Here is a 66,541-nt window from a genome sequence, read left to right on the forward strand (position 1 = left end):
CAGATAGGATAGGTGTACTCCTAGACCAGAGGTGGGTTCCTACCAGTTCGCACCTATTCGGTAGAACCGGTTCGTCAAATCTACCGAACCGGTTAGAAGAGGTTCCACCAGTGGACCCGGAAAGCAGGCCACACCTACAGAAGAGGCTCCAAAATTTTTTTTGAAACCCACCACTGGTCCTTGGATATGATTATTCTACACTATCATGCTCCTATTTATAAAACTCAGTGCCTCTGTGAAAGGTAAGGATGGCTACTGCGTTTGTGGCGCAATCAGAACATTGCGTGTGTTGAAGTTGTTTTAACGCAAACCAAAGATGCCTTTTTTTTCTTGTAAATGTGTTTTTATTTTTCCATTTTCATTTTCGTACAGTCACATATATACTGTGCATAACTGGGGCCATATAACATTAAACAATAAACACAGCCATTCCTCTTGTCAACAATACCCCCCAAAATACAAACCCAATGTACCCCTTCGACCCTCCATACACCTCTTTCTTTCGCCCCTCTCCAACTTTCCCTCTTCCCTCCATCATTCCCCTCTTCCCTACTTCCCCTCCCCCTCTACCACTCCCCTCTCCCGGTACACTCCCTCCCTTCCTTCTCACCCTCCCTCCCATCCTCTCTCCCACCCTCTCTACCCCTCTTTCTTCCAACCCTCTACTCCTCCCTTCGGTGTATTTCTACAATCTATTAATATATTCAGCTTGTCCTATTTTTACAGTGAAATTAAAGAGCAACAATATACAAGTGCAGTCGCATTACTTTAAAATCTAACACATACTATATATCCCCCCTCCCCCCTAACACCCCACCTCCCTCCCCCCCCACCGACTTCCCAGAGCCCTTACACGGTATAGGTTTTTAACAAAGACAGTCTAAAATATATTAAGACAAAGGAAATTAAAAAAAGAAGTTAATAACATCTCTACATTAAACTCAGCTTCTTCCGGTTGCACTAACTTTAAGCAGTTTAGATTATTCCTGATCTTAAGCATAGGCTATCTGTAATTTCTTAGTCCCGTATTTGTTTTGTATATAGTCAACCCATTTTTTCCAGTCTCGTTTGTATCTCTCCTTTGAATGATCTTTGAGATATGCCGATATTTTAGCCATCTCGGCTAGGTTTGTAACTTTCAATGAACAAAGGGAGTGAATTTGGTCATGAGAATCCAAGTGTTTCTAGTACCTCTTTTTCACAAAGAGATTAATACATTCAAAATAACCTCTCTCTCTCTTTTTGCACACTTTCCTCTATTAAACTGGTTTCAGACAGCTATTTTAACCTCCAGAGTGCCAACAATAGGTGTGCCTTTCTTTAACAATGATAATAGGGTAGTGAAACATCTGCAAGGAAAAAGAACAAGCTCAGAGAGCACCAGATAGCAGTGGTAATTACTGGCCCTCATTAGTGAAGTGCAGAGGGTTAATTACTTCCTTTACTTGCAAATATCGGCTGGAAATATTTCTGACTTTGGTTTTAAAACAAAAAACATGCAAAATATAAGACCCGAAGGTCCTCTTTTCTTAGTTAGATATTTGATTATGTCAAATAATCCACTAAGCAGGAGGAAAAGAATCACCTTCAATAATACAGTCTTCCACAAACCTTAGCTACCTGTTCTGACTCCCCTCGTCCCACACCAAAGCACACTCCGAGCCAGAGATAAATTACGGCATTTAATTAACAGACAAACAGGTCCTTGGCAGCAATCTAGCACAGACAAGCTTGGGCAGCAATAAACACAGATAAGGTTTGGCAGTAATCCAGCCTGCCAAGCTCATAACAATGTTCTCCGACATTCGATTCTGTGTTGACTTCTGCAAAGAGGGCGTGTGCACAAGTAGCCTTTTTATAGTCTGGAGAGGAGCCTAATGACCACCAGCTGAGTGCAATTACCTCCTGTAATTGCGTAATTGTCCCTGACACCTAGTAGCTCTTCGATGGCGTGCATCCAGGAACAACTCACTACTGGCTTCCGGCTCGCTCTCCCTTGTCTCCTCCCCACTGGTCCAAGGCTCAGGCGCCTCCTGGTGGCCAACCAGCCTCTCTGCGCCCTGCTCGGAGTCGGAAACCTGTCCAGGGTCCTCCACCTCCTCCAGAGCCGACTCATAGGGCCCCTCGCTGTCCGAGTCTGGTGGCAGCTCCAACAGCTCCTGCTGGGCCACAACAGCTACCTCTCTACTTCCTGCTAGCCATGGTGCAAACATGATAACAGTTTTGATGTAATCTTTAATTCCTCCAGCATTACAGGTAGTCCTCGACGTACAGCCACAATTGAGCCCAAAATTTTCATTGCTGAGCAAGGCGGTGAATTGCAGCCCATTTTACAACCTTTCTTGCCACAGTTGTTAAGTGAACCACTGCAATTGCTAAGTGAGTAACACGGTTGTTAAGTGGATGTGGCTTCTACATTGATTTTGCTTGTCAGAAAAGGTGATCGCATGACCCCAGGACACTGCAACTGTCATAAATATGAGTCAGTTGCCAAGCATCTGAATTTTGATCAGGTGACCATGGGGATGCTACAACAGTCATAAATGTGAAAATCGGTCATAAGCAGGGACATGCAGTCAGGGGAGGCAGAGCCTCACCACTATCATCATGAAAAGAAAAGAAAATGTAAAAGGCAAAAGGCAAGAGATGAGGTCAGGCTGAGCTAGTTGCTGCCAGAGTCACAGTGGATGACTCTGCTTAGTGCTTAACTGTTTAAAAAAGCCTCTAAAAAGCGCCCTCTACAGGAGAAGGCAGGAGAACGACGTGCCTCATCTAGTCTGGCATTTTATGATCACTCGAGCAGAGTTAAGCAAGGGTTAAAAACCTAAAAATTCCTGACGTAGGTGAGGCACGTCGTTCTCCTGTCTCCTCCTGTAGAGGGCGCTTTTTTAGAGGCTTTTGTAAAGAGTTAAGCAGAGTCATCCACGGTGACTCTGGAAGCAACTAGCTCAGCCTGACCTCAGCTCTCGCCTTTTTCCTTTTACATTTTTTATTCTTTTCATGATGACAGGCAAGAGCAGACTTGAAATCCTCTCTGAAACAGCTGGAAAAGATACGTGTGGGTCAGAGGGAGGGGGAGGAATTCAAACTTCATTCTCAAGTGCAGATCCCTCCCCAAGTGTAGTTTGATTGCAGGCAGAGCCACGTTGTCTTTTCAAACACACACACACACACACACACACACACACACAGCTGGATAAAACTATATAAGCCCAGCTTCACTGATTACAAGTTTGAAAAGGCAATGTGGCTCCGCCTGCAATCAAAGGCTCAGATCGGCTCCCCTCCAGCTTCTCTGCCTCTTCTCTCACCCCAGCCTGCAAGCAGGAGGTGAGTGGGTGGGCGGGCTTTATTGCATTTCAGGCATTTCCCACCCAGACAGCAGGCTGCATTTGCAATGGTGGAGTTTGAGGAAGGCAGCAGGGGAATGCAGGGGGGAGTATGGCAGAGGAGCTGCTTTCAAGCCATTGGAAAATATATCCAATCCAACTTCTGTGTTTGTGTTTGTTTGAGAGAGAGAGAGTGAGAGAGGAAAGGGAGTAGGAGAGATAGTCCAATCCTACTTCTCTGTGTGCATGTGTCTATTTGGGAGAGAGGGGAGGGAGGGAGAGAGGGAGGAAGAAGGCGGAGGGAGAAGAAAAAGAATGAAGGAAACTTTTTGGCAAAGGAGAAAAACAAATGCTGTCCCTTTAAATCGGAACTGAGCATGCCTGGCTGTGGAATTCTGGGAGTTGAAGTCCACAAGTCTAAAAAAATTTGAAACCCACCACTGTGTCAGTGCCTCACCAGCCATAAAGCTCACCGCACGTCATTGGTCATAAGTCATTGTTTTCAGGCTATTTAATTTTGAATGGTCATTAAATAAACTGTTGTAAATCAAGGACTACCTGTAATATTTTTCCCCTTATCCAAAATCTGTTTAAGGGCACCCTCGGGATATGTAGATCTCTCAGGGTTCAATACAGTGGTGGGATTCAGCCAGTTCGTACCTATTCGGGAGAACCGGTTGGTAACTTTCTAAGCAGTTCAGAGAACCGGTTGTTGGAAGAAATCTCCTTTTGTTTTTTCCCACTTTACAGGGCTAATCCTGTAAGGCAGGCAGGAAGGAAACATTCTGGTGTTGTTTCTAGCCTCATCTTGATTGCCCTGTTTACAGAAACTGCCTCTTCGGTTAACCCTTATGACATTGTCACAGCTAAGGCGAAGCGCCCATCGACCTGAGTAATGTTGAGTTGGCCACACCCACACAGTCACATGACCACTAAGTCCCACCTACCCACCTGGTCATTAGGACAGAGAACCGGTTGTTAAATTATTTGAATCCCACCACTGGTTCGATACCGAGGATGGGCAGAAGTAACTCGAAAAAGAAGGCGAAGTGAGCAGTTGACCTGAGCTGAGGACAAGAAATACCAATATAATTTTCTGCTGACTCAAGAACAAAAGAGTTGTACCATAATTCCCTAATTGGGAAAGGCCCAATTATTACATTTTAAAAGTCAAATTCAAAGTGAAACCCGGTGGATAATTTAATAGGGAAACCACCCAACCCAATGTGAAAATACCTCATGCAACTTCTGGAGAAGGGAAATTCAGCACCAAACTAAATTTTCTGCTTTCACTCACTCTCTGATCACTAATTGGAAAGATTGGTTTTGTGTGCAGAAACAAAACATTATGCACAGATGTTTTATTTGACTTCTCCTGAAACCTGGCTCTCCACTCATATTTTGAAAGGCACGGGGTTTCTACTTAACTCTCTATTGCATAATTCGGCAGTGTGTCATATTCAATAACTCCATGTGTTATTTACGGAGATGAATGAATATATTGGGTGAGGAAGAAGAGAAGGGCAAAGGGAGGGGCTGGCTGGGCTTTTTATAACCTGTTCAGCCCCACCTCTCTGTTTCCTGTTCCTGTGCAAGCAATGTATTCTGATTGGTTGTCAGACTCCCGTGGGGCCATGCAGGGGCAACTCTCTAGGCTGTGTTTTGAATCCAGGTTTGGTTGAGTTCTCAGATGCCATGTGGTGAGTTGGGTAAAGGGCTAATATTATCATGCCTTAATCCCATCACCCTGGAGCTGAAGGGGAGAACTCTTTATTATGTAAAGGGACTGCCTTGGGCATCTTAATGGCCCATTGACAAAGAGGGATGGGCAGGAAGCTGCAGGGAGCTACTCTGTCTTTAAAATATGTTTCTTTCTTTTCACATCCAGAGAAATATTCTGCCTTTTCAATATTTCCTAGGGTATTTCATTTTTCTGGGAACGGGCTGGATGATAACTTCCTACAAGATAATGTGCATTTTCCCTTGTTTTATTGAACTAAGCTATTGGTGTGGAATAATTCACAATGTATTCATTATTGTCCTAATATCTTAAGGGTAATAAATAATCCACGTGAATGTAATATTCTGCCTTTTCAATATTTCCTAGGATATTTCATTTTTCTGGGAATGGGCTGGGTGACAACTTTCTAGAGCATAAACAATTTATAAAAGATTAAAAGAAGATTATTGTCACAATAGACTATAAAGACATTTATATCACAATTTAACATCTTTAAAAACTAAGCAAAACTAATGACAAAAACAGTCCAAAATAAAAAGAATTAGCAAGAATTTCTATCTAATTGGAAGTGGACGATTCTTTACACTAATGTTTGGCCAATCAGACAAAACTTGAAGTTTTAAAATCTTATCTTAAAAAGAAACCGGAGCATCGGATATGGCAGAAAGTAGAATTGGTTTCTGTATTAAATAAAGTTAGTATTAGATAAATCCCAGTTCACCTGGAATAGCGGACTTTAATTTATTGCTGGCTAACTTCAGCATTTGTTTGGCTACTATGCAGAGGGCAGAATATTTCTTCGAGTGAGTCATTTCTCAGCATAATTTGGAATATCTTTTAAAGATGTTTTGGAGTGATACAGTAGTGCAATTATTGCAATTCCTGCCTTGCAAATAAAACTTTGTTCATTTCGAATCCAGTACAATTTTTTGTCTTTTATTTCCAACTTTTCAACCTCGGCTAAATATAAAATGTGCACTGTTTCAATTTTTAAAAAGACAGAAAAAAACTAGGAAGCTTAGATAATAATGATATATTATTTTACCAGATTATGAATCAGCACACCTGCTTACAAAGCAAGAACTATAGCCACTGTGCTGATATTATAGAATACATTAAAAATCGATCTAATAGACATTAGAAAGAAACAGGATTGTAAAGAAGGCATTTTTTTAAAAAAATTCTTTGTTGTCATGTATACACATTTCATGCTTTACCTTTGTAGATATAAATTCAATTCGTTTTTGTATACATTCATGCATTCTTTATTACAATAAATGATGTATACACATTAACATATAAAAGAATATAAAAAAAAATTAGACAGGTGATAATACATTATTGATGATATGTCTTGATTGCTGCCAAGGAAATTTGCGTAAAATATTAGTGATGTTATCATTAGAATCAGAAAATAGGAACTATATATATAAGACTTGGACTGTTGTTGCAACATAAGTGAAATCAATGAATTCCTTTGATCCGGATAAAAATAACAACACAACAGTCACATGAGTGATGGTTTCAATTTCTCTTGAACTCATACACAAGTCCATTCAAATGTGGTGGTGGGTGGGTGTGGGTGCGGGTGGGCATCTGTCAGTGGTGGGTTTCAAAAAAATTTGGAACCTCTTCTGTAGGTGTGGCCTGCTTTCCGGGTCCACTGGTGGAACCTCTTCTAACTGGTTTGGTGGATTTGACGAACCGGTTCTACCGAATAGGTGCGAACTGGTAGGAACCCACCTCTGGCATCTGTGCACTTGAGTATTTACTCAGCAAGAAAGCAAATGATATTTGCCATTCCCCCAAGTGTCCTTCTTCGACTTAGGAAGAATGGAGGATGTCAGACATTGGACCAGCAAAGCAGAACCCTTTGGAATTTAGTTCTATTGTTGTATGGGACTCAACCAGTGGTGGGATTCAATTTTTTTTACTACCAGTTCTGTGGGTGTGGCTTGGTGGCCGTGGCTTGATGGCTGTGGCAGGCAGTGGTGGATTGGCAATTTTTTTACTACTGATTCGGGAGCCTCCCGCCGCCACTACTACCGGTTTGGCCAATCTGGGCCAATCCTGCAGCAACCACCTCTGATGGCAGGGGAAGGATACTGTAAAGTCTCCATTCAGCTGGGACTCAGGAGGCAGAGAATAGATGGGGGCGGGGCCAGTCAGAGGTGGTATTTACCGGTTCTCTGAACTACTCAAAATTTCCACTATCGGTTCTCCAGCTCTAGTAAGTACGTTGACTCCTGCAATGAGCGTGTGCACAATCATTCCTTTTATAGTCTTGAGAGGAGCCTCATGACCACCAGCTGAGTGCAATTATCTCCTGTAACTGCGTAACCGGCGTCAAGAACTACGTAATTACAGGAGGTAATTACGCTCAGCTGATGCTCATTAAGATCCTCTCCCGATTATAAAAGAGGCTGCTTGTGGCACGCCCTTCTTGCAGAAGTCAACGTTAGGGACTAACGAGAAACAAACTTGGCAGGCTGGATTGTTGCCAGAGTTTGTTTGCATTGCTGCCAAGGTTTGTAGGACTTGCTGCCAGAGTGCTTATCTCTTTGTTTATTTGGCTTTCAGCCAACGAGAGTCTGGACTGATTAAAAAACATTCTCATTTACGTTTGTTTCTCCTTTTGTTCTTGGACGGAGCGGGGGGGGGGGTTTCAGAACAGAGTTTTATACCACATACTATTCGCAGAAAATTTTGGACCAATTTCCCATCTGATTGCTGCTTGGTAAAAAATTTTGTTTCCCCCCTATCTTTTCCCATTGATCCACTGGGATTATTTCTTTGAAATGCTGCATCCATTTTATCATACTTTTTTTGTTATTTCTTTGGTTCCTATTTCATATTTAAATAACAATTTGTAAATATATCCTAATAAGTGATCTTGATTCTGTAGAACTCTTTCAAATTCTGCCATCTTTCTCAGAGCACTCAATAATAATGAAGTGGTTTATTGCCTATATTAAGAAATAAGTATCATATGTCTTTTGCTACCCCCCTGGCACCAGTTACAACTATATCATTTACTGCCCTCAGCAGCAATTCAGCTTTAGGGATGCTAGGCTATTAAAAATAATTGCCAATCTTATGAAATTACAAAAGTCAAAATTAGTATTATAAAAATACTTGCGGATGTATTTTTCTGATAGCAAATATTAACAACTGAACGGAATAAAGATTTGCAGTTTCCGTTTTTATCTAAACAGGGGGAAGAATTAACATTATTAAAAATTTAAAAAGATCTTGGACCACGTCTTATTCAACAACAAATAATATTCATGATTTGTGGCACCCTCTTGAATGAGTAAATTGTCACATTGTTGAAGCTGCAACAAGAATATTTTTTTCCTAAAATTGACACTACACCACTCTCTACACCTCTCCAATTACTAAGATAACTTGTTCTTCAAACTTAGAAAGATGAATTACGTTTCATTCAAAATGTTGTGTATAATTTTTGTATATACACCGTACATTCATATACATTCAATACATATGGTATTATATGTAAACAGCTGTTACCTTTTTTTGTTTCTATTTTCATTTTTTACTGTTTAATTAATTACTTAAGGGACAAATAAAAAAAAGTAACAAACACAGAATAAAATGGTTTCTCAATCATTTGGCCAAGATCAAATGTAAGTATGAAAGCAAACTGTTCAATATGAGTTTGAGGATAACCACCACAAATTCCTATGTACAGTACTAGATTTTTCTTTTCTTTTTTCTTTTCCTTTTTACATTATTGTGTTTGTGTGTGTGTGTGTGTGTGTCTTTTTAAAAATATTTATCAATTTAAAAGAAAAAAGCAAGAAAAAGGAAGAAATGAGAAAAATGTAAATTAAATAACAGATTTGCGACCATCACAATTACCTCAGTACAAATCTTCAGAATCATGCTAATTTGTTTCATTCAACAGGTAGTCCTTGAGTTACAACCATTTGTGTAGTGACTGTTCAAAGTTACAACAGCAATTTTAAAAAATGACATGACCATTTTTAAGTTACAACCTTTGTAGCATCCCCATGGTCATGTGATTAAAATTCATATGCTTGGCAGATTCTACGTATTTATGACAGTTGTATACTCTCCCAGGGTCATTCCATCATTATGTGTAACCTTCCAGGCCAACTTCCAACAAGAAAAGTCAATAGAAGAAGCTAGATTTGCTTAACGACCTCAAGATTCATTCAGCAACTGTAGTAATTCATTGAAGAACTGTGGCAAAAAAAACCAGTCAGAAAACGAGGCACATCTCACTTAATAAGTGCCTTGCTTAGCAATGGAAATGTTGCACTCAGTTTTTGTCATAAGTTGAGAACTACCTTAATTATAAAAAATATATATGTAATTCTCCGGTTTTACAAAATATGGAAATATCATCTAATCTGATAATTACATTTACATTCTTTTTTTAAAAAGAAAAGAAAAGCAAAATAATAGTTTTAGCAATAAATACTGGAATATGTCATTAATAAAAAACTTGATACCATTTTCCTCTAAGTGTGATATTCATTGCAATTTAATTACTCTTCCATTAAAATTCCCAGCCTTGCTTACCTTGTTCTGCCTTAAGTTCTAAACCCTTTCAAAATCATACACTCAGAAAAAGTCATATGCGTAAAGGACAATAATGATCTTAATGTATAAGAGTGGGATGATTTGAACACTTTGGTATAATTGTATGTAGTGACCATTTTATATTAGAAAGATCTTTGTATATTAAACGGACCAATGATGATGTAATGAACAATTGATATACATATGATTTGAAATACTTAACCACTATATGGATTAATAATTAATAATGGAGAACTACTCTTCGAACTGTGGATGATTGGTGGCATTATGGTCAATTGAAAATATGAATGTATATTATAAATTAATGGGAATTCTTTGTTCTAATCTCCGCTTTTTCTCCTTGGAGATAGGTGATATTATAATACTTTAAAGACTTATTGTCATTTGATAGATAATTATGAATTCAAGGAAATAAGGATTGTTACAAATGAAAGAATATTAATGGTAATTTGAACACATAATGCTCAATGACAGCGAAATATTCAGTTATGTTTAATGCAAAACCAGGGATGTTATTCTTTACCTTAAGAATTGATGCACAAAAAACTTGTAACCAAACGACATGCTTGATGAAATGGAGGAAACTTGGGGTTTTTTTCTTGCTCTTGTGTTGTTTTGTTTTTTAAGAAAAAGAATTTTTTTAAAGGTCATATGCAGCCCACCTGAACTCCGTTTCTAGTTCTAGTTCTAAGCACCCCACAGGTCAGATCTGTCCAGAATGCGGCCGCGCGAGTGATCGTGGGCGCACCACGGTTCGCCCACATAACACCGATCCTCCGCGAGCTGCACTGGCTACCTGTCGATCTCCGGGTGCACTTCAAGGTCCTACTCACCACCTATAAAGCGCTTCATGGTAGTGGATCTGGCTATTTGAGAGACCGCCTTCTGCCAATTACCTCCCTGCGTCCCATCAAATCGCATAGAGTTGGCCTCCTCCGTATTCCATCCGCCAGTCAGTGCCGACTGGCGACTACACGGAGGAGAGCCTTCTCAGTTGCAGCTCCGACGCTATGGAACAACCTCCCCGTGGAGATTCGTACCCTCACCACCGTCCAGGCCTTCCGCACAGCCCTCAAGAACTGGCTAGCCCGTCAGGCCTGGGGATAAGTCTACTTTCGCCCCTCCCGAATGCTGAGTGAATGTTGTGTTTTACTGTTTAATTTACCTTTGCTCACATCTCTTTTTGTATTTGTCCTACACTCCCTTTCCCCTTTGATTGTAAGCCGCCCTGAGTCCCCTTAGGGAAAAGGGCGGCCTATAAATGTGCAATAAATACAAATACAAAAATACAAATGCCCCCCCCCCCGGCCTTGAGTTTGACACCCCTGCCAGAAAGGGAATGAGCAGGACATTAAAGTTCTGCATAAGGAAAAAATATTGCTCGCTGCTTCTCTGATGCCACTAAACTGCTAGTCGGGTTCCTCCATCAGAATATACCTCCATACAGGGCCGGATTTAGATGAAAAGAGGCCCTAGGCTATTCCACTTATGAGGCCCTTTCACCTCCCATTTTTAAGTTTGTAAATTGCATGAGAGACAATAAAATACATCATTACTGTGATATATATCAATATATATCAATATATATAGCTGGCCTCCCGACGGAGGGCGGCTCTGCTCTGCGGCAAAGGCAGCGAGGCCAGCCGCCTCCCCTGCTGCGCTCAGCTGCCCGGCTCCGCCCCCTCGCCCTCAGCTGCCTGGCCGCTGGTGGGCTCCGCGTCGATGGGGTGGCTACTGGGAGCGGCCGCGCCTCTCGCCCGACCGCCGGTTCCGGGAACGTGGGCGGGCTCCCCAACTGCCGCGGCGCTGGAACGATCTTAACCAATACATTTTTTATGTTTGTTTATTAGTCATATGCGTAGCATCTCTCCTTATTTTCAGTTCGGTGTTTTAGTGTTCACTGTTTTTAGAATAGTGTAATTTTAATTTTGCTAACAATTTGAATGTAGGCCCCTCTTGATCTTGAGGCCCTAGGCTGAAGCCTAGTTAACCTATAGGAAAATCCGGCCCTGCCTCCATATCATATCAATTATAGTGCGCCTTTGACTTGTAAGCACCATTATAGCAAGCAGAGAAAAGGAATCGGAAGCCAACAAAAGCAAATTCCTAAGAGGCAAAGGATGTGAGGAGAGAGGAGACGCAGCTCTGCCCTCAGTTTGTCATCTGAGTCTGGTGACTCGGGTTGTTTATTATAAAGTTTTGAGGATTTCAGATTACACACATCTGGGACTACAATTCTTACTAAAAGTGCAAAAGTGTACATTAAAGGTCATTTTACAGTTGCTTCACTGCAGATTCATCTGAAACTGTTTCTCTTTTGCATAAAAGCTATTTTGTCTTCTGAAAACAGTTGACGATCTCTGTTCAACTGGACAAGCACATCTTTCTGCATTACCAGGGTTTTATTTTGGCATTTCTTTCCAGACATGTCTGTTGCGTAACAAAAACTTCACAGAATAGTATTAATTTCTAAAATAGCTCAACTGAATATGTTTCTCAGTAGCACTCATGACTTCACCCGCATGGAAACGCAAACATGTGATCTGTTTTTTTTCCCCCTTTAGCATCATGCATTCACAAAAAATATATATATTGATTTTCATTTAGTGAATAGAAACAAGTCACAACTCATCAAGGAAATTCAGGAGAAAGCTCATAGAGGAAAATCAAAGAAACATAATCTCTTCCCATCCCTCCACATTCTGCTCTTACACACACACTGACATTATTTATAAGAAAGGTATACCAACATGTTGCCTAAAGTGAGCCTTAGCTATTGATCTTGGGTATTGTGTTACCATGAAAACTGTTGTGGCCCAGCAGGAGCCGTTGGAGCTGCCACCAGACTCCGACAGCGAGGGGCCCTATGAGTCGGCTTTGGAGGATGTGGAGGACCCTGGACAGGGTTCCGGTTCCGAGCAGGGCGCAGAGAGGCTGTTTGGACACCAGGAGGTGTCTGAGCCTTGGACCAGTGGGGAGGAGACAAGGGAGTGTGATCCGGACATCAGCAGTGGGGAGGAGACAAGGGAGTTGTTCCTAGATGCCTGGCACCGGAGAGCTAATAGGTGTAAGGAACAGTTACGCAGTTACAGGAGATAATTGCACTCAGCTGGTGGTCATTAGGCTCCTTTCCAGACTATAAAAGGACAGCTTGTGCACACGCCCCTCTTGCAGAAGTCAACGCAGCAACTAATGTTGGAGAACATTATGGTGAGCTTGGCAGGCTGGATTGCTGCCACGGCTTATCTATGCTGGATTGCTGCCCAAGCTTGTCTGTGCCGGTTTGCTGCCAAGGACCTGTCTGTCTGTTAATTAAATGCCGCAACTTGACTTTGGCTCGGAGTGTGTGTCGGTGTGGGACGAGGGGGGGGTCAGAAGAAAAAGCAGAATGCAAAACTGCGATAAATGAAATAAACAGTTGTTCTAGTTCGGGAGCACTTCCGGATCCAGCCTTGATCTTGGATGCTCAATAAATTTTAAAATTTTCGCTGCCTCACATTACACATTAATGTCTGCAATTACAATCACACTACAAAGAATCTAGATGCCAACACTATAAAAGAAATTTCATGAGTGGAGGAATCTTTGGAAAATGAAACTAAATAATGCAAGAAGCCTTTCTAATTCGCAACTGATGAAATATCAGACATATCAGATGACATAACAAACATATCATCACTTGGAAGGCTTCCTAATTACTTTTCCACTAGACTAGGGTATTACATACTGGCTGGATATTTCACCGGAATTCAGTGGGATTAATAAATTTTTTGCATAATGTTGTAACTAACCTGAAATCAAATAACATCACTACTGCTATAATGACAATCTAAAGACAGGTTTAGGGACATCAGAAGTTCTAGCCTTTTCAAATTGAATTTGGTAATATTGTGGATCCATTGGCAACGATTATCCAACCAAATATACTCACTAGGCTGATACTAACCTGTTCTGACCCCCCCTCGTTCCACACCAAAGCACACTCCAAGCCAAAGATACTTTACGGAGTTTATTAATAGACAGACAGGTCCTTGGCAGCAAACGGGCACAGATAAGCCTTGGCAGCAATCCAGCCTGCCAAGATCACAATAATGTCTGTTCTGAAATCTGGCAACCCTAACCATGATAGACAATTTTGTACACCACATCTTCTGTATAGCACTTTAAGGCAGCCGTGTGGCTAGGTTTACAGAGAGACTGAAAGGAAATTATTCCCATGATGGTGCTTGCTTTATAAATAATTCAGAAGAAGTGCTTTGGCCCTCCACACACACAACAGAAAATGCATCAAAGGCAGGGGGAAATTGTACGATAATGTTTGGTGAAAAAAAAACTTTGTTAAGAACAATATGTTTACCCGCTAAAGCCTTTGAATTAGAGGATTCTGAAAAATTCACAGTTACTATGAATGAATAGGATGCTGGTGTGTCTGTGTCAGAATAATTTGGGGTTCCAACTCAAGCCAGAGTTGGGCAAGAATAAATAAAATGAAAGCCAGATAGCTGCAGAGAAACTGGGGTACAAAAGGGTTGTTTTGTAGGGGAGCTTGTCCTAGGTGTGGAAGTGTGCACGTACTGATTCTAGCAGAGGTGGGTTCCTACCAGTACACACCAGTTCGGTAGAACCGGTTCGTCAAATCTACCGAACCGGTTAGAAGAGGTTCCACCAGAAAGCAGGCCACACCTACAGAAGAGGTTCCAAAATTTTTTGAAACCCACCACTGACACACACACTCACACACACAGAGACAGACAGACTCACACAGAGAGAGAAAGAGAAAGAAAGGAAGAAAGAAAAAAAGAAAAAAGAAAGAAAAATGAGAGATGAAAGAAAAAAAGGGGAAAAGGGACAGAGAGACAAAAGGAAGGAAAGAGAGAGTGGGAGGGAGAGAGAGAGAGAGAGAGAGAGAAAGACAGACAGAGAGAAAGGAAGGAAGGAAGGAAGGAAGAAAGAAAGAAAGAAAGAAAGAAAGAAAGAAAGAAAGAAAGAAAGAAAGAAAGAAAGAAAACACATGGCTGGCAAGACACTCCCACAGAGGAGGCCGTACCCACAGAGTAGGTTCCAAAATTTTTTGAAACCCACCACTGGATTCTATGGTGACACTTGAGAGGCACAAGTGTGTGTAAGTACATGTCATCCGTGATGTTTATTCTTGTGAATATGCAATTTCCTTGGGAGACCATTTTAATTAACTCTATTTGTGCTTATAGACCGTCTCCTTTTATAAGTAGAATAGGTCTGAGTAACTTATTTGGGGAAGCGGGGGATTAAGAAAGTTTGAGTAGAGTATTTTCTCCCATTTGCTATTTTTAATTGATTAACAGTTTCAGCTTGAATGGAGAAATAGAATTAAGTGACCGGAAGATTTATTTCTATCACTGAGAAAGTATTGGGAAACACCCAGGATGGCAGGAAGGAAACTTCAAGAGCAGAATTAGTCTTGAATCCTTGCATAGTCACAAGACAACCAGAACTGACACCACCCACCCACCCACCCCCACCCACCCTGCCATCTGAATCTCTCTCTCTCTCTCTCTCTCTCTCTCTCTCTCTCTCTCTCTCTCTCTCTATCTATCTATCTATCTATCTATCTATCTATCTATCTCTCTCTCTCTCTCTATCACTATCTCTATCTATCTATCTATCTATCTATCTCTATCTATCATCTATCTATCTATCTATCTATCTATCTATCTATCTATCTATCTATCTCTATCTATCTATCTAATTCCATCGGCCAGCCAGTGCCGGCTGGCAACCACAAGGAGGAGGGCCTTCTCAGTAGTAGCCCCGACCCTTTGGAACGAGCTCCCCGTGGAGATTCGTACCCTCACCACCGTCCAGGCCTTCCGCACAGCCCTTAAGAACTGGCTAGCCCGTCAGGCCTGGGGACAAAGATAGCCGCCCCTCCCGAATGATGAATGAATGTTGCTTATTATTTTTTACTATATGTGTCTACGTCATTGTTTGTGTTCCCCTTCCTGATTTTTATGTGAGCCGCCCTGAGTCCCCTAAGGGAAAAGGGCGGCCTACAAATGTTAATAAACAAACAAACAAACAAACATATCTATCTATCTATCTATCTATATCATCTATCTATCTATCTATCTATCTATCTCTATCTCTATCTCTATCTATCTATCTATCTATCTGTTTGCACTCATGATTATGCTAGCATTACGTTATATCCCATACTGTACAACTGTACACCATACTGTAGTTTTGTATAAGGGCACCACTATGTTGGTGTTTTAATTTTCAATCTCTTTTGTAATGATAGGATGGAATTTGTCTTTTTCACTTCCGCCATGTGAATAGTGGAAAAAAATCACTATGAGCCCTCATTCTTTTTCCAGCTCAGAGCACAACAGCAAAGATGTGGTGCTAGAATTTTGCTCAGACTGATTCTTTTTTTTTTTTTAATAAATTTTTTATTTATTTATTTATTTTCAAAACAAACATACATTGTAAAAAGTTTATCAGCTGGTTACAAAAAGCTTTTGTGCATCTCTTCCACCGTCATCAAATATAATTTATATTAATTCAAATATCTTAACTCAAATATTTACTATATTGACATCATCATACCTCCACTTTTATTTGACTACAGTTATTTAAACATCCTTCATCCTTAAGTACACCAAGATTCAATCCATAACCACATGCTGGCATTTCATTTACTTATTTATAAAATCCTCCATTAACATTAAGCCCTCATATCCTGTTTTAGCTAAACATCCATAATATTTAATACCAAAGTTTTCTAATCCTCCATGCATATAATTTATTATCATTATCCTTTCTTTATTTAACTATATCCTATATCATAGCATTTTCCCCCTATTAGTTAAAATTTAACTCTATATAGTTTTGTTTTTTTATTATAATTATTATTGTTATTAATAATCTTTATATATAGTCCAAAAATATTTCTAACCTTCCCTTCTCATATCCAATTATTACTTATCATAACAGCTCAACATTATATACATTGCTATCATTATCAATTTTTATTTAACTACACCTATTATCAATGGATTTAACTAAGTTTAGCTAATTTTGAATTATGCTCTTCCATCTATCAACCTGTATCTCTCCAATAACAGAACAGTCTTATATCTGCTGCCATTTGTGGATCCAATTCTCCAAACATCTTTTTGAACGAGTCCATACGAAGAAATCTTTGCACCATCTTGCTTCTTACCATTGTTGTTGAGGTTCACTGATTCAGTTACTTCCAACTTTTTCTGACCAGAACATTATTTTTGCTGCGTTTATCAGTAGGTGGCACTGTGTAACTATTGATCTCAAATCAGACAGTAGATGCAAGTAAATTAAAACTTTAAACACAAGAGATTATTATAATGAAGCACACTGAAATAAGTGAGATTTAATTATTACATATTATATATATTAAAATAAATTGCCCTAAACTGCTCTATGACAAGAGTTCACACTTGTTGTTAATTCCTTAATTATGATTTGTTGAATAAATGGTAATTGTCTGAACTCATAGAAGAACCTACATATACATATATATTATTCCGATTTTGCATAATATAATCTGCATTCCTTACTGTTGGCATTTTTTCCTTGCCTCTACTGTAAGAAGCAAGAATAATACCGTGTCACTGGAATTACACTGGAGCATTTAGGACAGTGTTTCTCAACCTTAGTAACTTTAAGATATGTGGACCACAACTCCCAGAATTTCCCAGCTAGCATCTCTTAAAAGTTGCCAGGATAGAGAAACATTGACTTAGGGGAGTGGTTCCCAAACTTGGCAACTTTAAGACTTGTGGACTTCAACTCCCAGAATTCTCCAGTTGTTCTTAGAATGAAGCTGGACGTTGGCCAGAAAAATAATAATAACAAGCTTTTCCATTTTGAGTGTGGTGAGAGAATAAAATCCATTCCATGTTACGTCTTGGCAGTTTTTCCAAGCAGTTGGACGACTACATAACGTCAGCCCTTCTCACAATACAGGCGGTGATTTCCTAATTTCAGGAAGGGGAAGACTTGAAAAACAAGGTGTAGAGTTCCTCACCACCACCGCCACCTTCCAAATCTGAAATTTCCTTCCAATTACGGAGGTGAGAAAGAAATCTGATATATCCTGTGGCAGGAACCACAGAATTATGCCCTTAAGAAAAGACTTCTGGCAGCAGCCAAAACAAACAGCCCTAACTGGTTCAAACTGCAACTAACACAGGCTGAACCAGTTGCATCTGTTGAATAAATCATTACAGAACAAAGTTGTGGCTGTGTGTTGTTTAGTCAGCTATGTGGAAGGTAGAGTGGGCCATCCAACACTTGCAAGGTGGATGCCTAGCTAATCAGCCATGGAGCAAACTGAGGAAATAGCAGGTGGATATATGTGGAGAGATTAAAGAATTCTGAAGCAAAATATTATGATTGATTAGGACATTGTTTTAAAATTTTGAATATTTTCTACACACTATATAAAATTGTTTTCTTCGAAATGTTTGTAGCTTCTTTGCAGATCATTTTATTTATTTAGCCAAATGCCACCAAGCGTTGTGGCTTCAGAGCAAACGAAGGGTAGAGTTGGACTGCCAGTTGGAATCTGTTCTTCTTGCAGAGAAGGAAGATGGGACTTTCCGCTCTATCCAGAGATCCATGCTATTAGAACCATTGACTTGTTTTAAAAGATCTTAGCGACATCACAAGCATGCCAGTTCATTCAAGATTTGTTAACAGGAACTCTGTGTGTATGTCACACACTTAGACGTACACATGAATTTTCTACAATTCCTTGCAAGTTCCTGTTTGTATGTGTAGGAAGTTATCACCCAGCCCTCTCCCAGAAAAATGAAATATCCTAGGAAATATTGAAAAGGCAGAATATTTCTCTGGATGTGAAAAGGAAGAAACATGTTTTAAAAGACAGAATAGCTGCCTGCAGCTTCCTGCCCATCCCCACTTTGTCAATGGGCCAAGCTAGTCCACTTTACATAATAAAGACATCTCCACTTCAGCTGCAGGGGGATGGGATTAAAGCATGATAATATTGGCCCCAACTGACCACATGGCATCTGAGAACTCAACCAAACCTGGATTCAAAACACAATATAGGATATTTCATTTTTCTGGGAGAGGGCTGGGTGATAGATCATTGTAGAGTATACAGTATAGTTCTTGAGAGAGAAAGGGAAGGAGTGATCAATGGCCCTGGCCCAGATAATGTAAATCACTTCTGTTTCCTGGAGCAGACATCCAGGTGAGTATTTACCTGACAGCTCCAGGCAGGTGTCTGAACTAGAGCTTAAATTTATTTTCAGGTATACATCAGCCCCAAGATGTGACCGGACCAAGAAATCAACTCCACAGGAAAGCTCTAATCTACTTTTATTAAGATTGGCTATAGTAACTGTAGATATTTGTATTTTATTTCTATTTTTATTTATTTTTTTGTCAGATGATGGACATGTGTTTATCCCAAACATAATTAACCTGGTCAGCATCCATTTCCCCTGTGTCCCTAGAATATAATGTTTATCTTGTCCTCAGCCCTGAAAAAGGCAAAATTACTAGGAACAAAACAGGACACAACAGAACTATGCTGATGATCTCCCAGAATTGTGCAATAGCGCATGATTGCTCAGTCAACAGCACTGTAAGCGTTTTAATTTGATGGATTGTCTCTGATTTAGGGCAAGGGTGAAGTAGTGTAACAGTGAAAATGTGGATTCTCACCCCCACACACACACCAATTGTCTCCCTAATACAACCTGGAGGAATCTGGAGGAAGTCACATTTCTTGTCATTATAAAGAAGAGGAGAAAAATTCTAAATAAAAGCAATGCTTGTAGTGGGCACCAGCAAAATTTATTCTGGCATATTTTTCTGCTGACTCAAGGAAGGGTGGATATCACTTTAACTCAGCAGTAGGGGGAGGCCCCTTCTCTTTCAGCGACACCAGTCTTAAGTATTCATTCAAGAAACCAATTAGTTCCTTTGTTTATATTCAATGGGTGCCTGTTTCTTCTATTGTAACAGTAGACATACAGTTAGAGAAAGCTCAGCTAACTTTGACTAGCTTCTGAAGAAACATGGTTATACCACGGGCACAAAGCGAACTATTATTTCAGGGATAGCCCAAAATACTTGTCCACAAGTTTTCTTTGACAGAAATGTTTAGGTGGGAATGTGAGTTTCACTGAGGGTCGCCCATTCTTCACATCAAGGTATTTATTTAAAAAAACACAAATATTTCATCATTCGTCAATCATTAAAACATTGAAGTACAATTTTTTTTTTGTATGCCCCTCCCTCCACCCCCCCAACCCCCCTCCTCCTTCCCCCCCCCCCGACTTCCCAGAACCCGTACACGGTATGGATTTTTAACTAACACAGTCTAAAATCTATTGAGAAAAAAGAAATAAAGAAATGAATGACATTCTACGTTGACCTTAGCTTCTTCTTACTGAACTAACTTTTAACAGTTTAAATCTTAAGCATAGGCTAACTGGAATTTCTTGGTCCCGTATTTATTTTGTATATAGTCAATCCATTTTTTCCAGTCTCGTTTATATCTCTCATTTGAGTGATCTTTAAGATATGCCGATATTTTAGCCATCTCGGCTAAGTTTGTGACTTTCAATGTCCATTCTTGAGTTGTAGGCAACTCTTCCTTCTTCCAGTATTGCGCCACCAACAGTCTTGCTGCCGTTATTAGGTGCAGAATCAAGTTAGTCTCTACCACTGTAAAGTCCGTACATATACCTAGTAAGAATAACTGAGGAATAAACTTTATCCTTCTTTTTAAAATATTTTGCATAACCCACCATATTTTTATCCAGAATGCCTTAACCTTTTGACAAGTCCACCATATATGATAATATGTAGCATAGAGAGAACCACACCTCCAACATTTAGGCTGTACATTCGGATACATAGAAGCCAACTTTTTGGGATCTAAATGCCATCAATAGAACATTCTTGAGTCAGCAAAAACAATTGATTGATTAAGTATCAGCAACTCCTAATAATGATATACCAGTACATATACTTTTTTTTCCTCCAAGATTTGTCCCTTACCTGATCCTTCAGATCTTCAATCAATGTACCTATTGCCTCTATAATTGCAGCTGTAACCTTGCCTAGACGTCTCCAGGCAGTTTCGGGGTCCTTGGTGCTCTCTGAGGTTGGCTGTTTTCTTGCATGTTTCATTACCAAACTAGTGTAAGAAGTTATCACCCTCTCCCAGAAAAATGAAATACCCTAGGAAATATTGAAAAGGCAGAATATTTCTCTGGATGTGAAAAGAAAGAAACATGTTTTAAGAGACAGAATAGCTGCCAGTAGCTTCCTGCCCATCCCCGCTTTGTCAATGGGCCATTAAGAAGGCCAAGCTAGTCCCTTTACATAATAAAGACATCTCCACTTCAGATGCAGGGGGATGGGATTAAGGCATGATAATATTGGCGCCAATGGACCACATGGCATCTGAGAACTCAACCAAACCTAGATTCAAAACACAGCCTAGAGAGTAGCCCCTGCATGGCCCCATGGGAGTCTGACAACCAATCCGAATACATTTCTTACACAGGAACAGGAAACAGAGAGGTGGGACTGAACAGGTTATAAAAAGCCTAGCAAGCCCCTCCCTCAGCCCTTCTCTTCTTCTCCACCAACATTGAAGCATGTGATCACCTTTTCTGTTCAGGAACTCAAGCCATGTGGCCCTGTCCACCATTAAACCATCTTTCCAAGCAGCCTCCATGTCTCCAGTGTCTTTTTCCCCAGTTGGAGCCGAACCCAGAAGGACATTTCTTTCATCAGTAGGTAACATCATTTGGTAATGAAATGACTGCAAAAGAAAAAAAGGGAAGAAAAACAGCCAAGTTCAGAGAGCATCAAGGATCCCACAATTCAACCTTGAGCCACATATTACCATATCTTCCATTGATAGCTAGTTCTTTGTATGATACGTCCAAAGTATGATAAATTCAGCATGATTGTTTGAGACTTAAATGGGCTGATTTGTTTGAGTATGCATTTGTTTTGGGTTTTTTTTGAGGGGGGCTACATGATATTCTCAAAAGTCTCCTCTAACACTATAGTTCAAAAGTGTTGATCCTCTTTTCTAGCTTGTTTCTTTAAAGCCTATTTTTAAAGTCTACATTTTATTTTTTATAAATATTACAGGGCATTTATTTATTATTCTGATCTTTTTAGGTATAAATAAATCACAGCACCTAAATGTATCTTCTAAGGCTTTCACTGCTACTCAAGTACTAATCCACATGTCTTGACTCCTTATTTTTTGTTGATTGATCCTAAAAAGCAAAAAACTACCCATCCCTTCAGTATTTTTCATTGTTTATTCTTAACTGCTTACTATGCCTGTTATTGGTTTGATCTTCTTTATGTTTAATCTTAGATCCATTTTTTCCCACTGTGCTCCTTGAATTTCAGTGTTAAAATCTGCAAATCGTTTGCATTTTTCAGCAATAAAAGTAGTGTCACCAACACAGCACAAGATTTGAGATTTCTTCCTCCAGTTTTAAAGTCATACTCATCTTCTTTCAGTCTCATTTTCTTCAACATACGTACATTCCATATAGAGTCTGAATAAATAAGAGAGTTCACAGCCTTGCCTTTATCGTTTCGTCATATTCTGTTCATACTGTGGCTTCCCAGCTTGTATATAGAATAATGAGAGGTTCAGGGATTGATATATTTCACGCAATCGAATACCTTTCTAGAATTAATGAAATACGTATTGACATCTTGGGTATTCTTTGGATTTCTTAATTATGCACTGTGAATCATCTTTTTTTTTTTGTACAAGTTTTATTGCAATTTTTTTCTTTTTTCCAACATACATACTTTATGGACAGAGTGTTTACCAGGTCACATCTTATACATCACATTTATAATCATAGTTTCATTGTATTCTAATCTTCCCATTTTTATCCATCTCTTTTACATAATCCTTTGTCTTTTCCTATCAATTCATTTAGTTTTACATATCATTGCTAAACACCTTTTTTTTGTCTTCAACTAATTTCTGTTAATTCATCTTAACAAATTAATTATTTAGCACAATATCTTTGCTATTCCCACTTCAGCAATAGAATTCAGAATTCTTTACATAATTCTTTTTTTAAAAGATTTTTATTAACAAACATGTAAAATACACAGAGACAAAAATTAGACGTACACCACATTTATACAATACAGTACAAACAGGAACTTCCTGTTTTTTATAATAGCAATTATCAATCGATACCGCTCATCTTATTATTTCCCCTTCTATTGTATTTCATTTGGATTTCACCATTCTTAACCCTCTTATTTTACTCATAACTATTATTTTTTGAGTTTTGTTATAGTCTTACATTAATTTTTGTTTCTTTCCTCCATCCACCTATACCATTTATCCCACATCTGATAGAATTCTGTGAATCATCATTAATGGCTCTTGTTGCCTGGAGAGGAGAGGTGAGATAATCAGTAAATAACCTTTAGTTAACTACTATAACAACAATGAAATGTTAATGGACAATATTTAATGATACGTTGAATTGAATTGAATTTATTGCATTTATATGCCGCCCTTTTCCCCAAAGGGGACTCAGGGCGGCTCACAATTCAAATCAAGGGAGGGGGGTACAGACAGGAAATAAAAAGACGAAACATAACAATACATAATTTAAAAACACACAACAGTCATACCATTCGAGGCGGGGGGGCAACAGCTCTTTAGCCCCAGGCCTGTCGGAACAGCCAGGTTTTAAGGGCTTTGCGGAAGGCCTGGAGGGTGGTGAGGGTTCTAATCTCCACGGGGAGCTCGTTCCAGAGGGTCGGAGCAGCCACAGAGAAGGCTCTCCTCCGGGTAGTCGCCAGCCGGCATTGGCCGGCGGATGGAATTCGGAGGAGGCCTAATCTGTGGGATCTAATCGGTCTATTGGAGGTAATTGGCAGCAGGCGGTCTCTCAAGTACCCAGTACATAGCAATAGCAATAGCAGTTAGACTTATATACTGCTTCATAGGGCTTTCAGCCCTCTCTAAACGGTTTACAGAGTCAGCATATCGCCCCCAACAACAATCCGGGTCCTCATTTTACCCACCTTGGAAGGATGGAAGGCTGAGTCAACCTTGAGCCGGTGAGATTTGAACCGCCGAACTGCAGAACTTCAGTCAGCTGAAGTAGCCTGCAGTGCTGCATTTAACCACTGCGCCACCTCGGCTCTACATACAGGTGTGTTACGGGGGGGGGGGGGATGCTTAGATATCTTACTTAACAGAATTAATTTTAGAACATGTCATAAAGGTGTAAGGGTATTGGAGATCCATTGAAATTGCAAATGAATGCCAGTAGGTGGTTGTGTCTTCTAATATAAATGATTCTAGATAAAAAACATGTTTAAACAATGGTAACCAAATGAGAATTATGGTACAGGGATAGTAAAATACATAACTTTTCTTTCTTGACTTAAAATGTACGACATGATTTAAATGAAGTATATGTAAGGACTGTGGAAGAAACCCACGGAATGTATTAGCAATAGCAATAGCAGTTAGACTTATATACCGCTTCATAGGGCTTTCAGCCCTCTCTAATTATCGTATTGGTAACCAATCGATACGCTTTCTACAAGATGTAACGAAAGACGATTCTTTTTCTTTTTTTTTTTTGTTTAACTAAAACAATAAAAAAAAATTCTCAAAAAAAATAATAATATAATCGTTTTATTTCTGCATACCCCATCTATTGATATCCATGTATATAGGCACTGTTTGAAGACTATGCTGGCAATGAAGAAAGAAATGGATTGCAGAAATGGGTAAATTATCATGATTAATTTCAATTTCGTAGGTCATGTGGTCCAAATGTTTTTTTTTTTCCAAATTTGGCATTGCAGTCTCCAACCACAAGCAACACATTTTGCCTGCGTGTTCTGTCAATTTCAGATTGAATTTAATCATAAGATTCATTATCCTCATCTTCTGTATTAGTGGTGGGAGAACAAAGTTCTGTTCTTTCTTCACTCTGAAAACAATGCCATTTCTTGTTTTCCATTCCTAAACAGTACACAGCATGGTTTTTTTTTGACTGAAAGAGTCCAATTCAACCCATCTCAAACATATCCATCAATCAATACAATGGTACCCAAGATGTCAATGTACAGTTGATGTCAGGCATGGAAAACCAGGTCCTCACAGGAAGATTCAAATTAGCTGATTTGTTGCTAAAAGCCTACGCACAGGTATCTTCTCAACTAATGGTCAGCACCTGGTTAGAGTTAAATAAGGGTCAACAGCAATCAAAGAGGGTTGGACTTTGTTCATTAGTGGCAACTAAGGATTCTAAATTAATCCCTCTTTTTCTAGTCCTCCCCTGGCTCTGACAATTTCTTTATTTAGTATATGCCAATGTTACACTAGCCAGGAGACTACAGTGCTAATACAGATTAGTGTTGTGGCCCAGCAGGTGCCGTTGGAGCTGCCACCAGACTCCGACAGTGAGGGGCCCTCTGAGTCGGCTGTGGAGGACCCTGGACAGGGTTCCGACTCCGAGCAGGGCGCAAAGGGGCTGGTTGGCCACCAGGAGGCACCTGAGCCTTGGACCAGTGGGGAGGAGACAAGGGAGAGTGAGCCGGAGGCCAGTAGTGAGTTGTTCCTGGATGCACGCCATCGAAGAACTACTAGGCGTCAGGAACAATTACGCAATTACAGGAGGTAATTGTACTCAGCTGGTGGTCATTAGGCTCCTCTCCAGACTATAAAAAGGCTACTTGTGCACACGGCCCTCTTTGCAGAAGTCAACACAGAATCAAATGTCGGAGAACTTTGTATGAGCTTGGCAGGCTGGATTGCATTCGCTGGCTGGGGAATTCTGGGAGTTGAAGTCCAGACATCTTCAAGTAGCCAAGGTTGAGAAACACTGGCCTAGCAGATTTTAAATGCCTCGACGTTGTCAAAGTTGAAGAAAATACCATAAAGATGACTTGTGAACCATGTCACTTATGAGCTGGGAACAAACTAAAGCGAACATTGGATTACTGGAGGGATTGTGCTTTGATTGGGTAATGAGGAAGACCCATAAGAGCCGAGGTGGCGCAGTGGTTAGGGTGCAGTACTGCAGGCCACTTCAGCTGACTGCTATCTGCAGTTCAGCGGTTCTAATCTCACCGGCTCAAGGTTGACTCAGCCTTCCATCCTTCCGAGGTGGGTGAAATAAAGACCCAGACTGTGGGGGCGATATGCTGACTCTGCAAACCGCTTAGAGAGGGCTTGAAAGCCCTATGAAGCGGTATATAAGTCTAACTGCTATTGCTATTGCTATTGCTATTGCTATTGCTATCTATCTATCTATCTATCTATCTATCTATCTATCTATCTATCTATCTATATATATATATATATATATCCGTCTGTCTGTCTGTCTCTTTGTCTATCTATCTATCTGTTATCTATCTATCTATCTATATCTATCTATATCTCTATCCGTCTGTCTGTCTGTCTGTCTATCTATCCGTCTGTCTGTCTGTCTGTCTCTCTGTCTATCTATCTATCTGTTATCTATCTATCTATCTGTCCGTCCGTCCATCCATCCATCCATCCATCCATCCATCCATCCATCTCTCTTATTTATCTATCTATCTAGAGCCGAGGTGGCGCAGTGGTTAGGGTGCAGCACTGCAGGCCACTTCAGCTGACTGCAGTTCTGCAGTTCGGCTGTTCAAATCTCACCGCCTCAGGGTTGACTCAGCCTTCCATCCTTCCGAGGTGGGTGAAATGAGGACCCAGACTGTGGGGGCGATATGCTGACTCTGTAAACCCCTTAGATAGGGCTGAAAGCCCTATGAAGCGGTATATAAGTCTAACTGCTATTGCTATTTCCTCCGTGGTACGCTTGATGGGTTAAATTGCATTTCCTTTCCCCTTCCGATAATTTGATTGGAGACACCTGATCTTTGCTCAGACGGAGCCAAGTTGCTCGGATCGCAGAAGGCCAGCGGTGCCTTTTGCCTCCCCCGCAGTGACACGGCGGAGCGAGACTCTGAGTTTGGAGAAGGGGAGGGGGAAGAAAAGAGTTGAGTAAGGTCAATGGAGATTGGGGTCTATTCTTCGGTTGAAACTCCCAGAACTGCCACCTGACCGTGGCTCAGGACAGGGACCGCCTTCGGATCTAGGCGCAAGGAGCGCGGCTGCTGCCAGAGAGGAGTCGCTGCCCGGCGCGGTTTCTCCCATCCCGGGGATCTTTCGGTGGGATCTCTGGGCGCGGGACGCTTCCGACGATGGCCCATCCTAGGGACGAGGGCCAGAGGCTTGGTCACCGAGGGGACCCCCTTCGCCCCTCCCGGTTCATTCCTGCTGCTTCCCAAGAGTTCGGCGGCGGCGTCGGATCGACTCGGAAGTAAGCCCGAGGGGGGCTTGCGCGCAAGTGCACGTGCGATCCAATTCGATGGGTTCTATGACGTGAGTTGGATCGCAGCCGCTCGGCGACTTCCTCTCCCGCTCGGACTCTCTCCGGCAACTCAGCCGAGGAGAAGGGAAGGGAAGGGAAGGGAGGACGGGCGCGTCAGGAAGGGAAAGGAAAGGAACCGACGAAAGGCGAGCAGAGACGGAGTTGAGTGGAGCCGAGATTCAGCCCCAGCCGGGAAAGACTAGCCTTCCTCCCTCCGCCGTCGCCAACCCGGCCGCGCGTGGCTTGGAGGCGAAAGCCAAGGCGCCAGGTGGGTCTCTGCCCCGAAGCAGCTCCTTCCCCAGGAGTTGCCCCGTTCCCTCCCCAAAAGTTCGGTTCGCTCGGGATCTGGCATCTCGTTGCAAGAAGAGCCTTGCAAAACGCCTCCCTCGCGACCAGGCGCGCTGGGCTAAGAACTTGCAGCGAAAAGTTACTAGTTGTAGTTTAACCTCGCCCTAGCCCAGCCCAGCCCAGCCCACCCGGCCGCCAGACCCCTTGGAAGGTCGGTCAGAATCGCCCGAGGACACTCAAGAAGCCAGGTTTGCCTTCTTCGCCAAACTTCTTGAGCTACTGACTTGGATCCCAGTTAATCATCTCTCCACCTGGAACCGAAGCTCTGGATTCTCTTTTCCTTGCAGGGGGCTAAGCAGTTGGATCCAACCTGATCCCGCAGGAAGGCAAGCTGACCTGGAGAGAACATGCAAAACCATCATCATCAGGCCCTGCAGCCTTTACAGTGGCAGCGTGGACATAGAGAGCTCAGGGTCACTGCGGGGAGCCCGGCCATTCAATCCGCTGCCCTTGCTCCTCTGCGAAGGAGGAAGACCTTGGTGGCGGTGGATGTTGTGTGTTTACTTGTGGGTGAGTGAAGGATGGGGGCTCTGCGATTTCTAACGTTTACTAGTACATGGCAATTGTTTATCAAGAGACAGTTTTGCCCCAGAGGGATGAGAAATGAGAAGGAATTAAATCAGGGTTTCTCAACCTTGGCAAACTTGAAGATGTCTGGACTTCAACTCCCAGAATTTTAAGATTAAGATTTAAGATTTAGTTTATTTGTATGCCGCCCTTCTCCGGGAGGGACTCAGGGCGGCGAACAACTCAAAAGGGGGAAAGGGGATACAAACACAATACACGTAATTAAAATACACAAGAGTCATACAGCCACACAAGTCGAGAGGGGAGGGGAACTCATCAACCCCAGGCCTGCCGGCACAGCCAGGTTTTGACGGCTTTTTGGAAGGCCTGGAGAGAGGTGAGGGTCCGAATCCCTGCGGAGAGTTCATTCCAGAGGGCCGGAGCTGCCACAGAGAAGGCCCTCCCCCGGGTAATAGCCAGGTGGCATTGGCTGGTAGACGGAACCCGGAGGAGGCCAACCCTGTGTGATCTAACGGGTCTTTGGGAGGTAATTGGCAGCAGGCGGTCTCTCAAGTACCCAGGTCCAATACCATGAAGGGCTTTATAAGTTACGACTAGCACTTTGAAGCGTATCCGGAGACCGATCGGTAGCCAGTGCAGCTCGCGAAGGATAGGTGTGATGTGGGTGTACCGAAGTGCACCCACAATCGCTCGCGCGGCTGCATTCTGGACGAGTTGTAGTCTCCGAATACTCTTCAAAGGCTGCCCCATGTAGAGCGAATGCTGGCTGGGGAATTCTGGGAGTTGAAGTCTAGACATCTTCAAGTTGCCAAGGTTGAGAAACACTGAATTAAATAGTCAACTTCTCTCTGCGATAGAGGGGATGGATCAGCTTATTTTATGCTCCTACTGCTACCTCCTTACGCATATAACTGGGGATTCTTGCACCTATCATGTTTCTTGTCTGAACCAAGTGGGAACTGGGAATCTCCAGCTTCCCAGACTCTTCACTGAGTAAAACCATATTGTCGATAGAGTTTCCACCATTTTGTACTTGGCTAGAAGTAGCTAGAAATGACGAAGGTTGCAGTCCAACATATCTGGTGGCTAATGGAGTATGGAAGGATTCTTGCAGTTGAATTGGCCTTTATCTGAAAATCTAGAAAACAGAAAGTTGAGCCATTTCTGTTTTCCTCTCTGGTAATTTGTACATGCTTAATTTATGTGGCAGTCCATTTTATTTCGGGTTTGAATAATTGGGAATCTGGTAATACAGGACCAAACTTTATTATCATATGGAAGAATCAGAGTAACCAGTACTGGGGGTTCCAAGTGGGCCTATCCAGCTGTTATGTCTGCATCTGTCCAAGGCTGTTCTGAGTTGAAAGATGCAGCTGAAACCGTTGCTCAGATATTCAATCAATTCAATTTAATGGGTTTATATGCCGCCCAATCCCAGGGGGGACTCAGGGCGGCTTACAAGTACGAATAAAATAAAAATAACATACAGGGGAAGAACATAAAACAATACAAACATTTTAAAAACACAACATACATCCGGATTAATTGGGGATTGACCTGGTTTGAGTCAGCAACCCCAGGCCTGCCGGAACAGCCAGGTTTTGGTGGCTTTTTGGAAGGCTGCAAGGGTGGGGAGGGTCCGGATCTCTGCTGGTAACTCGTTCCACAGAGCCGGAGCAGCAACAGAAAAGGCTCTCCCCCGAGTGGTCGCCAGCCGGCATTGTCCGGCCGACGGCACCCGGAGGAGGCCTAGCCTGTGAGTTCTTATCGGACGTTGGGAGGTGTGTGGCAGGAGACGGTCTCTCAGATATCCAGGTCCAAGGCCATGTAGGGCTTTAAAGGTAATCACCAGCACTTTGTAGCGCGTCCGGAGACTAATAGGGAGCCAGTGCAGCTCGCGGAGGATAGGTGTACCGAGGTACCCCTGATATCGCTCGCGCGGCTGCATTCTGGACCAGCTGCAGTCTCCGAACACTCTTCAAGGGCAGCCCCATGTAGAGTGATTCATTTCATCCTCCACAGAGGACTTTAGCCTTAGCATCTGCTGTGGAAATGATGTCACTACGAATCATAGCGGTCCGCGGCTGGGATGGAGCAGGCTTGAGCAAAGTCAAGTTTTCTGAAATAGCTTTCTGATAGGGTGTTAAGTTTATGACACTCAGTTATCAGGTTCACTTCCACTTTCTTGCTCTGCAAGTGCTCTGCTATAGAGGTTGCCGTTGGGAAAAGCAGTAAGAGTGAGCGGGTGTCACTTCCTACAAGATAGGTGGACACCACGTGGCAGTATCAGGAGAGATTGCAATGGATGTCACTTTGCCCACTCTCCCCTCCAATGAGATAAACATCCAATAAGTAGTTGCTTGCTCGCCAACACAGAAACCACCTATAGAATGGCTCCAGTGGTGGGATTCAAATAATTTAACAACCGGTTCTCTGTCCCTAATGACCCTCTGGGTAGGTGGGGCTCGGTGGTCATGTGACTGGGTGGGCGTGGCCAACTCAACGTCACTCAGGTCGATGGACGCTTCGCCTTAGCTGTTGCAATGGAATAAGGGTTAACCGGAGAGGCAGTTTCTGTAAGCAGGGCAATAAAGATTAGGCTAGAAGCAACACCAGAATGTTTCCTTCCTGCCTTCCTTACAGGATTAGCCCTGCAAAGTGGGGAAAAAAAGAAAAGGAGATTTCTTCCAACAACCGGTTCTCCCAACTGCTTAGAAAGTTAACAACCGGTTCTCCCAAATAGGTGCGAACCGGCTGAATCCCACCACTGAATGTCTCCCTGAGGAGGCAGCTGTATAGCCATTGATAAGCATGGAACTTTTAGGAGTACTAAGAAACTTCAGGCACAGGACCGTCTCCTTTATTCACGGGGAGATGATCATTTGGAAGTCAGAACAACACATATTTCTGCACATTTGTGCTCCCTGGTTAATGATCTTCTGCTTGCTGGTTAATAATTGTATAGAGATGAGAACAAATTCTTGAGAAGAATGGGCAATCACGGCAAGCAGAACTTTAATTCTGCACTCTACCCAGTGATTCGCTTCTCCCCTAGGCACTTCCCCCCAACCTCCTGCTGGACTCTTCCTATAGTTAAGCCTAGTTATTGGGGGGGGGGGACACCTAGGGAAGAAGTTTGAAAACTTTTTCCCACAGGTCGCTCTCCACAAACCTATCCACAAACCCAGGTGGAATTTCTTAGTCCCATATTTATTTTGTATATAATCAATCCATCTCCTCTTGAAATCCGGTTGCCTTTTGAAAAAGCATCTTTGGGCAACCATGACCTGGATGACTGAGAATCTCCATAGACTTTAAAAGGTGGGGGGGAGCTGCAGGAGACCAAATGATAATTTAAGATAACCCACTTTTGCCGATCATGGCAGCAAAGATCAGGTTTCTACTTCTGCTAAACCATATGGTCCCCCTCGAGTCCAGACTCCAGTGAACTCAGTTCAGTCATATTTCTGCCTTCTGATATTTCCTAAGGCTCTACCCACACGGACACGCAGAGTTTATTATTGCCTCCAACCAGTGGTGGGTTTCAAAAATTGTTGGAACCTACTCTGTGGGTGTGGCCTCCTTTGTGGGAGTGGCTTGCCACCCATGTGACCGGATGGGAGTGGCTTGCCGCCCCTGTGACCGGAAATGAAATTATGAATTAGTACTTAGGTCGGTCCAAGTAGCTATTCAGAAACTCTGGCATTGAAGCATGCAAGTCTTAAAGCTGTCAAGTTACAAGATCCTTGCCAGTGGTGGGTTTCAAAAAAAATTTGGAAGCTCTTCTGTAGGTGTGGGCTGCTTTCCGGGTCCACTGGTGGAACCTCTTCTAACTGGTTTGGTAGATTTGACGAACCGGTTCTACCGAATAGGTGCAAACTGGTAGAAACCCACCTCTGCCTCCAATGCTAGAGGCTCCTTTTTAAAATGAATGTGGCATTTTCCAGGAAGTTAAATTCTATACCCTTGTAACCAGGTTTTGGGCTCACAGCCAGCCTCAATTTTATGCTAGATGATTCGGAGTAATGAGGAAACTTTCAGACAGAACCGATGAGGAGGAAAAGCTCAGTTTAAATCCAGCCCACCAGTAGATTTTGGCTTCTTCCTTTTTCAGTCACCTTCTGGTGGGGTTTCACCAGCGAGGAGGACAAGAGTGTGCTCGGTAGAAAGAGACGTGTTTGGTGCTTCGAGACAGGTGTACGACCGTCAGAAAGGGATTTCATCAGAATGGCACAAGGGAATTATAGAAACAGAAAGACAGAATCCTAGGGCTGGAAAGGGCCTTGGAGGCCTTCTTGTCCAGTCCCCTGCCTAAGGCAGGAGACCTTATTTAAATTCTTCTTATGTCCTCATTCCCGTGACCCGACGAAAGGGCGAACGACAAAACCACGCCCGACTAAACCGCGTTGCTAAAACCGCAATGTCATCAACGCGGCGGCGACAGCGCGGCGATAGAAAGCCGATTTAACTTAAGGGTTAGGGTTAGGGTTAGGTTTAGCGTTACGTTTAGGGTTAGGGTTAGGTTTAGCGTTACATTTAGGGTTAGGGTTAGCGTTACAGTTAGGGTTAGGGGTTAGGTTTAGGGTTAGGTTTAGTTTTACAGCACGCTTCTGTCGCCGCGCTGTTGTCGGTGTGATTCAGCGCTCATTCGTCGGGCGCGCTTTAGAATACGCGGTTTTGTCACCGCGGTTTAGTCGGGCGCGGTTTTGTCGTTCGCCCTTTTGTCGGTGAACCCTCATTCCAGGGGGACATTCCATTTTTGCACTTCAATAAGTTACTTTTTTTTCCCCTTTCCAAACTGGGTTGTGCATTTTTTTTGAAAGCTAAAGAGTTGTGTTTCAAAACACAAAAGCTGAGGCCAGCCACAGTCCTGATGAGGATGGTGTGTGGGTGTGGGTGTCCATGCCCCCCACCCCCTGTGTCCTTACGTTACTGAAAACCTTGAAAAAATTCCTTAAAAAGTGACCTGGTTGGTCTCCAAGGAAGCTGTATTTTTATTTATTTATCTTTTTAAGTAAAAAGTTCTGATATGAAAACACAGCCCAAAGTGGATGTTCCAAGTTGACATGGAGCCTGAGAAAGCACAGAGGAAAGACGAGAAAGGCAGACTGGAGCAAAGGGAAAGAATTATTTTCACTGTTTGCTGCTACTGTAGTGATATCAGCATCCACTGACTTCAAGGAAGCTTTAACCTCTTCAAGGCAGCCCCTTTTTAATAATAATTACTAGCAAGTATAGAATGTTGTACAGATAAGGACAACTCCCGTGTTCTCCAACCAGCACACACACACACCCCATGCTAAGCATACTTTAAGTAAGGGAATGATGTTCCAAGCCATCATGGAGGCAGTTGTGAGGCTGCTTTGAAGTACTCAAAGACCTTCAGATCTTTTTATCTTGTCATCCTTAGAACAATCTTGTTATCCCCATCATGCAGATAAGGCCGAGAGAAGAAATTGCCCTGAGGTCACCTAATGAATTCCTGGCAGATATGAATTTTTAGTGAACTAGTTGTAGATTTGGGAGATCAAAGGTATCACTTCAGTTCACAACTGCAGCAGAACAAGCTATAAAAGTATGTGGCCACGTTTGAAATGTGACTCTGTCTTTACAAGTGAAGCAGGAAAAAATGGATTCGAGGAAAGTACCTTTTTTTTTTTCCTCCCATAGAATTAGCTGTGAACAGGACCAGGTCCCTGAAATGAGAGAACTGCATACTATATAGCCTTATTTTTCAATGTAGTTTTAATAATTAGGAATTCTATGTGGGAATTCTGGAAGCATTATAACCAGAGGTGTGTTCCTACCAGTTCGCACCAGTTCGGTAGAACCGGTTCGTCAAATCTACCGAACCGGTTAGAAGAGGTTCCACCAGTGGACCCGGAAAGCAGGCCACACCTACAGAAGAGCTTCCAAAAAAATTTTGAAACCCACCACTGACACACACACACAGACAGACTCACACACAGACAGACTTACACACAGACAGACTCACACAGAGAGAGAACGAGAAAGAGAAAGAAAGGAAGGAATAAAGAAAAAAGAAAGAAAAAGTGAGAGAGATGAAAGAAAAAAAGGAAAAAGGGACAGAGAGACAAAAGGAAGGAAAGAGAGAGAGAGAATGAGAGAGAGAGAGAGAGGGAGGGAGAGACACATGGCCGGCAAGCCACTCCCACCAGGTCACATAGCCAGCAAGCCACTCCCACAAAGGAGGCCACACCCACAGAGTACATTCGAAAAAATTTTGAAACCCACCACTGATTATAACAATATTGGATTGCAGTTAATGGGGTTCATTAGGAGAATACCCTTTTAATAGGTACACAAGAAATCTTAACAAGCAGTCTTTAGAAGAGAATGTCTGCAGAAATTAAATGAAGTTAACCGATTCTAGGCATATTTAATCACAGCTTGAGAGGTGGGGAAATCTGATTTGTCCCTAGGCAGAGTAGCTATTGTCTTTGTAACAACTTTGAATTAGATGTTTGCAGATGAATTTCCTAGAAGACTATACTTGTTCACAAGAGATGGGGTGTAGACTTTCTATCTCAGACACCAAAATATATTTTATTGCTGCAAAAACTAGTCTTTAAGTGTCAATGCTTCTTTAAGCATTGTCCCCAATATATATATAGCCCAGTTTTTGTAATAAACGTATTCACCATGCTGGTTCTCCTTGAGTAGGAATTAGGAATGGAACCTTCATAAACAGCCCAGAGATAGAAAATGATAGCAGTCTACCATATGTCAGATGGAAATAGGCACACCAGTTTTAAATTTCATTCAGAAATAGGTCTTACGTGTGGTACGTATACTGCCAAACTATTAGCGTGTGCAAACGTTTATTTTAAAAAATTGGAAATTGTTCGCCAATGGTTGCTTTAGAAAACACACACACACACACACACACACACACACACACACACACACACAAGGCAACTGCTGCCATCCAGTATCTGAAATGTCAAGGACCACGTTGAATAAGGAGGACACGTTTTTAGCTATTACTGCTAACCTCTGTGATGGAAAGTTGTTCTGTGTCCATTATCAAATAATAAAGCAGGAATTCCACATAATAATGTGTACCATATGACATAATATTGGTAGAAGTTGGTGCAGAATCTTTTTGATATACTCCATTGGTTCTAGAATTTTAATATTTGAAAAGAATATTGTAACATTTCCATCCAGTTTCTCCATAGTTCACAATTGTATAAATGTCTTATTATTCCCAGGCGTGCATATCTATAGTCAGAGCCAGATAAGATAATGCCTTTGGGACAGATCTGGGTGAAAGGCAGAATTAAACTTTGTCTATAAAGGAGTAATAAGAGCTGAGGAGGCGCAGTGGTTAGGGTGCAGCACTGCAGGCCACTTCAGCTGACTGTTATCTGCAGTTCAGAGGTTCTAATCTCACCGGCTCAAGGTTGACTCAGCCTTCCATCCTTCCGAGGTGGGTGAAATGAGGACCCGGATTGTTGGGGGCGATATGCTGACTCTGTAAACCGCTTAGAGAGGGCTGAAAGCCCTATGAAGCGGTATATAAGTCTAACTGCTATTGCTAGGTCAGTTTGAAAGTTTGGGTAATCTTTCCTATAATCTGGAACACTGGGAAATTGGGAGGCCTTTTCATCCATCGCGTTGTATCAATAATCCTCTTTTGACTTCATACAATTTTAGCCTAGCATTCAATATATGCTAGAGCCAGGTTGTTGGGAAATATGGCCAGACCCTAAGAAGAAAATTTGCACCAAGGTTTGTCTAGGTGGACTGACATGGATGGCTACTAAGGAGCCGACTTGTTCAGGCCACTACTTCATCTGCAGAATTTGACAGAGATCTGGAAGGAGCAAGGGTTCAGGTTGCAGGCAATTTGGCAGACTGGCAGTGATAACAAGGTTGGATCGGTAGTGGTGGGCAGGAAGGGACATTCAGAAGGTATCTCAAATAAGAATTGGATTGTCCTTCAGATGCTGACCCAGAGGTACTGGCAGCTAGCATAGCTCAGGTTAACTTGGGACAAAGCAGAGGTGGGTTCCTACCAGTTCGCACCTATTCGGTAGAACCAGTTCGTCAAATCTACCGAACCGGTTAGAAGAGGTTCCACCAGTGGACCCGGAAAGCAGGCCACACCTACAAAAGAGGTTCCAAAATTTTTTGAAACCCACCACTGCCCCCCCACACACAGACAGACAGACAGACACAGAGAGAGAGAGAAAGAGAAAGAAAGGAAGAAATAAATAAAAAAAGAAAAAAGAAAGAAAAAGAGTGAGAGAGAGATGAAAGAAAAAAGGAACAAAGAGGCAAAAGGAAGGAGAGAGAGAGAGAGAGAGAGAGAGAGAGAGAGAGAGAGAGAGAAAGAAAGAAAGAAAGAAAGAAAGAAAGAAAGAAAGAAAGAAAGAAAGAAGAAAACACATGGCTGGCAAGCCACTCCCACCAGGTCACATGGCCGGCAAGCCACTCCCACAAAGGAAGCCACACCCACAGAATAGGTTCCAAAAATTTTTGAAACCCACCACTGGGACAAAGGGAGTTCAAATTGTAGGTAGGCAAAATCTGTTCCCAGAAAGGAATATCCTGGTTTTATCCTCTGCTGGAACTCCAGACTGCTTCTGTTTCTGCAGCTGATCCCAACACAGTTTTATGAGCATCCTCCATCCTCCCTCCACTGCTTTTCCTACTTTCAGTTCTTCATGAACCTTCTCCTCCTTCCCTGAACTCGGAAAACATCACAGGCTGAATCTTGCTCTCCTGGGTGTTGCTGTGATGGGGGGGGGGAGGGGGGGCAGGCAGGCTGCTGCCTGTTTTCAGAGACCAGGAGTAACACCCTGCCAAATAATGTCAAAAGGGTGTCACTCGTGGCTCAGAGCAAGTCCTTCTTTGTCATGCTGTTGAACTGTACGAAGATAGTTGCTTTGCAGCTGAAGGCTGGTTTCGTGCGTTGCGCTAAGGCACAAATTGTTTCTATCATGGTTTGTTGAGGAAGCTAGAATCTGTCTCGCAAAGAAGCAAAACACTCGTGGCTTGTTTTTTCTTACTTCCTTTTTAGCTGCTCTTTTTATGTACTTCTAGTGAGCCTATTAAAGGAGAGGGAACCCCCCCCAAACAAGCAAACCATGTCCCCCCATCTGCTTTATTCTGAGCAAAAAACATTGTGCCTTATATTAATGTGTGAGAGCCTTCTCTGTGGCTGCTCCGACCCTCTGGAACGAACTCCCCATGGAGATTCGAACCCTCACCACCCTCCAGGCCTTCCGCAAAGCCCTTAAAACCTGGCTATTCTGGCAGGCCTGGGGCTAAAGAGCTTTTGCCCCCCTTCTCGAATGGTATGGTTGTTGTGTGTTTTTAAATTGTGTATTGTTTGTTTGTCTTTTTATCCCCTGTTTGTACCTCCTTTCCCTGATTGATTTGTGAGCTGCCCTGAGTCCCCTTCGGGGAAAAGGGCGGCATATAAATGAAATAAATCCTAATCCTAATCCTGAATCCAATCAGTTCTTCAGACGGGGACCTTCCACCTGGTGTAACTGCCCGGACAGTCTCGCTGTTTGTCAGGGCTGCACCTGGGCAGGTCGCCAAGAGAGGCAATGGGAATATCTCAGGGCGCCAAGAGAAATGGATATTAATAGCTCCCTCTTAGTGCCAGGGAAGATCTACATGCAGGACTGGGGCACCATATAAGGTGAGCTTGGAGGGAGGAGGGAGATGATGGCAAGAGATGACCATTGTGGAAACCTGGAAAAAGTTATTGTGAGCTAGTAAACAAGACCTTCAAAAAAATTAGGAAAGGGCATAGGAGGAAAATTTGGATGCTTGGGAATATGTAGCTTCGTAGAAATACACATCAAATAAAATCGAAAGATTGAAAAGACGCATATTGGCATAACTGAAACACGGGAGATAAGCTTTTGTATGACCTCGAAGGATCTGGGGCTGTTATTAGCCGTGGCACGACAAAACCGCGGTCCACTAAAGCGCGCCCGATTAAAGCGCGTACCTGACATCAGCAGCAGCGCGACAAATACGACCGCGGAGAAAAAAGGGCGCTTTAAAAAGCACTTTTAAAGCAAGCCGATTCACGTAAAGGTAAGGGTTAGGTTTAGGGTTAGGGTTAGGTTAAGGGTTAGGGTTAGGTTTAGGGTTACGTTAAGCGTTAGGGTTAGGGTTAGGGTTAGGTTAAGGGTTAGCGTTAGGTTTAGCGTTATGTTAAGGGTTAGGTTTAGGGTTAGGTTTAGGGTTAGGTTAAGGGTTAGGTTAAGGGTTAGGTTAAGGGTTAGGTTTAGGGTTAGGTTTAGGGTTAGGTTTAGCGTTAGGTTAAGGGTTATGTTAAGGGTTAGGTTTAGGGTTAGGTTAAGGGTTAGGGTTAGGGTTAGGGTTAGGTTTGGGGGGGTTAGGGTAAGGTTTTCGCATTAATTTTAACTTTACCGCTCACAGCATGATGTTTTCGTCGCGCTGTGATGATGTTGTTAAATATTGGTTAATATGCGCGTCGTCCCTCCGTCAAAACTTAAAAGATGTCACGTACGCGCTTTCGTCGAGCGCGCTTTAGTCTACCGCGGTTTTGTGGTGGAACCGTTATTAGCATCCCCCCAGATAATCAACATGCCATCCCTGGAAACCCTACTGCTAGCTATTCCACATCAATCAGCAGCTGGGGAAGGGGCTAGATTCCATGGCTTTTCAATGAAGGAATATGCTCAGGAGCTCTCGAGAGGGTGTGGCAGGCCTCGTCTGTTAAATATTGTGATAAAACCATACATTTGGGAAACTGTCTTCCAAGTTCAAGTCTAGAGGCAGTTCTGCACTACTGTTGCCCTGTGCTGATGCCAGCTGAACTCTAAGCTAATTTGGAAGAGATTCTATGCAGGTTGGGGCAATTCAGCAGGAACTTGCCAGGAATTCAGATTGGACTGCTCGGCTGCTATGCACACTCTCCCCCCCCAGACAATTCCCCTGTTGCTGTGCCCTCCCAGCTTCCCATGCCAGGAAAGCCCTTGCCAATCGCTTTTATTTTCCTTGGAGGGGGAGGGGGGAAAAGGCACACAGAAGCTGCAAGAAAGAAAACTATTAGTTTACCAAATTCCTGTACTAGGTGTGCTTCCTGATACTTTTAACTTTGAAAATAGTTTTTCAAAAATTTATATAACTTAAACAGAAGCAAAAAGTTCTTTTGAAAATGGGGGAAAGGAAGTTACTTACCCGTATGAGAGTAGCGTGCAGATACAATAGTAATAGCAGTTAGACTTATATACCGCTTCATGGGGCTTTCAGCCCTCTCTAAGCGGTTTACAGAGTCAGCATATCGCCCCCAACAAGGGGGCGATATGCTGGGGCAGCTCGTTCCAAAGGGTCAGAGCAGCCACAGAGAAGGCTCTCCTCCGGGGAGCCGCCAGCCGGCATTGTCTGGCTGATGGCATCTGAAGTTGGCTCACCCTGTGGGATCTCACCGGCCATTGGGAGCAATGCCATTGGGAGCCAAGGTGGCGCAGTGGTTAAATGCAGCACTGCAGGCTACTTCAGCTGACTGCAGTTCTGCAGTTCGGCGGTTCTAATCTCACCGGCTCAGGGTTGACTCAGCCTTCCATCCTTCCGAGGTGGGTAAAATGAGGACCCAGATTGTTGTTGGGGGCGATATGCTGACTCTGTAAACTGCTTAGAGAGGGCTGAAAGCCCTATGAAGCGGTATATAAGTCTAACTGCTATTGCTATTGCTATGTGGCAGTAGGCAGTCTCGCAGGTATGCTGGCCCTAAGTTATGTAGGGCTTTAAAGGTAATAACCAACACCTTGAAATGTGAAATGTGGTAGAGTCGTATAGAAATTGATCTCGGGTGTGGCAGCTAGCATATCCTTCAGACTGGGATGGAGATTCTTTGTGCCAAAAGCCCAGAGGTGGGATAAGTGACATCCATTCCAAGGTTCCTGAGCAGAAACAGCCACAAGGCACCTTGGCTCATGCTTCAAGGTTTATCATTCCACTTCCTTCTGTGTGGCAAGCAGAATTCAACAGCCCTTCCCAAGGAACCTGATGACAGTAGAAAGAAGAACCAGGGAGGTGGGGGGGGATGGAGACCGAGGTGGTAGCAGCAGTTGGTTCTCTGCGGCCATTTCAGTCCAGAGATGTTGCAGTGGCTTTGAGGAACATAATCCTTCTCCCTTCGACTCTACCCATTCCCGTTGCTGACGCTCAGAAACCGTCGTAATGTTAAGCACACTTTTCCTGTCCCCTCCCCATTTCTCTTCGACCAAATCCCCCTGACAAGAATGTCGTAAGATCATTCTCAGGGTAGCTGCTGGTGAAAGAGGAGCATTTCTCAACCGTGGCATATTGCAAGGTATGTGGACTTTAACTCCCAGAATTCTGAGAGTGGAAGTCCACACATCTTCCGAGTCACCAAGGTTGAGAAGCACAAGTGTGCTTTATGAGAAGGGTGTGTTCAAGAGTGGAAAAAAAACCTTCTTCTCACAAAAGTGTAGTAATGCCTAGAGCACCGATGGAGGTCCGATAAGTCCGAATCGAACCGAGCAATGGTAACCACCAGCACCAAGGAATACACCAGGGCACTTAGGGCAGTGAAAAGATCTTATATAGCCACCTTGGTTGCGTCCGCTGAGTCCCGCCCAGCCGCCCTGTTTAGGATAACCCGCTCCCTACTAAATAAGAGGGAAGCGGGGGAACCCTTGCAGGGCAGAGCTGAGGATTATGCCCAATTCTTAGCAGACAAAATTGCTCGGTTTCGGTCGGACTTGGACTCTATCTCTGCAGTTCCAGCCGAGGCACAAGAGGATGAAGTAGACCACCTCTGGGTTGAGTTTCAGGATGTTGCCCCCGGGGATGTGGACAAGGCCATGAGGGCTGTAAGTGCCTCCACCTGTGTACTGGATCCGTGTCCCTCATGGCTGGTTACTAACAGCAGTGAGGTGACACGAGGCTGGATCCAGGCGGTTGTTACCGCCTCTCTTCGGGAGGGGAACTTCCCCGCCGCGTTAAAAGCGGCGGTGGTGAGACCCCTCCTGAAGAAGCCATCTCTGGATCCAGCTGTTCTTAATAACTATCGCCCAGTCTCCAACCTTCCCTTTCTTGGGAAGGTTGTTGAGAAGGTGGTGGCCTTCCAGCTCCAGCGGTCCTTGGAGGAAGCAAGCTATCTTGACCCCTTCCAGTCAGGCTTCAGACCCGGTTACAGCACAGAAACCGCTTTGGTCGCATTGACCGATGATCTTTGGAGAGCCAGAGATGGAGGACATCCCTCCATCCTGGTTCTCCTTGACCTCTCAGCGGCTTTCGATACCATCGACCATGGTATCCTTCTGCGACGACTGCGGGAGGTGGGAGTGGGAGGCACCGTGTTGCGGTGGTTCTCCTCCTACCTCTCGGACAGGTCGCAGTCGGTGTTAGTGGGGGGGCAGAGATCGACCCCTAGGCCCCTAACATATGGGGTGCCTCAGAGTTCGGTCTTATCCCCCCTACTATTCAACATCTACATGAAACCGCTGGGAGAGATCATCCGCAGGCACGGGATAAGATACCATCAATATGCGGACGATACCCAGTTGTATCTGTCCGCCCCGTGCCAACTCAATGAAGCGGCAGACGTGATGAACCGAGGCCTTGAGGCCGTTATGGACTGGATGAGGGCTAACAAGCTTGTACTCAACCCAGAAAAGACCGAGTGGCTGTTGTGCTTCCCTCCCAAAGATTCGACCAATATTCCATCACTCAGGCTGGGGGGTCAAATTTTACACCCCTCAGAGAGGGTTCGCAACTTGGGAGTCCTCCTGGACCCACAGCTATCCTTTGACCACCACCTGACGGCTGTGACCAGGGGGGCATTTGCCCAGGTTCGCCTGGTGAGCCAGTTGCGACCCTACCTGAATCGGGAGGCTCTCACAACAGTCACTCGGGCCCTTGTGACCTCTAGGCTGGAATACTGCAATGTGCTCTACATGGGGCTGCCCTCGAAGAGCATCCGGCGACTTCAGCTAGTCCAGAACGCGGCCGCGCGAGTGATTGTGGGTGCACCTCGGTTCACCCACATAACACCTATCCTCCGCGAGCTGCGCTGGCTACCTGTCGATCTCCGGGTGCGCTTCAAGGTGCTATTAGTCACCCATAAAGCCCTTCATGGTAGTGGATCTGCGTACTTGAGAGACCGCCTTCTGCCAATTACCTCCCTGCGACCAATTAGATCTCATAGATTGGGCCTCCTCCGAATTCCATCTGCCAGCCAGTGCCGGCTGGCAACTACAAGGAGGAGGGCCTTTTCAGTAGTAGCTCCGACCCTTTGGAACGAGCTCCCCGTGGAGATTCGTACTCTCACCACCGTCCAGGCCTTCCGCATAGCCCTTAAGACCTGGCTAGCCCGTCAGGCCTGGGGACAAGGATAGTTGCCCCTCCCGAATGATGAATGAATGTTGCCTATTATTTTTACTTATGTGTGTCTACGTTATTGTTTGTATTCCCCTTCCTGATTTTATGTGAGCCGCCCTGAGTCCCCTCAGGGAAAAGGGCGGCCTATAAATGTTAATAAACTCTAAACTCTAAACTCTAATGCCTTGGACAGCCAATTAATTGTAAAACAAAAATTACTGGATAGTTTAACATTTCATGAGGGTTGTTTACGCGTAGCATGTTGGGCAAGCCTTATTTGACAAATCATGATTTTTTTAAAAATGATTTGATTGATTTTGATTTGATTTTGTTACATTTATATGCCGCCCTTTTCCCCAAAGGGGACTCAGGGCGGCTCACAATTCAAATCAGGGGAGGGGGGTACAGACAGGAAATAAAAAGACGAAACATAACAATACATAATTTAAAAACACACAGCAGTCATACCATTCGAGGCGGGGGGCAACAGCTCTTTAGCCCCAGGCCTGTCGGAACAGCCAAGTTTTAAGGGCTTTGCAGAAGGCCTGGAGAGTGGTGAGGGTTCGAATCTCCACGGGGAGTTCGTTCCAGAGGGCCGGAGCAGCCACAGAGAAGGCCCTCCTCCGGGTGGTCACCAGTCGGCATTGGCTGGCGGATGGAATTCAGAGGAGGCCTAATCTGTGGGATCTAATCGGTCTATTGGAGGTAATTGGCAGCAGGCGGTCTCTCAATGGCTTAGTACACAGTGTGAACCAGGACAGAGACTCTAAAACCACCATCCTTCCAGCAGCAAAATGTCCTTCTATCGTTGTTATTTCTTTCCCTGTGGTTTCGGTTAGTTTCCCACCTACCTAATTTTGTTTTCGATGCATCCAATCACTCTTTTGTTCCTTTTTTTAAAAAAAAATAGCAATAGCAATAGCCGAGGTGACGCAGTGGTTAGGGTGCAGTACTGCAGGCCACTTCAGCTGACTGCTATCTGCAGTTCGGCGGTTCAAATCTCACCGGCTCAAGGTTGACTCAGCCTTCCATCCTTCCGAGGTGGGTGAAATGAGGAGCCAGACTGTGGGGGCAATATGCTGACTCTGTAAACCGCTTAGAGAGGGCTGAAAGCCCTATGAAGCGGTATATAAGTCTAACTGCTATTGCTTAAAAAAAATGTGATTTGGAATTGTGAGTAGGCTTCTTGGTAATATTATGGCTCCACTCAGACAATACACATGATTAGATTACTAAATAAGGCCCTTTTCTTGGTTTGTACTTACAATCCCTTAAATCATGTTCAGGATTCAGTGCTAATAGAAAGGTAATCAAGGAGAAAACAACTTGCAGCATGCTAGGCTTGTATCTGACCTAAAATAACCTGATAACCAGTGGGTGTTAACTAATGGGCATCAATTAGAGCTACTTTTTCCCACAAATGTTAAGCCATTCCTCAAACTCACTTTGTTTTTTGTTCAGCATTGAACTTGAAAGCAAAAAGATGTTGGTGAATGAGACAGAGATGCATTCACCACTTTGTTTAGTTATCTGCAAGTGAGGACCCAGAGAGACAAATTACAATTACAATGTGGTTGGTTTGATTTGGTCTTACATACCATGTAAATCCAGTCAACTTTCAACTTCAACTTTAATAAGTCACTGTGGTTAAACAAACCACAACTTCCATTTCATTCCCTCACTCTAATAATAATAGCCTGCCTTATTATGTACACTGAATTACTGAGATGAAAAGTGCATTTGCATTTTATGATAGTGAGCCACAGACTTATTGCTCCCTTTTTTCCAATGAAGCCCAGGGAAAAAAAATATCAGAAGTTTTGCTTTTCTTAAACTATGGTTTTGCCTTATCATCTCATCCCAGATAAACTGTAGTTAGTCTTGAGCTGGGATTTGTTGAAATAAACCATGGTAAATAAAAATACCATGTAAATAAAATACCAAATTTAAAAAAAAACACAAATATAACAAAGGCAACAGTAAAAATAATGGGTTTCTGTCGTGATGGACTCTTGTGACGAGCCGATTGACAGATGATGGAAGCAGTTAGCTTCCTCCCATAATTGGGGCTTACCAGGGGTTGTGACACTAAATATAAACCATGGTAAAATGTATACATTGAGAATTCTCTCAGATTAATATCAGATGACATCTTAAGTAATAAATCAAAACTGTAATTTTTTAATTCCTTTGACTGATTGATTGATTGATTGATTGATTGATTTAATAAATTTATAGGCCGCCCAATCCCAAAGGACTCCGGGTGGCTTACAGAAAATAATTTTTTAAAAGTAAAGAGTTAAAAAACAGAGGAAAACAGATTAAAAGAAGCACATCATGCACCCAGTCTAATCGGGGCTGGACCTCGGTCATGAGGTCAACAGCCCCAGGCCTGCCGGAATAGCCAGGTTTTGATAGCCTTTCGGAAGGCCATGAGAGTGGGTAGGGTCCGGATCTCCGGGGGTGGTTCATTCCATAGGGTCGGAGCGGCTACAGAGAAGGCCCTCCCCCGGGGAGCTGCCAGCCGACATTGTCTGGCTGACGGCACCCGGAGAAGGCCCACCCTGTGCGATCTTATCGGCCGTTGGGAGGTGTGCGGCAGAAGACGGTCTCGCAGATATCTGGGTCCTAGCCCATGTAGGCCTTGATGATGTTAGCTAGTTTGGTATTCTATGTTTTTTGTAGGGCTTTGCAACTGGATTCAGGGAGGGAAGAGAACTTAAGATGCAGAAGTGCTTGTCCTCAAATCTAATCCAGGTTTAGGTGGGTCTCAACAGAAGGAATAGGACAGAAATGAGTAAACTACAATGTAACATATAGAGAGAGACTTACTTTAATGTTCCAAAGGAAAATCCTGCATGAGCAGGGGGTTGGACTAGAAGACCTCCAACATCCTTTCTCAGTCTGCTATGCTTATTCTGCATTCTAAAACTCTTATATGTATTATTTATTAGCAAAATGTCCATAATAATGGCTACAGGGGCTGCATACTTGGGAGGAAGATCCTGTGAGTTGCAAGAACATTGTTGGATGTATTTCCTATCCATGTAGACACTGTCTCACTGTGTATTCCACCCACCCACCCACCCATCCTATCCCACCGCAGGGCAGCATTTTGCCTTTCTCAGGGCAAGGAATACATGCTGGCTGTACCTTTCTACAGGAGGAATTTAACCTAGACAGGGACTATGTCTCTCTGCTTACTGGGGACCCCGAAAACTAGGCCAATTTTGTATTTATAGGATCCATGTCTTATTCTTGTCACAAGAAAGTATACTTTGATAAAAACGTAAGGACTAGAATTGCCCTCAATACATGACAGCTAATACTAATACCTCTGGAAGGCACCAAGCTGGGAAAGTACACATGTCCTGTTTTCTTTTTCCCTTTGTGAGGAGTCCTTGCTGCCATCTGAGCTTGATTGTTTTCTTGCAGATGTTTAATTACGAAGCTAAATAGCATCATCAGTCCTAGTAAGTTAACAGTAAGTGGCCTGACCAGTGATGGCTTTCAAATAATTTAGCAACCGGTTCTCTGCCCTAATGATAACCTGGGTAGGTGGGGCTCAGTGGTCATGTGACTGGGTGGGCGTGGCCAACTCAATGTCACTCACATCGATGGGCGCTTCACCTTAGCTGTGACAATGGTAATAAGGGTTAACCGGAGAGGCAGTTTCTGTAAGCAGGGCAATCAAGATGAGGCTAGAAAGAACACCAGAATGTTTCCTTCCTGCCTTCCTTACAGGATTAGCCTGTAAGGAAGGCAGGAAAAAAACAAAATATTTCTTCCAACAACTGGTTCTCCAAACTGCTTAGAAAGTTAACAACTGGTTCTCCCGGATAGGTGCGAACCGGCTGAATCCCACCACTGGGCCTGACCAAAGAACCCTACAAGACAACTCCCGCCCTCACTGAAAGGGCAAGCCAGTAGAATTTAAATTGAGGGCAGACCCCACACCTTACTAGCCTTGATGATGTTAGCTAGTTTGGTATTCTATGTTTACAGCATTGTTTTCCAAACGTTGCTTTGTGGTGTTTATATGATATGATTCGAGATTGTTAACATTATATTACTTGCTGGCCTCTAGAGAAAGAAAAGGGAAATATGTATCAATGTTAATTATCCTTAAGGATTCAATATTACAAGCATAAAACTGGTTGGTTGTTTTCCCCCATCCAAATGTAAAAATAACACTAAAGAACTGCAACTCATATTAAATTATCAAATAGATGCTAATGGTTTCAGTCTTAAGCTAATTACTTACTATTAAAATTGATTGATTGATTGATTGATTGATTGATTTGTTACATTTATATGCCACCCTTTTCCCCGAAGGGGACTCAGGGCGGCTCACAATTCAATCAGGGAAGGGGGTACAGACAGCGGGATAAAAAAGACAAGACATAACAATACAAAATTTAAAAACACACAACAACCATACCATTCGAGAAGGGGGGCAAAAGCTCATTAGCCCCAGGCCTGTCGGAATAGCCAGGTTTTAAGGGCTTTGCGGAAGGCCTGGAGGGTGGTGAGGGTTCAAATCTCCACGGGGAGTTTGTTCCAGAGGGTCGGAGCAGCCACAGAGAAGGCTCTCCTCCGGGTAGTCGCCAGTCGGCATTGGCCGGCGGATGGGATTCGGAGGAGGCCTAATCTGCGGGATCTAATCGGTCTATTGGAGGTCCATTGAAAATCTCCATTGAATTGTTACTCTGTGTTGTGTGTGCGTGTGTGCTTATTATGCTGATAAAAGGGAAAAAAAAGATAAAAGCAAGTTTAAAATTAAAATACTTAATAAGTAACAAAGAAAGGGAAAAATAAAATAAAAATTGTCCTCTTTCTGTAGTCTCCGTCCCATTCTTCATCTGCGAATTCGGCCTCGTTTCTCCAGTGCACCGTGGTTTCTTCTGCAATGACAGTAGCATCAGCTACCCCCTGAAGCATCCTGAGACCATCACCGACACAGTCCTCATTTCGGCAGGCACCCTGATCGCCTTCCTAGCAGTGAGTCAGGAGGGAGGCAAGGGGGAAGGAATGCTAGGCTCATGACTACGGAATCCCCATAGCAGTGGTGGGATTCAGCCGGTTCGCACCTATTCGGGAGAACCGGTTGGTAACTTTCTAAGCAGTTCAGAGAACCGATTGTTGGAAGAAATCTCGTTTTGTTTTTTTCCCACTTTACAGGACTAATCCTGTAAGGAAGGCAGGAAGGAAACATTCTGGTGTTGTTTCTAGACTCATCTTTATTGCCCTGCCTACAGAAACTGCCTCTCCGGTTAACCCTTATTACATTGTCACAGCTAAGACAAAGCGCCCATCGACCTGAGTGACCTTGAGTTGGCCACGCCCACCCAGTCACATGACCACCGAGCCCCACCTACCCAGATGGTCATTAGGGCAGAGAACTGAGGAGCCGAGGTGGCGCAGTGGGTAGAGTGCAGTACTGCAGGCCATTTCAGCTGACTGCTATCTGCAGTTCAGCGGTTCAAATCTCACCGGCTCAAGGTTGACTCAGCCTTCCATCCTTCCGAGGTGGATAAAATGAGGACCCAGATTGTGGGGGCGATATGCTGACTCTATAAACCGCTTAGAGAGTGCTGAAAGCCCTATGAAGCGGTATATAAGTCTAACTGCTATTGCTATTGCTAACCGGTTGTTAAATTATTTGAATCCCACCACTGCCCCATAGCCAAATGATCAAAGAATGAACTGTGTAATTGGACACGTTTCCTTCACCAAGGCCTAAGCGTAATGGCATCTGGAGGGTTTCAAGAAAGATTGGACAGCTATATGTCTGGAAGAGTATAGGGTCTCCTGCTTGAGCAAGAGGTTGGACTGAAAGACGTCCAAGGTCCCTCCCAAACCTATTATTCTATGTTCTCTGATCTAAGGGTCTTTATACCAATGCTCCCTACTTTTTTCATTAAGGATGGGTCCCCCTTTTCCTCTTTCCCACATTATTTAAGAAACATTTATCCTCTCGCTACTCCAAAATTATTTCAGAATTGCTTATAGACCAACCTTCTGTATTCTTTCTTGCAGATCACTGTAGGCGAAATCTTCCACGTGCGTCGTCTGCCCCACAGATCATGCTCCACAATCTCCAATCCTTACGTGTCTGCCCTCTATAAAGAAATTGGGGCCTTCCTTTTTGGCTGCTGCGTGGGCCAGTCCCTCACTAACATGGCGAAAATTGCCGTAGGTCGCCTCCGCCCACATTTTCTGGCTGTCTGCCAACCGAATTTCACGCACATTGTCTGCTCTGCTGGATACCTGGAGGACTATGTATGCACTGGTAGCCGCTCTAAGGAACAGGAGGCCAGGTATGTATTATGACAGCCTCTCGATGCCCAGCCCCGCGATTGGCATATTGACAACGATTCACAGGAAAGTGATGGTGTGTAGATATTTTTTATTCCTGTTATTTCGGTTCCACCACAAAACCGCGCTCGACGAAACCGCGTAGCTGACGTCATCAACAGGGCGACAACAGCGCGGAGACAGAAGCACGCTGTAAACGCTAAACCTAAAATTAACCCCTAAACCTAACCCCCCTAAACCTAATCCTAAACCTAACCCTAAACCTAACCCTTAACCTAACCCTAAACCTAACCCTTAACCTAACCCTAAACCTAACCCTAACCCTAACCCTAAACCTAACCCTAACCCTTAACCTAACCCTAACCCTTAACCTAACCCTAAAGCTAACCCTAAACCTAAACCTAACCCTTAACCTAACCCTAAACCTAACCCTAAACCTAACCCTTAACCTAACCCTAAACCTAACCTAAACCTAATCCTAACCCTTAACCTAATCCTAAACCTAACCCTAACCCTAACCCTTAACCTAACCCTAACCCTAACCCTTAACCTAACCCTAAAGCTAACCCTAAACCTAAACCTAACCCTAAACCTAACCCTAAACCTAACCCTTACCTTAACTTGAATCGGCTTGCTTTCAAAGCGCTATTTAAAGTGCCCTTCTTTCTCCGCGCTCGCTGTTGTCGCCCTGTTGATGACGTCAGCGACGCGGTTTAATCGGGCGCGGTTTAGTCGAGCGTGGTTTTGTCGTGCCACGGTTATTTCACATGCATCGTAGCCGAATTGCTTATGAAAAAGGGCTGAATCTTTGTTTCCTGTTTTCCTTCTGATGCTGCATGCAGCAACTTGCCTTGATCTGGTGGCCTCCAACTAAGTTAGTTTACAACCCAGGCAGTGGGACCGGCTAGCCAGAAAAGATAAGAATTGTGTAAGTCTAGCTCAAAGGTGTGTAAAGTGTGAGCAACTTGCAGGTCCGAAGTACCTTTTAAGTAAGCCCCGGAGCCACCAAAAAGTTCCCCGAGAGAAACAAGAATACCTATTAATGTGTGCAATGGTATGAACTGCAGACCCAAAAGCTTCTAAAAAGCATGGCTATCGGCTACACAAATGTGTCCATGCTTGATCTGCACTCTGAAGGAGAACAAATAGGCTCCAACTTCCAAAGAGCCGAGGTGGCGCAGTGGTTAAATGCAGCACTGCAGGCTACCTCAGTTGACTGCAGTTCAGCAGTTCGGCTGTTCAAATCCCACCAGGCTCAAGGTTGACTCAGCCTTCCATCCTTCCGAGGTGGGTAAAATGAGGACCCGGATTGTTGTTGGGGGCGATGTGCTGACTCTGTAAACCGCTTAGAGAAGGCTGAAAGCCCTATGAAGCGGTATATAAGTCTAACTGCTATTGCTATTGCTACTATTGCAAAGAGATGCCAAGAAGTCATCTAACTGTAGGCATCAGTGCTGGGTATGAACCTGAATTCAACTTATAGCAATAGCAGTAGACTTATATACCGCTTCATAGGCCTTTCAGGCCTCTCTAAGCGGTTTACAGAGAGTCAGCATATTGCCCCCAACAATCTGGGTCCTCATTTTACCCACCTCGGAAGGATGGAAGGCTGAGTCAACCCTGAGCCGGTGAGATTAGAACTGCTGACCTGCTGATCTAGCAGTAGCCTGCAGTGCTGCATTTAACCACTGCGCCACCTTGGCTCTTGAACTTACTCGCTTCTGCCACTCAGGTTGCAGGTTCATCTCTCAAGTTGGAGTAGGTAAGGAGGGTCCCATTAGCTTTTATCATTTTATCAGAGACCATAAGAGGGAAATCTCAAAATTGAGAAAGTGAAGCCAATATATTAGGGTACATAGCAATAGCAATAGCAGTTAGACTTATACACCGCTTCATAGGGCTTTCAGCCCTCTCTAAGCGGTTTACAGAGTCAGCATATCGCCCCCACAGTCTGGGTCCTCATTTTACCTACCTCGGAAGGATGGAAGGCTGAGTCAACCCTGAGCCGGTGAGATTTGAACCGCTGAACTGCAGAACTGCAGTCAGCTGAAGTGGCCTGCAGTGCTGCATTTAACCACTGCGCCACCTCGGCTCTTTACATCTCTAAACCAAAGAAAGAAAACAATTTTGGTGTAATAAATAGGAGGTTTTTTTTTTTTAAAAAAAAAAAAGCTTGCTCACAAGGAACATTAGAAGTGAAATATAAGAGAAGCACCCACTTTCTTGCCCCAATGGCAAGTTTTGTTCAATCAGACTACTGAATTGAATGGGCAATCCCAAGGAGTGGCGAAATGTTTGCCCGTGCCCATGGAGAAGGATGTAAGTGGTATATCCTTTGCAAGAGACACAAATCCAAGCGAATAGATAGAAAAAAACCTTGGATTTCCCATTCTGCCATACTCACCCCTACATGCTCCTCCCAGCGGGTTATAAGGCAATTCTTATGACATCCAAAGCTTGCATTATCTTTTGGGGGGTAGGAAATCTCTTTTTTTCCCCCTTTGTTTTACCATTATACGTTTCTCCTGACATTCAGCCGACTCCTCTGTCATTTCCATTCATCTCTTCTGGTTCTTTCTGACGAAACACACTCCAGCAAATGTGTTTCATGTAAGATCTGAAGAGTATCTGGACTGGGGAGATACAGGTTGGAACTATCAGGTGCTCCTTCGTTTAATAATCAGGAAAGAAACCACTCAACTCCATGCTTAGAATTAAGTGTACTTTTACTAATTACAAACTATAGCAATAGCAATAGCAGTTAGACTTATATACCGCTTCATAGGGCTTTCAGCCCTCTGTAAGCGGTTTACAGAAGTCAGCATATCGCCCCCAACAACAATCTGGGTCCTCATTTTACCCACCTCGGAAGGATGGAAGGCTGAGTCAACCCTGAGCCGGTGAGATTTGAACAGCCGAACTGCAGAACTGCAGTCAGCTGAAGTAGCCTGCAGTGCTGCATTTAACCACTGCGCCACCTCGGCTTATTACGATGAGTATCAAAGCAAAGCTGAGTCTGAGTAAATTGGCGCGGAAGCAATGGATATCATGTATAGGTCAATCCCCTCCCCTTGGCACCCCATTTTATAGTCCAATAATATTTCACCCAACTGTCAGGTGGGAGATGTCTTCAAAAAGCATCATCAGGGTGGAATAATAGCAATAGCAATAGCAGTTAGACTTATATACGGTTTACAGAGTCAGCACATTGCCCCCAACAACAATCCGGGTCCTCATTTTACCCACCTCGGAAGGATGGAAGGCTGAGTCAACCCTGAGCCGGTGAGATTTGAACCGCTGAACTAGCAGTCAGCTGAAATAGCCTGCAGTACTGTACTCTACCCACTGCGCCACCTCGGCTCTATAATGCTGGACGATTGGCCTTGGCGGGAAACTCCCCTCTTCCACATGCGCGGATAGATAGTCAGGGCAGCTCCTAATAACAATCCTCCAGCACATAATGATTCCCCTCCCAAATACCATGCCCCCCTTCCCCGTTTCAATGGCAGCCGAAAAGCAGCAGCGAAGCAGAGGCTGACATCAACGCGATGAGCAGTTAACCCAGCCAGAACTAGAGGGAATGGTGGGGAGGTTTGTGCAGTTCAGTCTGTCGTTATCCCAGCCTCAAAAGGAAGAATGGGATCAGATTTCATTTTAGAACAAACGAAAACACATGCAGAATCTGTTTTCTGCCTGCAGCTTACCTATCTCCCAACTTTCCTGTTCTATCCCTATCTGGCTTTGTCTTTGATTTGAATAGGTCTACTGTCAGCTTAATCATGATGGTAGTCGAGGAGACTGAATGCTTTAAAAAAAACAACAGGAAGGACTGATAAATAAAATAGACTGAGGGAGACTTCTGTTAGAGAACAATGCATTTATTGTATTGCAGTCTTATTATTAGCTTGACCCAAAAGCTACAGTCAAAACTGACCTCAGCCTTCACTGGGTATCAAACCTTTCAAGGCTGACAAACTCAAGAATCCCTTGGATTTCTGGGGGGGGGAAAACTTTATTGCTAGAGGGGTAATGTATCAAATTCTCAGAGGTCTATCAAATCCCTTCTCTAGATCAACTTAAACCTAGCGTAATTAAGATGGAATTACTCTGAGGATCTCCTTCTCATATTTCCCCTTTTCTCTGTATGTTCCCAGGGACTGTTAGACCTTCCAACACATTAAAACTATCCTATCTGGACTACAGAAATCTGGATAGCCACTAGATGGCAGCCAAGGGAGCTTTCTGAAGTCTTTGTTGTGTAATCAAATAATCTTTTTTTCTGTATAATCAAATTAATCTGTTCTCCAAGCTTTCAGCCCAATGAAAATTTATGGGCATGTAAGTCTCCTTAAAATAATGGATTTTAATGAAATAGTTAACTACGTTGAGTCCTGGGGTACTTATGATTAATGTTGGTGGGATTGGAGCCTTTCAGGATAGCCATCAAAACCATGAAAAGGATATCAGAAGAAAATGGTTTAGTGTAGTCAAAGTAAGGTTATGTAATGATCAAATGTCATTTGTGGCTGGAGCCAGTATGCCAAACTAAGCAGTACATATTATCTTCAGAGAAATATCTTATTTTCTCTTCCAGAAAATCCTTTTACTCTGGCCATGCCTCCTTTGCCATGTATACCACGATGTACTTAGTGGTAAGTTCCCCTCTTCAGGTTCATAGACGTGGTGTTTGGGAAGAGGGCAGATCATCGCCACACTGCATGAACCACAGGGGCAGTGGTGGGTTTCAAAAATTGTTCGAACCTACTCTGTGGGTGTGGCCTCCTTTGTGGGAGTGGCTTGCCGCCCATGTGACCAGGTGGGAGTGGCTTGCCGCCCATGTGACTGGATATGAAGATGCCGACGACACTTGTCAGAACCACCTTGAATTACCCCACACACAGCCCTGGCAGGCATAAGAATAGGATGCAAACTTGTTTTTGAAAAGGCACCTTTGGTTTGCGTTAAAACAACGTCAACACACGCAATGTTCTGATTGCACCACAAACGCAGTAGTCATCCTTCCCTTTCGCAGAGGCCCTGAGTTTTATAAATAGGAGCATGATAGTGTAGAATAATCATATCCAAGGACCAGTGGTGGGTTTCAAAAAATGTTTGGAACCTGTTCTGTAGGTTTCGCCTGCTTTCCGGGTCCACTGGTGGAACCTCTTCTAACCGGTTTGGTAGATTTGACCAACCGGTTCTACCGAATAGGTGCGAACTGGTAGGAACCCACCTCTGCACAGGGGGGGGGGAGTGTTACCCTATGTGGTAACTGCTTAAGCATAATCCAGTGGAGGAACAGCCTTGTGACACAGGTGCAAGGTGTTTCTCTTCAAAATTATTAATTAAAACAAACACCCTCAAGGTTTAAACTGGTGTGCAAAATGCAGTTGGAAGATATATCACATGAAGAGAGTTTGCTTTATGGGGTAATCTCCACAGAGATTATAGTTTCGTTTTTGCCTATGTGAATGGCAGCCTTCATAGCAACACAACCTTTCTAGATAGCAGAAAATTCTAGAGACTAGCTGGAAAAGAATGTTTGGTGCTGAGTTAGCAGGCATCCTGAAGTGTATTTTTGCCTGGACTCTTCTTGCTTCAGATTCTGATTTTAGTTTCTGAACTTTCACCGTCTAAATACATTGAAAGCGTATTTTCATTCCTCTTCCAGAGCAGGGAGATAGGTATTCTATGCTTTTTTAAAAAAATAATTGTTATTTTTTAAAAAAATAACACAGAATAAAAATTAACAAGAACTAATACTTAGAATGAAGGAGAAATGAAAGAAGAAAAGAGCAGAAACAATGGTGCAGTAATCAAAGGAAAGGAAAAATAGAATTATAAAGAATGAAGAATACAAAACATAGAATAACCTATTACTCCGTGTTTACAGCATTATTTACATTTTTGTATATTATTTTTATTCTAATCTTCAATACCATATAACATTTTTTCCTATTTCCCATAAATAAAGGGTACCCAATCATCATTAAATTTAGACATTTAAATCTAAAGCAGTCAGTTTGGGCATCTCAGCAAATTCCATCATCTTCACCATCCATTCCTTCATTGTTGGTAAAATCGAACCTTTCCTCCTTTATGCATATAATAATCTTGTTTCCATCATCATATATAAAACAACGTTCCAATTTTTTTTCCAGCTGCTTATCCTTCTATGCCAAAATAAAGGTTCCACCACAAAACCGCGGTCGACTAAAGCGCGTGTGACTAAAGCGCGGTGACAAAACCGTGCCGTCAAAACCGCGCGACAACAGCACGCCGACAACAGCACGCCGACAGAAGCGCGCTGTAACATAACCCTAAACCTAACCCTAAACCTAACCCTAAACCTAACCCTAAACCTAACCCTAACCCTAAACCTAACCCTAAACCTTACCTTAAGTTAAATCGCGCTTCTGTCGGCACGCTGTTGTCAGCGCGCTTTTGACATCGCGGTTTTAGCACCGCAGTGTTGTCGGCGCGCTTTTGACGTTCGCGGTTATGTCGTGCCACGAAAATAAAAGCCTCTGGCTTTAATTGTATATGAGCCTTTAAAATCTTCTGTATTATTAGGTCTAATTGAGTCCAAAATCTTAGCCATTCACCAAGCATGATAAAATGTCCCTCTTGTTAATTACATTTCCAGCATAAGTTTAAAGACCTTGGAGATGGGTTTTCTAGAGCAAGGGTTCCCAACCCCCCCAGTCCATGGATCGGGACTGGTCCGCAGCCCATTGGGAACCAAATTGCACAAGCTGTGGGTGAGCCCACAAAGCTCCCATTTGTGCAAGCAGCAGTCACATATGCAAAACCATCCCCTCTCCCAGTGGTGGGTTTCAAAAAAATTTGGAACATCTTCGGTAGGTGTGGCCTGCTTTGTGGGAGTGACTTTCTGGCCATGTGACTCTGTGGGAGTGGCTTGCTGGTCATGTGACCAGGTGGGAGTGGCTTGCCAGCCATGTGACTGGGTGGGCCTGGCCAACTTGTAAAATGTTGTGAAACTCACTTAACAACGCTCTTGCTTAGCAACCAAAATGTTGGCTCAGAAACTCTGGCATTTGAAGCACGCAAGTCTTAAAGCTGTCAAGTTACAAGACCCTTGCACCCCTAACCCTTTAGGAAAAAAAAAACTCCAGGGGAGTTCAAACTTGACAGCTTTAAGACTTGTGGACTTCAACTCCCAGAATTCCTCCTCCAGTCACGTTGGCTCAGGAACTCTGGCATTTGAACCACACAAGTCTTAAATCTGTCAAGTTACAAGACCCTTGCACCCCTAACCCTTTAGAAAAAAAACCCCAGGGGTGTTCAAACTTGAGAGCTTTAAGACTTGTGGACTTCAACTCCCAGAATTCCTCCCCTCGCTCTTCATCTTGATGATGTGCGGACGGGCAGGGGGAGGGAGCTGGAACCGGTTCTAAACGGCACTGTAGATTTGTGGAACCTCTTCTATAGAAGTGGTTAGAACTGGCAGGAACCCACCCCTGTCCTCTCCCCTGCAGACCACTGCTGTGCTGCCGGTCTGTGCAGCTGGAAAGATTGGGGTTCTAGATGACCATTGAGCCTTTGTCTTGAGGCAGGTCTTTCCACAAACTTCCTTGATTTTAACATTCATCGTCTCCTCCCAAAAAAACTTTGGAATTGAAATTTGGATGGACAGCTGGGCCTGCAGAACTTAATATTCCTCCCGAATTGCCATTTCCATTATGGAGAAATGATTTATTAATGATTTATTGCATGAATTTGCACTATAAATGGAGAAGGGGGTTAAACATAATACGAAACAAAATAGCGGTACTATAGATTTATTTGAGTTTGGCCCCATTTAAGGGAGCCCAGCCAATTGTAGTGGATTCATCTTCAAGTTGAAATGCAAGTTGTTTGTGGAAATTGCAGAGCAGTGGTGGGTTTCAAAAATTTTTGGAACCTCTTCTGTAGGTGTGGCCTGCTTTCTGGGTCCACTGGTGGAACCTCTTCTAACCGGTTCGGTAGATTTGACGAACCGGTTCTACTGAATAGGTGCAAACTGGTAGGAACCCACCTCTGTTGCAGAGGAAATGGAACAGATAGCAATAGCAGTTAGACTTATATACCGCTTCATAGGGCTTTCAGCCCTCTCTAAGCGGTTTACAGAGTCAGCATATCGCCCCCACCAATCTGGGTCCTCATTTCACCCACCTTGGAAGGATGGAAGGCTGAGTCGACCTTGAGCCGGCGAGATTTGAACCGCCGAACTGCAGATAGCAGTCAGCTGAAGTGGCCTGCAGTACTGCACCCTAACCACTGCGCCACCTCGCCAGCCTGAGGAGACCTTTTTCTGAAACTGAGAAAGGGCCTCTCTCCTCACAAAGAAACGGATTCGGATTCTAAAGCCCTTCATCCGGAGTGAGTGTCAAAGAGGGATGCCCCGTCTCTGATATTGAAAAAGAGTCTTCCCAATAGGTCCAGCATACAGAGATTTTCTGAAATCTGTTACTGTCACTGTTGTTCATCCTAAGCAGAGGATCTACAAAGTGGAGCACACTTTACACAGGATGTAAGAAAGAGGGCAATTGAGCACAAGCACCTACTACTCTCTCTCCATTCCACCTCCCATCAGAGGTGGGTTACTGCTCTTTCGGCCCAGATCAGCCAAGCCGGTAGTAGTGACTGCGGGAGATTCCGCCCACCTGCCTGGACACTTCTGGGCATGTGCAGAAGCATCATGCGCATGCACGAGGGCGCCCAAACCGGTAGTAAAAAGATTAGCAGCCCACCTCTGCCTCACATCTGTGTTGCTCTCCATGCATAAAAGACATGGAGTTATGAACAACTAATTTCCAATGCAATATGAAATCTGGAAAAAAAATTCAATCCTGCCTAAATTGTCTAACTTTGTTTCAAAAAAAAAGAATGTTGCCATTAAATCGTTTTTGCAGCTGGAAAATATAAAAGCAAAAAGGGTTAAAGCTATTGCTCTCATCCCTGTTTTCCTTTCTCATAATTGAAAGGTTTCTAATTGCCCCGCATAAGGCATCAATTCAGAGGTGGGTTCCTACCAGTTCGCACCTATTCGGTAGAACCGGTTCGTCAAATCTACCGAACCGGTTAGAAGAGGTTTCACCAGTGGACCCGGAAAGCAGGCCACACCTACAGAAGAGGTTCCACCATTGCCACACACACACACACACAGAGAGAAAGAGAAAGAAAGAAAGAAATAAAAGAAAAAAGAAAGAAAAAGTGAGAGAGAGATGAAAGAAAAAAAGGAGAAAGGGACAGAAAGACAAAAGGAAGGAGAGAGAGAGAGAGAGAGAACACATGGCCGGCAAGCCACTCCCACCAGGTCACATGGCCGGCAAGCCACTCCTACAAAGGAGGCCACACCCACAAAGTAGGTTCGAAAAAATTTTGAAACCCACCACACACACACACACACAAACACAGAGAGACTCACACAGAGAGAGAAAGAGAAAGAAAGAAAAAAAGAAAGAAAAAGTGAGAGAGAGATGAAAGAAAAAAAGGAAAAAGGGATAGAGAGACAAAAGGAAGGGGGGAGAGAGAGAGAGAGAGAGAGAGAAAAGACATGGCCGGCAAGCCACTCCCACCAGGTCACATGGCTGGCAAGCCACTCCCACAAAGGAGGCCACACCCACAAAGTAGGTTCGAAATTTTTTTGAAACCCACCACTGCATCAATTGGTTAATCTATTGTGCTAAGCAAGAAAGCTCCATTTATTAGCGTTTCCATGCTGAATCTATCCAGCCCCTTCTTTTAATCCTCCAATTTCTCTGGAGTATTGCTCTTGAGATTCCTGGATCATTGTCATTGCTTCTGCCAGAGTTGCAGATTTAAACAGATTGGGGGGGGGGGGACTCTATGTAAGCTTCTCTTTGCTTTATACTCTGTTTCCGCTGCTTGTTTCCCAGTTCTACCTGCAGGCCCGATTCACCTGGCGAGGCGCTCGGCTGCTACGCCCACTGGTCCAGTTTGTGCTACTGATGCTAGCCCTGTACACGGGCCTGACTCGCATTTCAGACTATCGGCACCACCCATCTGATGTGATTGTGGGACTGCTACAAGGAGCACTTGTAGCCTATTGGGTGGTAAGTTACAATCTGTGTTTGTCACTCTGCCTGACCCTCTTTTGCCTCTCGAGAGTGAGAAGGAATTAGTTGATTAATATGTGACTTCAGTACCTGGGAAAAATCCTAGAAAATATAATCAAGCAGCAGATTTGCAACAGTGGTGGGATTCAGCCGGTTCGCACCTATTCGGGGGAACCAGTTGGTAACTTTCTAAGCAGTTCGGAGAACTGGTTTTGGGAAGAAATCTTTTGTTTTTTTCCCACTTTACAGGGCTAATCCTGTAAGGAAGGCAGGAAGGAAACATTCTGGAGTTGTTTCTAGCTTAATCTTTATTGCCCTGCTTACAGAAACTGCCTCTCCAGTTAACCCTTATTACCATTGTAACAACCAAGGCGAAGTGCCCATCAACCTGAGTGACATTGACTTGGCCACGCCCACATGATCACATGACCACCGAGCCCTGCCTACCCAGCTGGTCACTAGGCCAGAGAACCGGTTGGTAAATTATTTGAATCCCACCACTGATTTGCAAGCACCTAGAAACGAGCAAAGCTATTACGAGAAGCCAACAGGAGTGTGTTAAAACAGATTACACCAGAAAAAAAACTATTGCCCTCTTTGACAAAGTGATTAAATTAGTGGATCTGGGAATAATGTGAACATAGTTTACCTAGACTTTATTAAGGTATTTGGCAAAGTAGACCACAACTTACTCCTTGGTAAGGTAGAAAAATGTGGAATAGACACCATCGCCATCGGATGGATTTGCAAATGGTTGACCGAGGCTAAACTGTATGATGAACAGTTGCAGGAACTAAATATGTGTAGTCTAACAAAAGAAGGATTAGAAATAACACGATAGCAGTCTTCCAATATTTGAGGGGCGGTCATAGAGAGGAGAGGGATAACCTATTCTCCAAACACCTCAGGGATAGGACAAGAAGTAATCGGTGAAAGGTTATGTAAGAGAGATGCGCTCTACATGGGGCTACCCCTGAAAAGCGTTCGGAGACTACAGCTAGTTCAGAATGTAGCCGCGCGAGCAATATTGGGTGTATCGAGATACACCCATATTACACCTATCCTCCGCGAGCTGCACTGGCTGCCAATTGGTCTCCGAACGCAATTCAAGGTGTTGGCCATTACCTTTAAAGCCTTACATGGCTCAGGACCAGCGTATTTGCGAGACCGCCTACTGCCACATACCTTCCAATGGCCGATAAGATCCCACAGGGTGGGCCTCCTTCGGATGCCGTCAACCGGACAGTGTCGGCTGGCAGGCCCCCGGAGGAGGGCCTTCTCTGTGGCTGCTCCGACCCTGTGGAATCAGCTGCCCCCAGAGGTCCGGACCTCACCCACCCTCGTGGCCTTCAGAAAAGCTGTTAAAACCTGGCTGTTCCAGCAGGCCTGGGGCTGTTGACCTTATTATGTAGGGTCCAGCCCCACTCTGAACGTATGTGTGTTGGAGAATTTTTAAATCTTTATTTTTATTTTGTTTATTTTTTTTTCTTTTCTTGTTTTGTGTAAGCCGCCCGGAGTCTTCCGGGATTGGGCGGCCTATAAATTTAATCAATTCAATTCAACCTAAAACTAAGGAGAAATTTCCTGACAGTGAGAACAATCACTCAATGGAATGACTTGTCACCAGAGGTTGTAGGTGTTCCTTGATTGGAGGTTTTCAAAAAGATGTTTGACAACCATTTGTCCAGAATGCTATAGAGTTGCGACGTGCCACAGGTGGCACACGGAGCCATATCTGCTGGCACATGAGCTGTCAACTCCAGCACTCATGTGCCCGTTGGCAACCTGATTTTTGGCCTTCTGGAGGGCCCAGGGAGGCCATTTCCACCCTCCCCGGGCTTCAGGAAAGCCTCCAGAGTGTTGGAAGGGTGAAAAACAGGCCCAACGGTCCAACCGGAAGTTTGTAAACGATCCATTTCCAGCTTCCGGAGGGTCGCCAGGGGACCAGCTTCAGGAAAGCCTCTGTAGCCTGGGTAGGATGAAAACTCTCCCCCACTGCATGGAGAGAAGGTCGTGCGTGTGTGCGCAGAGGGTCGCGCAGGCATTCTCAGGTGGGCGGGGTGCATTGTGGGTGTGGGCACACACATGCATGCTACCTCGCGTGCACGCACAATTTTGGCACGCATTTACAAAAAGCTTCTCCATCATTGGTATAGTGTCTCCTGCTCAAGTGGAGGGTTGGGCTAGAAGACCTCCACGGCCTCTTCCAACCCTGTTATTCTTATGTTTTTTTTTTCTTCCCCCTCTCTGTAAGCCGCCCGGATTCCTCTGGGATTGGGCAGCCTATAAAGAAAATTAAACTTGAAACTTGAAACATGTTCTTGCTGTCATGCAGGAGGAGAATGATCTAAAATGAATTAAAGTGTGTCCTCTAGAAAGTCCTGTTTATTAGTATTTCTTTCATCTTATAGCTCTCAGACTTCCCCGTCGAGCATGAGTCTTTGGGGAGCTGAATTTCATTTGTGTGGTGGAAACCAATCCAACTCTAAAAGGCTGGTTGACCCATTCCTCCCTTGACATAAACTCTGGGCTTGTTTGCCCAACATTTTTAATGGAGGTGGGGGCTGCGGGGAAGCATGTCTTAGACACACAGCTAAGTCTAATCAACATTGGATTTAAGAGATTTAGTTTTTAAGCATTTGTTGGGTCTTATGTCAGCTTTGATAATCCATACTGAGGGCTGCTGAGAGGCCTCTGATTTGGCTGTTGAAACAAATTGTAAAATAGTCCCCCCCCCTCATCCTAAAGGGGGATTTCTGTAGGAATGGTGTATTATATTTCACACGCAAACCAAAGTTTTGAGTCAAACAATGTTCACAATCAAACAAAAGAAAGCGACATTGTTCCGGCCACTTTTGCAGCAACTGTGATGATGGCGAAAATTGGTCATTCCTATTTGACTAAATAGTGTTGACTGTCCCACTGGAAAAGAAGTGCCCAGGTGAGCCTTCTTGGGCAGTAGGGGCCCTGTATGGTGATGATACTTAAGAACAACTCCCCTTAACTTCAACTGGGGCAGTGGTGGGATTCAGCCAGCTCGCACCTATTCGGGAGAACCGGTTTTTTAACTTTCTAAGCAGTTCAGCGAAGAAATCTCCTTTTGTTTTTTTCCCACTTTACAGGGCTAATCCTGTAAGGAAGGCAGGAAGGAAACATTCTGGTGTTGTTTCTAGCCTCATCTTTATTGATCTGCTTACAATAACTGCCTCTCCGGTTAACCCTTGTGACACTGTAACAGCTAAGGCGAAGCTCCCATCAACCTGAGTGACGTTGAGCTGGCCACGCCCACAGTCACGTGACCACCGGGCCACGCCTACCCAGCTGGTCATTAGGACAGAGAACCGGTTGTTAAATTATTTGAATCCCACCACTGAACTGGGGCTATTGCCAAAATAAAGCAGGAGATAAGGGCTTCCCTTCGGAAGCTAAAATAGCAATAGCAATAGCAGTTAGACTTATATACCGCTTCATAGGGCTTTCAGCCCTCTCTAAGCGGTTTACAGAGTCAGCATATCGCCCCCACAGTCTGGGTCCTCATTTTACCCACCTCCGAAGGATGGAAGGCTGAGTCAACCCTGAGCCGGTGAGATTTGAACAGCTGAACTGCAGATAACAGTCAGCTGAAGTGGCTGCAGTACAGCACTCTAACCACTGCACCACCTCGGCTCTCTAAAAGAAGACAGGGTGGGTCAGGACAAGAAACCAGCAAATAATAGGCCATTATGGTTTTGGTATAATGGGAGGTATAGCCAGTGGCAGCTTAAGGCTCACTAAGGTGTCCTAATCACTGACAAATCTTGGTGTCCCCCTCCTTTGTACACACTGTACAAATCTTCATTGGTTTTTTTCTTCTTTCTCAACTTTGTGATGCTCCCTTTGGCCTGGTGCCCTAAGCATGTGCTAAATCTGCTTAATGGTTAATAAACCACTGGGTACACAGCCCAGCTAATCTGAACGTGAACAGATGGGGAAAGCTGATCTCTAACCTCTATTGTTTTATGCTCTCCTGTGGAAAGACTGGCTTTACTTATTTTAATTCTATACTAAATTCTATGCTGTTCCTAATTCTTTTCAATCCAAACTAAAATGAAATTTTTGCAGATTTGTACAAGTTAAGTAAGTGTCGTAATTTCCTTTTTTAATTCTTTTCAATCCAAACTAAAATGAAATTTTTGCAGATTTGTACAAGTTAAGTAAGTGTCGTAATTTCCTTTTTAAAATTCTTTTCAATCCAAACTAAAATGAAATTTTTGCAGATTTGTACAAGTTAAGTAAGTGTCGTAATTTCCTTTTTTAATTCTTTTCAATCCAAACTAAAATGAAATTTTTGCGGATTTGTACGAGTTAAGTAAGTGTCGTAATTTCCTTTTTTTTTTTTTTTGCATGTTCTATTTTTCTAGAGAATCCAAGTGTTCTAGGATATTAGACTAAGATCAGAAACCCAGGATTAACTCTCTATTTGTCTATGAAGCTTATCTGGAAGAATTGGGGGCCAATCCTTCCCCCCCCACCCCATCCTAATTCATCTTCCAGTGTTCTTGGAGGCATGCATTTGGTGGAAGAAAAACATATAAGAAAATCTGCCTCCACGATAAAATAGAGGAGAACAGCATATTAGTGGCAATAAAAACAATATTGAAAATAGAGATCCAAGATATTAATCTTTCTTTAATATTTTTCATATTTTATATATATATATATATAAATATATATATATATATGGATGGATGTGTGTGTATCTATATCTGTCTGTCTGTTGTCTGTCTGTCTGTCTGTCTGTCTATCTATCTATCTATCTATCTATCTATCTATCATCTACCACCTATCTATATCTCTATATTTCTATTTTTTTATCTATCATCTATGATTTCTATCTATCTATCTATCTATCTATCTATCTATCTATCTATCTATCTATCTATCTATCATCTATCTATCTATCATCTATCTATCATCTACCACCTATCTATATCTCTATATTTCTATTTTTTTATCTATCATCTATGATTTCTATCTATCTATCTATCTATCTATCTATCTATCATCTATCTATCTATCATCTATCTATCATCTACCACCTATCTATATCTCTATATTTCTATTTTTTATCTATCATCTATGATTTCTATCTATCTATCTATCTATCTATCATCTATCTATCTATCATCTATCTATCATCTACCACCTATCTATATCTCTATATTTCTATTTTTTATCTATCATCTATGATTTCTATCTATCTATCTATCTATCTATCTATCTATCTATCTATCTATCTATCATCTACCACCTATCTATATCTCTATATTTCTATTTTTTTATCTATCATCTATGATTTCTATCTATCTATCTATCATCTATCTATCATCTACCACCTATCTATATCTCTATATTTCTATTTTTTATCTATCATCTATGATTTCTATCTATCTATCTATCTATCTATCTATCTATCTATCTATCTATCTATCTATCATCTATCTATCATCTACCACCTATCTATATCTATATTTCTATTTTTTTATCTATCATCTATGATTTCTATCTATCTACCTATCTACCTATCTATCTATCTATCTATCTATCTATCTATCTATCTATCTATCTACCTACCTACCTACCTACCTACCTACCTACCTACCTACCTACCTACCTACCTACCTACCTACCTATCTATCTATCTATCTATCTATCTATCTATCTATCTATCTATCTATCTATTTTCAAGCATAAATCTGGAGCGCCTTGAGCATTTTCAACCGAACTTGGTATACAGATGACACTCTCTAGAAACAAATACTGAGTGGGGGGGAGACATCCCTGGGATGGGGTGGGGGGTGGGGGGTGTTGCAGAATACCTCTGGAACACCTTGAGCAATTTTAACCAAACCTGATACACAGATGACTTACCCTCTGAAAACAAGTATTGGGGGAGGTAAGACAACCCTGGTGTGTGTGTGTGTGTGCGTGTGTCTTTGTGTGTGTGTTCCAGCATAACTCTGGAGTGCCAATTGTAGACAGGGCAGGAAAGAGGAGCACATGGGAGAGGGAAGGAAGAGAGCAGGGATAATGGGCATGGGAGTAGGGGGAAGAAAGGCCACTCTCAATGGCTCCCTGTCAGACAAACGCTTCGGGGCAAAGTGCCAGGATTGTAAATGGGGTGGGAGAGAGGAGCACATGGGAGGGGAAGGGAGAGGGCAGGGATGATGGGCATGGGAGTAGGGGGAAGGAAAGTCCTTCTCAATGGCTCCCTGTCAGACAAACGCTTCAATGTCTATAAATACCCGGGCAATGCCGGGTTATCAGCTGGTGCCTTATATAAATAAATGGTGCAACCACGCCTAGAATATCTGGGAAGTTCAGAGAAGGGCGCCTAAAATGATTAAGGGGATGGAGCAGCTTCCCTACGAGCAAAGATTGCAAGTATTTGTGGTTTTTTTAATCTAGAAAGGAAGGAACTAGGAGGGGACATGATTGGAGTTTAAAAGATTATGCATGGTTTGGAAAAAGAGGACAAAGAGGTTTCCCCATACTAGAATGAGACGTCACCCAATTAAACTGAACCCTGAAAGATTTGTGGCAGACAAATGCAGGGGGAATTACATTACATGTATTGAAACTTTGATATTCATACTGCAAGATGGGGTGCTGACTACCAGTTTGGCTAGCTTCAAAAAAAGGGTTGGACCAGTTTATGGGGATCAGTGGCTATTAGGCTCCAAAGCTGTGAGGTTGCCTCTCAAGTCCATCTGCTGGGAGACTCGTGGGCTTTTTTCTGCAGGTGATTGGCTGCTGTGAGAAAAGGCTGCTTATGCTCTTACCAGTGGTGGGTTTCAAAAATTGTTCGAACCTACTCTGTGGGTGTGGCCTCCTTTGTGGGAGTGGCTTGCCACCCATGTGACCGGATGGGAGTGGCTTGCCACCTGTGTGACCGGATATGAAGATGCCGACGGACACTTGTCAGAACCACCTTAAATTACCCACACACAGCACTGGCATGCATAAGAATATGATGTAAACTTGTTTTTTAAAAGGCATCTTTGGTTTGCGTTAAAACAACTTCAACACACGCATTGTTCTGATTGCACCACAAACGCAGTAGTCATCCTTACCTTTCACAGAGGCACTGAGTTTTATAAATAGGAGCATGATAGTGTAGAATAATCATATCCAAGGACCAGGGGTGGGTTTCAAAAAAATTTGGAAGCTCTTCTGTAGGTGTGGCCTGCTTTCCGGGTCCACTGGTGGAACCTCTTCTATAACCGGTTCGGTAGATTTGACGAACCAGTTCTACCAAATAGGTGCGAACTGGTAGGAACCCACCTCTGGCTCTTACGTACACAAACCTATTTGATCAAGCGAGCTTGAAATCGTCTCAGGTAAGGCTAGTGGTATTTGGGTTACAAATTTATCTGGATGACCACAAAACCTATCGCAAAGATTCTCAGAGATTTCTAAGCTTTTCCTGCCATCTTAATAGTTGCTGGATGTTTGCAGCCCAGATATGGAAACTCCTAATTTGCAGTTGAGATGATTCCTCAACCAATTGCTGCTCATGTGTTAGTTCTGCTCTGATTTGGAAAGCCCACAAGGACGCTTCTGGTTAGCTAATAAATACTTGTGCGCACTAAATACATAATTGCATGCTGATTGGGCAACTATCTAGTACAGCAAAGGCTCGTCCGGTTTGGTATCCTGTTTCAAAGGTCAGACATCTGTCTGGTGTTTCTAGACACTCACAAGCTCAACTCAAAGGCCACTGACCTATGTTCCCCCTTTGCCCACCAGTGGATTCTC

At 43.4% G+C, this 66,541-nt stretch overlaps 1 protein-coding gene across 5 annotated transcripts; it reads left to right on the forward strand.

Moving 5' to 3' along the window:
* Positions 1-26,834: 26,834 nt before the first annotated feature.
* Positions 26,835-58,932, forward strand: LOC116504167 (phospholipid phosphatase 3-like). 5 transcript variants are annotated; one of them, XM_032211031.1, is made up of 6 exons: positions 26,961-27,640; positions 27,740-27,962; positions 47,188-47,345; positions 48,384-48,664; positions 53,257-53,314; positions 58,565-58,926. In XM_032211031.1, exons 2-6 carry the CDS (start codon positions 27,800-27,802, stop codon positions 58,808-58,810), a joined length of 906 nt encoding a protein of 301 aa, XP_032066922.1. In that variant the 5' UTR covers positions 26,961-27,640; positions 27,740-27,799; the 3' UTR covers positions 58,811-58,926. The 5 variants fall into 5 exon arrangements, with proteins under 5 accessions (XP_032066926.1, XP_032066922.1, XP_032066924.1 ...); XM_032211033.1 differs by having other exon boundaries at positions 26,961-27,115; XM_032211030.1 differs by having other exon boundaries at positions 26,961-27,372; positions 58,565-58,925.
* The last annotated feature ends 7,609 nt before the right edge of the window (positions 58,933-66,541 follow it).

This window comes from Thamnophis elegans, chromosome 2 (genome assembly GCF_009769535.1).
Source record: "Thamnophis elegans isolate rThaEle1 chromosome 2, rThaEle1.pri, whole genome shotgun sequence".
NCBI lineage: Eukaryota > Metazoa > Chordata > Lepidosauria > Squamata > Colubridae > Thamnophis > Thamnophis elegans.

Coding starts and splice junctions, on each gene's coding strand:
- LOC116504167 (XM_032211035.1), top strand. CDS start 26,935: ATGGCCCATCCTAGGGACGAGGGCCAGAGGCTTGGTCACCGAGGGGAC. Junction 27,054..27,739: donor GGCGTCGGATCGACTCGGAA/GTAAGCCCGAGG, acceptor TTTTCCTTGCAG/GGGGCTAAGCAGTTGGATCC. Junction 53,315..58,564: donor ATACCACGATGTACTTAGTG/GTAAGTTCCCCT, acceptor CTTGTTTCCCAG/TTCTACCTGCAGGCCCGATT.